Here is a 72,089-nt window from a genome sequence, read left to right as displayed (position 1 = left end):
CTTGATAATACTCTCACCTTTGAGACAGACGATTGTGTGTTCAAGCCCCATTCCAGAGACTCGAGTGTAAAATCCAGGCTGACACTTCAGCGCAATATTGAGGGAATGCTGCATTGTCAGTTGTGCCATTTTTCAGATAAAATGTTAAAGCAAGGCACTGTCTGCCAGCTTATATTGAAATAAGAGTAGATGTTTTGGCCAATATTTTTCCTTCTGCCAACAACAGAGTTTTCTGGTCATTTTGATGTGCTGTTTGTGGGACCATGTTGTGCTCAATTTGACGGCTGCATTAGCCTACCAAACAAGTGCACTTCAAAAGCAATCCATTGGCTATAAAGTACATTGGGATATCCTGAGAATGTGAGAAGGTGCTATGCAAATGCAGCAGTTGGTCAAAGGCTAACATGGTCTGTGTTGGAGATGTTGCATCTAGAGATACAAAGGTGTGAATCAGGGATTTGGCAGCACTGGAGGTTAGGTAGGGACCGAGGTGGGCAATGTTGGGGATGTTGAAGTAATCAACCTTGGTAGTGGGCAGGATATGGGATTAAAAATTCAGATTTGGGTTAAGCGGGAAGCCAGGGTTCTGAGTCTGGTTCAACCTGCAGAAGCAACCAAAAGTAGGTGGAACCAATGGCAAAAGTACAGAGTTGATGGAAAACCATAGTTGTTCAACTGCAGGAAATTTGGGCTCATTCATGCCTTTATGTCAGACATTGGAACGGGAGGGAGAATTCTCCTCTTTCCGGCAGGGGAGGAATTCAGCCCACTCCTCTGTATCCATCTCAGCCCCATTCCACCATCCTGGCTCAAGACTCATTAGGTATGCATACCAGGCTCCCTGTACATGGCAGGAATCTAGGCACTCAATATTAAAACAGGACAGACCAGCAAATGGGAAATGTAAGTTGAGGAGCCCGATTACTGAAGGCTTATGGAGCACGTGTATCCTAAGGGATACTGTTTGGACACCCCAGCTGTATAGTGTCAACGTACCAATCAAATTCATGGGTGCAAATCATTGCACTGAAAGGGCAAAGCTAATCCAAAATTCAATTGGCCAAGTCTGGGCTCAGCCTAGATCCTTTTGATTTTAGATTTGGTTCCATTTGCCCACGACATCAGTAGGTGCATGGCTTTTGACCCCTGTAGAGTTGTATAGGTATATTGCACATTGAAAGATTCAACAAGATCGAATCAGATTCAACAGTAACTTTTAAATGGGAATTGAATAAATGAAGGGGGAAAATTTGCAGGGCTATAATGAAAGGAGCAGGGGGAGTGGGACTAATTGGACAGCTCATTCAGAGAGCCAGCACTGGCACAATAGGCCAAATGGCCTCCTCCTGTACTGTATAATTCTATGAGAGTGTACTACATTCTTGCAATGAAAGAAAGACTTGGATTTGTCTTACCGCCTTTCACGACCACCAGACGTTTCAAAGCACTTTTCAGCCACTGAAGTACTTTTGGAGTGCAGTCACTGTTGTAATGTGGGAAACGCAGCAGCCAATTTGTGCACAGCAAGCTCCCACAGACAGCACTGTGATAATGATCAGAATCTGTTTTAGTGATGTTGATTGATGGATAAATATTGGGCAGGAGAGAGGGGATAACTCCCCTGCTCTTCTTCGAAATAGTGCCATGGGATCTTTTACATCCACCTGACAGGGCAGATGGGGCATCGGTTTAACATCTTATCCAATCCGAAAGATGGCACCTCCGATAGTGCAGCGCTCCCTCAGCTCTGCACTGGAATGTCAGCCTAGATTTATGTGTTCAAGTGTCTAGAGTTGGACTTGAACCCACAACCTTCTGACTCAAAGGCAAGTGTGCAAGCCACTGAGCCACAGCTGACACTGAACTATCCTCCACGTCTATCTGCTTTGTTGTTGACTACCAATGGAGAATGGACGTTGGTTCTTGTGGAACTTGATGTAATTTTTTTTGCAGAGTACTCATTTTCCACTTGGCTGCTTGCTTTCAAAACCCATTCTAATTATAGGGAGGAACAAAGCATCAGAACGACATTGAAAAGGTAACAAAGAACAGCATCTCCAACAGCTCAATGAGTTCGTTGGATCCAGGCATAAATAATTGAGGGATTATCCAGGGAATACTAATCAGTGTTCAAAAATAATTTTAAAAGAATCAAAGAATGCAGTCTTCTCAGACGCTACCGAGATAAAACCAAGAAAGGTTCTCTGTGGTCTGCAGACCCTGTGGTGCTGATACCTGTGGGTCAGCTGTTGCCGGTGTGCACACTGTCGCACTCTCCTGGCTTCTATCCTTTCTTCTTCCAATGTCCTCAGCATTCTCTTCCTCATAGCACAGGAATAATTGAATCACCATTATTTCATTATGTAGCGGTCCCTTTGAAATTCTCAGCAAGATGCACAAGGTCCCTTTAAATTCTCAGCAGGTTTCACAAGACTCCTTTATAATCTCAGCAATGGCAGGAGGGAAATCGCAGTGGCCATTTGTAGAGGCACAGCTTCAGCATGGGGGCCCCATTTTGCTTGCCAGCCTGCCTCTCTGCTGTCCATAAAACAAGCAGGTTTTCTTAAGGAAAGTCCAGGCCTATACATCAACCACTTAGTGTGGGACTGGAATCACGTGTAGGCCTAACCAGTTACATGTTCCTTTCCCTGAATGTTATTTGTGAACCAGTTGTGTTTTTAAAATAATATGGAAGCTTTCACGGTTATTGTCTCTGGCACCAGCCAACAAATCGCCAGAATCATCTGCACAACTTGCCACAGTGAGATTTGAACTCATGACCCCTGGCTGGCTAGAACATGCGTGTGTGGGGATGTTGGATGAGGGCAACAATGCGTCGTGATGCCGCAGATGGTCGAATAGTCAACCAACGCTCACTGACTCGACTCAGGTATAAGACACACCCACCTGGGTACGGGGTCTGGAGAGCGTTCGATTTCCCTTACCCCAGCTCAAGTCAGCCCCCTTCAGGAGAGAAGGGCATAATCATAAGAGGGAGAAAAGATCAGATTCGAGGAAGCGCCTTGCTGTGTTTCTTTGGGTCTGTTAAAATTCAGCTCAAGTAACCAATCATTACAAACTGCCAGAAAGGTCAAAGTTCAAATCTTAGGGTGGGTTGGCCCAGTTACAGAATTTGATCCAGTCAAGCGTATCAAACACATCAGAATCCAATTAGTTCCAGTTGTAAAAATAATTTCTCCAAAGCAATCAGCGTGATTAATTTTTTTTTACATTCTTCAAAAGAATATTAAACCCTCGAGGTTGGCTGTGACTGCAGAAATGGAGAAGGTGCAGGATCAGCATTAATCTTAATAAAAATCAGATCTTGTACATATTCAGATAGTCTTCCCAGTTTAATTCAACTCACGTTTGGCCAGGTATCTAGTCTGTCTGGACTATATCTGCTAGTAACTTTAGATAACCCAAGTGCATCCCTGATTTTAATCGCTCTACTATCGGTGGCCGTGCCTTCTGCTGCCCCAGCCCGAAACTCTGGAACTCCCTGCCTAAACTCCTCCACCTCTCTCTCCTCCTTTAAGATGCTCCTGAAAACCTACCTCACTGACCAAGCTCCTGATCACTTGTCTGATTAACTCCTTATGTGGCTCAGGGTCTGTCATGTATGCAACCTTCATACAACTGTAACCTTCATGTAACGGTAACCTTTATGCAACCACACTGTACACTGTATATATGTCCTGGAAATGCACACCTTGACCACAGGGAGTGAACTTGTGGGAGACACTCCTCACCTGGGCACTCAGTTATTTAAAGGGAGATCCCACGCCGGGTCATCACTTCTTGGTCCTGGGAATAAAGGGAGATCACGCAGTGACCGTGTCTGCAGTACATGCCTCGTGTGATTCAGTAGCAAGGTGTAGGGACACCACATATGACGACGAGAAACGGGAATCACTGAACCACGAGGATGGCCACCGGTAGCACAGAGGAACATTACTGTGTGGGTGAGGACTGGGACGACTTCGTTGAGAGACTCCAGCAGAGTTTCGTCACGAAGGACTGGCTGGGAGCGGCAGCGGCTGACAAGTGGAGGGCGCATCTACTGACCAAAGACGTATGCGCTGATGAAAGACCTGCTCGCACCCGAGAAGCTGGCGGACAAGTCCTTCGAAGAGCTCAGCCAGCTGATCAGTGAGCATCTCAAACCGGCGAGTAGCGTACACATGGCCCAGCACCGGTTCTACACACACCGGCATCGGGAGGGACAAAACATCTCGGACTTCGTTGCGGACCTGCGGCTCTTGGCCAGTCTCTGTAAGTTCACAGACGCCTACAGGGGGGAGATGTTAAGGGATTTCTTCATTGAGGGCATTAGTCATGCCAGGATTTTCAGGAAGCTCATAGAGACCAAGGACTTGACTTTCGAAAGGGCGGCATTGATAGCTCAGACCTTCATGGCAGGGGAAGAGGAGACCAAGCTAATTTACATGCGCAGCCCTGGTTCCAACGTGGCGATGGACCAGGGAGTTAACATTGTGAACGCGGCTCAGGACCCCGCAGGCAGGCAAGGGCATTTCGAAACTGGCCAGGCAGCAACAGACTCTAGGGTGGGCCTGCAACAGGGACAATGGAAAGGGGATCGGCAATTCACGCCATCTCGAGGAACAATGCGTCCCGTGATGGGACCATTGACACCCACCATCAGAGCGCTTAGAAATAACCAAAGGGACAATCAGAGAGGAATGCCTGGTAACAGTCCTTTTGTTAACAACAACCTCAGCTCATGCTGGAGGTGTGGGGGTAGACATACTGCGAAAAGCTGCAGGTTCCAGCAATTTATCTGTAGGAATTGCAACATCAGTGGACACTTGGCCAGAATATGCAGAAAGGTTGTAGCGAGGCTAATCTGTGAGACAGAGGAACCAGACGAGGGGTCTGCAAACCAGAATGATGCTTGGGGCAAAGCCATGGATGCTGAAGTTCAGCGGGTTCATGTGGCTGATGTCCACAGCTCATATACCAAAACGCCACCCATGATGATGAAAGTTTTATTGAATGGTATCCCGGTGCGCATGGAGCTGGACACAGGAGCCAGCCAGTCCCTTATGAATGCCCAACAATTTGAGAGACTATGGCCACACAGAGCTAGCAGGCCAAAACTGGAATGCATTGACACGCAGCTATGGATGTACACCAAAGAGATCATCCCAGTGCTAGGCAGTGCAAACTTGGTGGTAACGCATAATGGATCAGAGAACCGGTTGCCACTCTGGATTGTTTCTGGAATTGGTCCCGCACTTTTGAGGAGGAGCTGGCTAGCCGAGATGAACTGGAAATGGGGGGGGGATGTGCACGCCATTTCATATGTGGAGTGAAGCTCATGCTCACAGGTCCTGCAGAAATTCGGGGCATTGTTTCAACCCGGTGTCGGGACTTTCAAGGGCACCAAAGTAGTGATACGCATCACCCCGGACGCCAGACCAGTGCACCACAAAGCCAGAGCGGTGCCGTATTTGATGCGTGAGAAAATTGAAAGTGAATTGGACAGGCTGCTCAGTGAGGGCATAATTTCGGCTGTTGAATTCAGTGACTGGGCAAGCCCCATCATTCCTGTTCTCAAAGCGGATGGCTCGGTCAGGATTTGCGGCGACTACAAGGCCACCCTCAACCGAGTGACACTGCAAGACCAATACCCGCTTGCGAGAGCGCAGGACCTTTTTGCCACGCTGGCAGGTGGCAAGCTGTTCACCAAGTTGGAACTCACCGGCCTACATGACTCAGGAACTGGCTGAAGAATCCAAGCTTCTGACCACCATCACGATGCACAAGGGGCTATTTATCTACAACAGATATCCATTTGGCATTGGTTCGGCGGCCGCTATCTTTCAGAGGAACATGGAAAGCTTGCTTAAATCCATTCCTGGAACAATCATATTCCAAGACGACATCCTAATAACGGGTCGAGACACCGAGGAACACCTCCAAAACATGGGGGAGGTGCTACATCGACTAGACCGAGTAGGCTTGCAGTTGAAAAAGCCCAAGTGTGTGTTTTTGGCCCCAGAGATCGAGTTTTTGGGCAGGAGGGTTGCCGCAGATGGGATCCGGCCCACCGAAGCTAAAACGGAGGCAATCCGCCGGGCGCCCAGGCCTGGCAACACATCGGAGTTGCGATCATTCCTGGGATTCTTGAACTATTTCGGGAACTTTCTGCCGAACTTAAGCACATTGTTGGAGCCGTCACACGTGCTCTTGCATAAAGGTTGTGAATGGTTTTGGGGGGATGGTCAAGAACGGGCTTTCAATAGGGCGCGGAATCTGCTTTGTTCTAACAAGCTGTTGACCTTGTACGACATCTGTAAAAAACTGATTTTAACGTGTGATGCATCATCCTATGGGGTTGGGTGCGTGTTGCAGCAGAGTAATGATAACGGCCGACTCCAACCTTATGCCTCCAGGTCGCTCTCCCAGGCAGAGCGTGGATACGGCATGGTCGAAAAGGAAGCACTCGCTTGTGTTTACGGGGTGAAAAAGATGCACCAGTACCTTTTCGGTCGGCGGTTCGAGCTGGTAACGGACCACAAGCTGTTAACATCCCTGTTGTCCGACAGCAAGGCTGTCAATGCCAATGCGTCAGCTCGCATACAGCGATGGGCCCTCACGCTGGCTGCGTATGACTACACCATACGGCACCGGCCAGGCACCGAGAATTGCGCTGACGCGCTCAGCAGGCTCCCACTGGGCACCACTGAGGGGGCGTCGGAGCAAAGCGTTGAGATGGTCATGGCCATTGAGGCTTTTGACACCGCAGGCTCCCCTATCACAGCCCGCCAGCTCAAAATCTGGACCAACAGAGAACCCCGCCTGTCCATGATAAAGAAATGTGTTCTGACTGGGGATTAGGTGCCCGCACACGGGGCGTGCCCCGAGGAGATCAGACCGTTTCAGACGGATGGATGAGCTCTCCATCTAAGCCGACTGCCTGCTATGGGGTAGCCGGGTAGTCATGCCCCAGAAAGGAAGGGAAGCATTCATCAGGGAACTCCACAGCGAGCACCCTGGCATCGTGCTAATGAAGGCCATTGCCCGGTCACATGTATGGTGGCCGGGGATTGACTCAGACCTGGAACACTGGGTTCGCAGGTGCACGACGTGTGCCCAGCTGGGCAATGCCCCCAGGGAGGCCCCGCTCAGTCCGTGGCCCTGGCCCACTAGGCCATGGTCATGTATTCACATAGACTATGCAGGCCCGTTCATGGGAAAAATATTCCTGATCGTTGTCGATGCATACTCGAAATGGATCGAGTGTGTCATATTAATCTCGTGCACGACATACATCACTGTGGAGAGTCTGCGTGCGGTTTTCGCGACCCACGGCTTGCCAGACATTCTGGTCAGTGAAATGGCCCGTGCTTCACCAGCCATGAATTCCAGGAGTTTATGTCGGGTAATGGCATCAAACACGTCCGGACAGCGCCGTTCAAGCCGGCTTCCAATAGCCAGGTGGAACGTGCGGTCCAAGTCATAAAACAGGGCATGCTCTGTATCCAAGGACCCTCCCTTCAGTACTGCCTATCGCGCCTCCTGCTGGCCTACAGGTCCCGCCCGCACTCACTCACAGGAGTCCCGCCAGCAGAACTACTCATGAAACGCATGCTTAAAACGCGGCTGTCCAGCCCTGGCAGACATTGTTGAGGGCAAGCGCCAGTCCCAAACCGAGTGCCATGATCGAAACGCAAGGGGGAGGTGTATAGAACTTGATGACCCGGTATTTGTTCTTAACCATGCTTTGGAACCCAAGTGGCATGAGGGCACCATAATTGGCAAAGAGGGGAATAGGGTCATAGTGGTCAGACATGCCGCAAACACTTGGACCAAGTAAAGAAAAGGTTCAGCATAGACACTGAGGAACCTGAGGAAGTACATGAGATGTTACCTACACCACTGCCAGTGGACGAGCAACAAGGACATTCACCAACATGCACAGTCCCTGCAGCCAGCCCGGACAGGCCGGAATCACCTCAGATGACAGAGATGCATGCCAAGGCTCAGCCACCAGACTGCGGCGCTCCACGAGAGAGCGTCGACCACCTGAAAGACTTAACATTTGACACAAAAAGACGTGAAGGAGAAGGTGATGTCATGTTTGCAATCTTCATACAACTATAACCTTCATGTAACTGTAACCTTCATGCAACCACACTGTACACTGTATATATGTCCTGGAAATGCACACCTTGACCACAGGGGGTGAACTTGTGGGAGACACTCCTCACCTGGGCACTCAGGTATTTAAAGGGAGGTCCCACGCAGGGTCATCACTTCTTGGTCCTGGGAATAAAGGAAGGTCACGCAGTGACCGTGTCTGCAGTACATGCCTCGTGTGATTCAGTAGCAAGGTGTAGGGACACCACAGAGTCAAACCTTGTTTGATAACACTCCTGTGAAGCACCTTTGTAGGCAGTTTTAAATGCCCTTATTTACTTAGATTCGACTGGCATAAATGGTGACGATAAGGATACTCGCTTTCGTAAACCAGAACAGTTTATTAAACACACACAGCATGCATTATGCAAACTTGGACAGTAATGACTTGGTTAGAACACAGGCTTTACTTCCTGTATAACCAAGGATGAGGGAGCACGCTGACGTGGGATACCCCTCTGGTCACCCTCTCTTCTATCTTCCTTGAAGTTGTCTCCTCCGTGTGGCAAGGGGTCTCAAAGTTAACTTTCTTAGACCTTTCTTCAATACGCAATCATTACATTCTTCATTGATGGCTGTCTGGGCTTCGCCTTGTTCAGTTGATGATTGAATTATCATGTTCCAATTTCATGATCTGGTCCCACCTCTTCTGGCTTTTGTGACCGTGTCTTTCAGACAGAAAGCATTGACTAGCGAAACAATTACAATAGTCGACTCAATAAGGCCATTAACAAGACTGGCCTTGGTGACCGTCTCTGTGTCCTACAGAGAGAAAGCATTGACTGGTGAACATATTTATAATAGTCGAGGAAGTAAAGCCATTAACAAGACTGGACTTTGTGATCGTTGATTCAGTGAAGCTATTAATCCTTCAGTTTTTACTATGAAAGCACTTTATAAATGCAGGTTGTTAATTTTGTTAATTCAATATTTAGGTTAGGCACTTAGGATAGTTAAGATATTTGCTGTGTAATCTGCCCTCCTATATGGCTCAGAGACATGGCCCATGCACAGTAGACACCTCAAATCGCTGAAGAAATATCACCAACGATGTCTCTGCAAGATCCTGCAAATCCCCTGGGAGGACAGACGCACCAACGTTAGCGTCCTCGATCAGGCCAACATCCCCAGCATCGAAGCACTGACCACACTCAACCAGCTCCGTTGGGCGGGCCACATTGTTCGCATGCCTGACACAAGATTTCCAAGGCAAGCGATCAACTCGGAACTACTACACGGCAAGCGAACCCCAGGTGGGCAGAGGAAACGTTTCAAGGACACCCTCAAAGGCTCCTTGATTCAGTGCAACATCCCCACCGGCACCTGGGAGTTCTTGGCCAAAGACCGCCCCAAGTGGAGGAAATGTATCCGGGAAGGGGCTGAGCACCTCGAGTCTCATCGTCGAGAGCATGTAGAAACCAAGCACAGGCAGCGGAAGGAGCATGCCGCAAACCAGACTCCCCACCCACCCTTTCCTTCAATCACCCACCCTGCCCCACCTGTGACATAGACTGTAATTCCTGCATTGGACTGTATAGTCACCTGAGAACTCACTTTTAGAGTGGAAGCATGTTTTTCTTGATTTTGAGGGACTGCCTATGATGATGATGATATTTCTCAGTCTGAGTCCCATTGCCAATGTACCCTGCTCTCTTCCACCCATTCACAGTGCTGCACTGGAATGTGTAAAATGGACACAGCGCAATCCAATTTCTTGGCCCATGTGTTTCTCCCACACTCCGTTTTAACCTTACATTATTTTTCATTACTTCTCACTGTGGCCACCCTTGTCCATTGTCAGTGATCCTGGCCCCATCCTCTCTCACTTCCTGTCAATCAATCTCCCCCATGTGACCGAGCTGAACCAATCAATCCCCTTTTCAGAACTTTGCGCAGGTCATTTAAATTGAGGGGAGAATTAGAATGGTGCAGGGCCGAAGGTTAATTTTTCAGCTTTAAATTCATACTCCCCTCCCCATGTTGGGCTGCCCCACCCCTTAGAGTTCTAGGTTGGATTTTACCATCTTTGTGGTGATATTTCCAGGGTTTTCGCCTCTCTTGAGTCTGCCTAAGGCACACAGGCGCAAAGTTCCCCTTTCCTCCTGGGTTGTTGGCAGCAGTGCCCGGGAAAGCAACCCTCAATTGCAGGGATCTCCTGGACAATCCGGCCATAGATGTCGAGATGATATTTCCACTTGAGGGGGAGACTAGGACTAGGGGCCATAAATATAAGACAGTCACTAACAAATCCAGTAGGGAATCCAGGAGAAACTTCTTTGCCGAGAGAATGGTGAGAATATGCAACGTGCTACCACATGGAGTAGTTGAGGCAAACAGCATAGATGCCTTTAAGGGAAGCTAGTTAAGTACATGAGGGAGAAAGGAATAGAGGGCTATGTTGATAGGCTGAGATGATGTAAAGTGGGGGAAGGCTCGTGTGGAGCATAAACACGCTGGGCCAAATGTGCTGCAAATTCTACGTAATTCTATACAACAAAATGAACTCTGTCACTGCACAAATGCGTTAAAATATACAGTGAATGGGCATCCTTCATAAGAATTACATTTCACTTGTAATTTTATCTATCCATTCCTCCAACCCCCACCCCCGGCTCAGTTGTTAGATTCGGCAAGAAAGAAAGAAGAAAAAGTGTTGCATTGCTATATCGCTTTTCACATCGTCGGGAGGTCCTGAAGCACTTCACAGCCAAAGAAGCTCCTTTGAAATGTAGTCACTGTTGTAATGAAGGCAAATGCAGCAGCCAATTTGCATGCAGCAAGGTCCCACAAACAGCAAAGAAAGAACTTGAATTTATATAGCCACTTTCATGACCTCAGGACGTCCTAAAATGCTTTACAATCAATGAGGTACTTTTGAAGTGTAGTCGCCGTTGTAATGTAGGAATGGGATAATGACCAGATCATCTGTTTTTTGTGATGTTGGTTTGAAGGATAAATATTGGGCAGGAGGCTGGAGGGAGAACTCCCATGCTCATCTTTGAGTAGTCTCATGGGATCTTTCACACCCAGCTGAGAGGGCCTAAGAACAACGGCACCTCCGATGGTGCTGCACTGGAGCATCAGTCTAGATTACATTGTGAAGTCTCTGGAGTTGAGGATTGAAATCTATGATCTTCTGACTCAAGAGGCAAGAGTGCTAATACTGAGCCAAAGCTGACACTACGTATGGCGCTGAGCCACACAAACCAGGATGGTCCCAGATTTGTTCCCAGTTGGTTACAGCTTGGGATCCTTGAGCTAGGGGGCGGAGAAGCTATTAAAATTTTAGAAATAAAAGAAAAGATTTGCATTTATATAGCACCTTTCACAACCACCGGACGTCCCAAAGTGCATTACAGTCCAGGAAGTACTTTTTGAAATGTAGTTACTGTTGTAATGTAGGAAACGCGCCAGCCAATTTAAGCACAGCAAGTTCCCACAAGCAGCAATGTGATAATGACCAGATCATCTGTTTTAGTGCTGTTGATTGAGGGATAAATATTGGTCAGGACACTGGAGAGAACTCCACCGCTCTTCTTTGAAAGAGTGCCATGAGATCTTTGACCTGAGAGAGCAGACAGGGTCTCAGTTTAATGTCTCATCTGAAAGATGGCACCTCTGACAGTGCAGCACTCCCTCAGCACTACACTGGAATATCAGTATGATTATATGCTCAAGTCTCTGGAGTCAGTATTGAACCTGTAACCTTCTGATTTAAGAGGCAAGAATGCTACCACTGAGCTATGGCCAACATTCTCAATGCCCCGCATGACTAAATCAGGTAGTCTTTCTCTCAACGAAAGATCCATGCAACCAGTTTTCAGAGAACAAGCAGTGGATACCTGGAAATGATATGAGAGGAGATTCCAAACACATCACAGACACTAAGCATGAGTTTTCAAAGTTTGAAGATTGCAAAAAATTGCTCTTACAAGTGCTTCTCAGTGCAGTTGTTAAAATCTTGTGTTTGCTTAGTGTGGGGAAATTGGAATAGATTGTAGCATCATCATCATCATCATAGGCAGTCTCTCGGAATTGAGGAAGACTTGCTTCCACTCTTAAAATGAGTCCTTAGGTAGCTGAACAGTCCAATACGAGAGCCACAGTCCCTGCCACAGGTTGGACAGACAGTCGTTGAAGGAAAGGGTGGGAGGGGCGTCTGGTTTGCCGCACTCTCTTTCCGCTGCCTGCACTTGTTTTCTGCATGCTCTCAGCGGCGAGACTCAGTGCCCTCTCAGATGCATTTCCTCCACTTAGGGCGGTCTTTGGCCAGGGACTCCCAGGTATCGGTGGAGATGTTGCACTTTATCAGGGAGGCTTTGTGGGTGTCCTTGTAACATTTCCTCAGCCCACCTTTGGCTCGTTTGCCGTGTAGGAGTTCCGATTGGAGCACTTGCTTTGGGAGTCTCGTCTCTGGCATGCGGACAACGTGGCCTGCCCAGCGGAGCTGATCAAGTGTGGTCAGTGCTTCAATGCTGGGGATGTTGGCCTGGTCGAGGACGCTAAGGTTGGTGCGTCTGTCCTCCCAGGGGATTTGTAGGATCTTGCGGAGACATCGTTGGTGGTATTTCTCCAGCGACTGGAGGTGTCTACTGTACATGGTCCATGTCTCTGAACCATACAGAAGGGCGGGTATTAATACAGTGCAATTCAATAACCAGATTTTCTCGGAGAATCTTAGAACAGGTTTGTCCAACGTTAAAATATAATTAATCTCAATTGAAAGTCGGGTCACATGTCGTGCCCTTCTCTGTCTTGTTCAGCTTTGAATTGATTGGGTTGAACAGGGAGGTAGATTTTAACTTTGGCTGAAGACCTTTGGTAATACAGTATATCACAAAAAACACATTTCATATGAACGTGCTTGGTACTACACGTCAATTAAAAGCGCAATGATTTGTTAGCGTGAAATGCAGAGCCTAACGCCATAATGTAACGATGATCATATTCTGAAACTTTCAGGGAGTAATTCCAAATGAAGCCTGCAGGACTTGCTCGGCTCTTGACAATGTGCACCTTCCTGATAAGCCTGCCATTGTCTTCCATTCACCATATACGTGCAATCGATGCGGAATAACCTCACACTTTACAAATCAACACATAGCCCGTGAAATAGACCATAGTACTCTCTGGAGCTTTAATCTGCCGAAAGCAACATTATAATAAAAATATCAGTGCTTCGCTCAATCAGAGAATATAACACGAGTGCAGCAATAAATTCATACAGACACGAAGCAGCAGCGTTGTAACAATCAGCATTCAAACAGTTACAGGAAGCAACACTGAAAAACTCATTCAAGATTGCCGTGATAGCATCAATCGGCACTGCTGCACGCTAAAGCCTCAAAAGTAGGGAATGAGTGACGAATAAGATCAGCGAGCATATCAGGAAGGATCCCAGGTGAGATCCTTGGTCTGAGCTGAGCTAGCTGGCCATAAGCCAGGGCAGTGGGAGTTACAATTGGACTCAGTGCCTTCAAGTTAGGGAGGAGGAATCAAATTCAGCCGGGAGCCTACTTGTGATTGCCACCCAGTGACCCCTGTCAGTGATGGTTGGGTGAGGACAGGACTGGGCTCACTTGTGATGCCATCCCATGATTGAACCTCTACTCTCCGCAGCAACAACGTGCATTTATATAGCGCCTTTAATTTAGTAAAACGTCCCAAAGCGCTTGACAGCAGCGTTATCAGACAGGATTTTACACCAAGCAACAAAAGGAGCTATTAGGACAGGTGACCAAAAGCTTAGTCAAAGAAGCAGGTTTAAGGAACGTCTTAAAAAGGAGGAAAGAGACGGGGAAGGGGTTTAGGGAGGGAATTCCACAGCTAAGGGCCTTGGTAGCTGAAGGCATGGCTGCCAATGGTGAGGCGAAGGAAATCGAGGATGCTCAAGAGGTCAGTATTGGAGGAATGCAGAGGTTTCGCGAGGCTGTCAGAGGTCAGAGAGATAGCGGGGGGCGAGGCCATGGAGGAATTTTCACTTATGCCAGTCTACAAGTGCCCGAAAGATAAGATGGAAAAACACACCAGCACAAAAATTCTTTAATTGTTTCCATCTTCAGGATGTTTTACCTCCAACATGTTATGTCCTTTAAATGTAGCGGTATCATCGAACGGGAGCAGCTTGTGAGTGGCCTGCGTGGAACCTTCCGATTGATGCGCTCCCGTGAACCTTAGGGGGAAGCATTGCACAAGGGGCTGAATGGCCTTCTCCTGTCCCTATGCGATGATGCTGCTCTGATCACTGGTGTGCAGGATGTCACTGAGCAGGAAGAGCTGCATCTCCCACTATTGGGATTCTGACATGCTGCCACCGCCCCTGAATGGTATCCCTGGAGCAGACCATCTTATTGGCCCTTTGACGATGGAGATCCGACCAAGATCAACAGTTGGAGAAACTCCAAAAAAAAGTTAACAATAAAAACTAAGTCTGGTGTGATTTGATGATAACTAGTGAGAGGGTGTGACTCATCAATGAGTCCATAGTATTTCATTGGCTGTAAAGCGATTTGAGACGTCTGGTGGTCGTGAAAGGCACTATATAAATGCAAGTCTTTCTTTCATAAAAGAGCAAAGTCGGCACTGGAGGGACTAGAGTGCTTCATCACCCCTTAAAGCCAAATTTAAATTTGATTTTGTTAAGTTTCCTTTAAAATGTGCCTAATTAACGGGATATTGGTTTTGCCCCTTTAAGGAGGGGGGCACTTGCTGCCTCCTAATTGGTGATGACACCAATCATCAATCAAGTAATTAACATTAAAGAAATAGAAGAGTAAAACCACTTGTCCTATAAGGAGTAACTTAATTGGCCATCACTCTCAGAATCCAGACAACATTCTTAAAGATGGTTCCTGTCACACAGTGAAGCTTTAAAAGAAAGACTTGCATTTATATAGCACATTTCACGACCACCAGACGTCTCAAATCACTTTACAGCCAATGAAGTACTTTTGGAGTGTAGTCACTGTCGTAATTTGGGAAATGCGGCAGCCAACTTGCGCACAGCAAGCTCCCACAAACAGCAATGTGATAATGACCAGAAAATCTGTTTTTTTACATTGATTGAGGGATAAATATTGGCCAGGACACTGGGAAAAATCCCCTGCTCTTCTTCAAAATAGTGCCATGGGATCTTTTACGTCCACTTGAGTGAGCAGATAGAGCCTTGGTTTAATGTTTCATCCGAAAGACGGCACCTCTGACAGTGCAGTGCTCCCTCAGCCTAGATTTTTTTTGTGCTCAAGTCCCTGGAGTGGGACTTGAACCCACAACCTTCCAACTCAGGGGCGAGAGTGCTACCCACTGAGTCACAGCTGGCACTATTAAACCTATTCTGGGTCAGTTATAAACAGCAGCTCCTGAATGAGATTTGAATTATCACCAGCCACAGGGCTGCTTGATGTAAGTAACAAATAGCTGGGCATGTGTGGGACCTGCCTGTCGCAGGTGATCCCATATTCCATCAAACACCGTGAACCTGGAAACACCAATCAAACCAGAGCTTGTGTACCTCTGCATTACAGCCACAATGTTGCCATGACTAGCACAGGGTAGATTTGACAGCAAAAGCATATGAAGCACTTTCGAGCCAGCATATGTGTGTACAATAAATCTTTCTCTTCAGTGTTCGGTTGGTTACAGTTCCATCCTGGGCTTCACACTCACCATTGAATGTAATGTTGTATCTGGACTGAACCGCCATTCTGTTAGCAATGAATCTTGTTCATTTTTCTCCCCCTTCATTCTAATTGATTCGCTGTGTTGATGCCTTCATTGGGCATCTCTTTCATTAAGTTTGTGTTCTATGCCGTTATATCAAGAGCAAATGTCCCTCCTTACAGTCAGGAAATTACCAAGCACTCTCAAATGGCATAACGCCACAGTTTGAATTGTGTAGCCCTTTCCATTGAGTCCGCCCAGTCAGAGCCTTTGTCAGAATTTGTGTTTGGTGGAGCGGGGAAAGAGGGAAGAGACCATTGCTGGTAAATTCCTCAGCACTGTTCCTGCTCTGCTGGCATTACGTGGCCAGAAGTGCGGAGGTAATATTGCTAACATGTGCAAGTTGGGTTCAGCCACATTTCTGGCAAAGCAACGCAGATGGAGTGGGAGCAGCTCCCAGAGCGTTGCCGTTATGTCTTGTGCTCGTGGGAGATGATCTCCTCTGTTTGCTGGTCATAGCAAGACTGTGAACCTGTAAATCTAGATTGTGACTTTGCTGTAAGTGATGAACAGAGGAAAGTTTCTCCAGTGATGTCCCCTCCACACCTAAAACTGGATATCGAGCAGGTGTACACCTTCAATGAACTGCAACTGTTACAGGCAAAGAGTTGGGTGAAAATTTTCCAGTAAAACGCACGTGTTGAGTGGGTTCACTGGACAGTTTGATGGACATGCTGCCTTCCGCCACACTGTTCTTTGCCCGGAACCACTGCTGGGCAGAGCGGAGAGTCACCATAAACTGACGCTTGAAGGTCTCACTCAAGGCAATGTACAGAAAAGGGTTGATGCAGCTGTTGGCATAGCCCAGGCTGATGGCAAAGTTGTACGCGTAGAAGAAAGCGATGCTTGGCTTTTCAACGCTCAGATGAACCAGCTGGAGGATGTAGAAAGGCCCCCAACAAAGAAAGAAGGTCGAGCAGATGGCCACGGCCACACGGGTCACTTTCCTGGTCCGCAGTCTTAGGCTCCTTTGTGGCAGGGGGGCCACGGTGGTGGACATATGCTGGAGGATCTTGAAGTAAATAACGCAAATGACGATCAGAGGGATGGCAAAGGCCAACATGAATTGGTAAAGTGTAAACCAATAGACATCGGTGGTCGGATTGGGCAGGAGTAAGGCGCAGCCAACTGTGCCATCTGGCAGTGACATTAATCCGGTGTACAGCCACACTGGGATGATGGTCAAGAAGGAGATGAGCCAAACCAAGCAGATCGCCAAGGTCGCCACAGACGGTGTGCGCATGTAGGTGGATTTCAGCGGGTGGACTGTAGCCAGGTATCGGTCGAAGGTCATTACAGTCAATATGTAGGTGCTGGTGATCTGGCTGTTGCTATCCAGGGTGGTTATGATGGTGCACATGACTGCTCCAAAATGCCAGGTTCCATTCCCGACAAGTTGGTGAATAAGGAACGGCATCCCCAGCAGGAACAGCAGATCCACTAACGACAGGTTGAAGATAAAGATATCGGGCACTGTGTGCTTGCATCTGAACTTGGTCTTCCGAACAATGGTGTAGATTACGATGCCGTTGCCTATGACACCCAAAAAGCTGATGACCCCAAACACACTTGGCATGATGACGTTGGTGTACGGTGCAAACTGGTCCGGTCCTGAAAGAGAGACAGATCAAGCATTTCCCTTTAAGGCAGTTTTAAGATGTATGTTTCTCAGTCACATCATGTTTATTGTTCTGAAGTAACGCTCATGTATATAGAACATCTCCCCAGAAAACCACATGGAATCAGTTACAGGCTTGGTAACAGCCCCAGGTGATTGTCGCACTGTTGTGCATTTTCGTTAAATTGGCATGCACGTCATATTCATTACATGATCTGAGGGGTACCAATTGTAGCCCATCCTCCCCCTTACCTCAATAAATGTGATTCTTTGCGTGTCCGTGGGCCTCCATTCACAGTCAACCTGCCCGTGAGGAGCGGCTGGGACTCACTGCTGGTTATCTAGTGGTCCGCAGAGAGAAGCCATGGTCATAGCTGTTTGTAGACATGGCTCCCCCTGCATCCACACTGCCCGCGTGGAAAGGTTCATACTATAACATGGCATGGTGGATATCATGAGAACATAAGAATTAGGAGCAGGAGTAAGCCATTCGGCCCCTCGAGCCTGTTCCACCATTCAATGAGATCATGGCTGATCTTCTATCTCAACTCTGCTTTACTGCACTATCCCCATATCCCTTGATTCTCTTAATATTCAAAAATCTATCGATCTCTGTCTTGAATATACTCAAAGACTGAGCCTCTACAGCCCTCTGTGGTAGAGAATTCCAAAGATTCACCACCCTCTGAGTGAAGAGGTTTCTCCTCATCTCCATCCTAAATGGCCGCTCCCTTAATTCGGAGACTGTGACCCCTGTTTCTAGACTCCCCAGCCAAGGGAAACATCCTTCCTGTATCTACCCTGTCAAGCCCTGTAAGAATTGTGTATGTTTCAATGAAATCACCACTCATTCTTCTAAACTCTAGAGAATATAGGCATAGTTTGCTCAATCTCTCCTCATTAGGACAATCCCCCCATTCCAGGAATCAGTCCGGTGGCTTCTCTCTGTAGACGCTAGATACACAGCTGCACATCACGGGCAAGTTGACTGTGAATGCAGGCCCACAGACGTGCAAAGCAATGCATTTCAGAGCTCTCCGCATGAGGAATCTTGGACAATGGCTCGCAGCCCATCACTGAACGGCGCAACATACTCGTGCCATTCTGAGAATGGTCCTGTAGGATGCCTTACTTGGGATCGTCGAACTTGTGAGCAAATCTTGCTTAGAATAATTTGGCAAGTCTCTCTTTGAAAGTATGACCTATCACACACCGTGCATAGGAATCTTTCCGACAGTGAATGACCAGGCTTTCTGTGCCCTGCCATCCCAGTGAAATGTACTGACCAATTTACTCAACTCTTTATTCATTCTGATTTTCCATTCCTGATCCTGACATGACCTCCAAGGTTGTTATAAACTCTGAGACAGCACCATCCAGAGGAGAGTGAGATGTTGTTGGGAGATCCCAAGCTCTCTCAGCAGAGTAAGAACCTAGGCACTCCTGGAACTTTATCAGGAACATGCACCACTGCTCCCCTCCTGAAAACATCTAAATATTTACATGGACAATATGAGTTTATTAATCTAAAACCAATTCCTGACAACATTACTTGAATTTCCTTCCTTTTTCAGCATGCTTCTATTTAAAGATATACTTTTGAGATAACCCATTCCCTGCCTCTGTACTGGTTTAAAACATGTTACATCCGTAACATTTTCTAGTTCTGATAAAAGGTGATCAACCTGTCACACTGGGCTGGATGCACAGGGGCGTGTGGGTTTCAGAGCAGGCGGGGGTTAAAACCAGCGACATTGACAAGGGAATTGTCCAAACCATTGACTTCCAGTTTTCACTGCAGTGCTTTGGAGTGGTGGATTGCTAATTAACATAGGTTCATCACTTAATTAGGGCGATATTGACATCGATTTTTCACTTTAATTTTGGGCCCACAGGTTTCCCGGGCTTCCTGAAACTCGCCAGTGAAAGCAGGATGAGAACACAGTGGTCACTGAGGGGGCTGTGAGCAATCTCAGGGAAATATACCAGTAAATACTCAGCACTCACAGCTGCTTTCTTACCCGCTCGTGGGAAAGGATATGTTCACAGTACTTTTGCGAGAGGTTACTTTACACACTTTGGAGGTCCCAGCTCCATCATGGAGGTTTGGAGCTCTGACCTATCGGATCAGAATGTGTGCCGCTTATGCTGCCGTAGATAAGGACCAAGTGGACCAGCAACATCATTCATAATACTAGACGGTCCCTCGAACGAGGATGACTTGGTTCCAGACCAAAGGGATGAGTTCATAGATGTTTCAATGGAGGACCCGATGTTCCAGTCCTGAACTCCAGGGGTGGAAGATGCCAGTGTGTGGATTTTTTTAACGTTTGGTGACCATTGCACATCAGCCACCACACGGGCTCGACAGAACTAAGCCTTTATCCAGTGGCAAGGGTTAACCAGGATGACTGGAGACCTGCTCTGCTGCACGGACCTAGTGTGCACACATATCGCAGTGTGGGCTGGCCCGTGCTGCCCCTGGGCCCTCGGCTCTTCTGGGCCCCGCACCCTCATTTGCCGCACCTCCGCTAAGATATCTCACCGCTCCTCCGCCATGATCTCTCACCGCTCCTCCGCCTCAATAACTCGCCGCACCTCCGCCACGATCTCTTGCCACTCATCCATCCCGACCTTCCCGCTCCTCCGCTGTGCCTGGGCCCCACCGATGTTCCTGCCCACACTCTAACCGGTGACCTGGGCCAGCAACAGCAATCACGGCAGCAGCAGCCTGTGGTAGCACTGGACACAGGGGATCAGCAGAGAGGCGCAGCAGGCAGGAGGCCACACCCAGCACACAGGAGGAAGGAATAAAGAAACTGCAATCCTGAGTTCAAGCACAGACCATTGCTTTGTTGAGTATGAATTGAAACATAATTAAAGTTACATGCTCTGGTGAAGATTATGTTCATGGGAATAAAACTTATTTTATTGTAGGAAAGACACCAGTGTCTTGGAAACTCAGGGTTCCATGTCAGGTGGTGGCAGACATTTGCAGCCTGCTGGAACAAGGCCTGCTGCTAGCTGGGCCTGGTGGCCATGCTTTACAAGTCACAGTCACCACCGCCCTCAACTTTGTTGCCTCTGGATCCTTCCAGGGCTCTGCCGGAGACATTTGCAGAATCTCGGAGTCGGTGGCCCACAAATGCAAAAGACAGGCTTATTAACCAGGGCCGCCTATTATATCAACGTTGCCTGCCATGTCAGAATGAGCGAGCGCTCGAGTTTGTGGCTCTGGCTGGCTTCCCACAGGTGTAGGGCATCACTGACTGCACACATGTGGCATTTAAGGCACCCGTAGATGACCCAGGAGTGTTTGTCAACCGCAAAGGCTTCCACTCCATCAATGCGCAGCTTGTGTGCAACCACAAAGAGATCTTTACGCGGGTGTGCACAAGCTTCCTGGGAAACTCACATGATGCGTTCACTCTACTCAGTCTATCCGCCCAAACGTCTTCGCATCTGGAAGCAGAGTTACCACCTGGCTGCTCGGAGATAATGGATGCCCACTTAAAACATGGTTGATGACACCTCCCAGAAACACAAGCAATGACGCCCAGGAGTGCGACAATGAATGCCACATGACCACCAGATATGTCATTGAACAAGCCATCGGCATGCCAAAGATGCACTTCAAGTGCCCCGACAGATATAGGAACATAGGAGCAGGAGGCGGCCATTTAGCCCCTCGAGCCTGTTCTGCCATTCAATGAGATCATGGATGATCTGCGACCCAACTCCATATATCCACCTTTGCCCCATATCCCTTAATACCTTTGGTTAACAAAAACCTATCAGTCTCAGATTTAAAATTAACAATTGATCGAGCATCAACTGCCATTTGCAGAAGAGTGTTTCAAACTGTTACCACCCTTTGTGTGTTGAAGTGTTTCCTAACTTCACTCCCGAAGGTCTGGCTCTAATTTTTAGATTACGCCCCCAAGTCCTAGGCTCCCCAGATCACCTCTTAAACTTCTACATTCCAGGGAATACAACCCTGGTTTGTGTAATCTCTCCTCATCATTTAACCCTGGAGTGCGGGTATCATTCTGGTTGAACTGCGCTGCACTCTCTCCAGGGCCAATCTATCCTTCTTAAAGTGTGGTGCCCAGAACTGCTCACAGTGCTCCAGGTGTGGTCTAACCAGGGCTTTGTACAGCTGCAGCATAACTTCTACCCCCTTGTATTCTAGTTGTCTATTTGTAAAGGCCAGCATTCCATTAGCCTTTTTGATTATTTTCTTTACCTGTTCATGACATTCTAATGATCAGTGTACCTGGAGGCGCCCTTCAATACGCACAAGCCAGGGTCTGCAGAATAGTCGTGGTACGCTGCGCTCTGCACAACATTAGGCAGCAGTGTGGTTTGAACCTGCTTGAGGACCAAAGTGCAGAGCGCGGATCCTCTTCTGAGGAGGAAGACGAGGAGGCAGAAGGTGGTGATGGCAATGCGCCCCCATTGACTCACTTTGCTGCTCGGGATGGCCTGATTATTGCAAGGTTCACTTAGATCCCACCAGTGCACCCATCTTACAACCTCATGCAAAAGCCACTTTTCGCACCATATACCCCCACACCCCACCCCCCTCCCCCAATGCCCACAACGCCACAAACGCAAAGCAAACAATCAAGCATCTCTTTCACCTCTGCATGTTGGTCGTCATCAATTCATGCCTTCCCGTTCATCATCAAACAACTGAAAAGTCACTTGCCAACCAGCAACCAAGAATGGACAACACAGGAAAGTGGTGCAAAACAATAATATTTATGTGCATCAAATGCAGAAATGACACTTAACAGTACAACAATGTGTAAGACACCTTTGTGCATACACTTGTGCAATGACAAATCTTTACTCTTACTTTTCCTAGCACATCTACAGGGTGCAACCCCTGTGGCTTGAGCGGATGCAGATGCAGGCAGCTCAATCCCAGCTCTGACTGCTGAGATGTTCTTGGCTGACGACCTCTGGGTTTTGGAGCCTGTGATGCCAAAGACTGCCCCACCTGCACCTGTGCAGGGGCAGACTCAGCCATTGCGACACGAGGCTGCATGTCGGGTACTGACTGGGGGTACAGGAGGGGGGGGGAGCGCAACGGGTGAGAAGTGGAAGCGCTTTGAGCCGGGTCCCCAATTCCATGTCCATTTTGGCCACCATCCGTCTCATGGCCCAGCTGCACTTCCCTGCTAACAATGAGCTGGAGAACACTTTGCTGCAGACCAGTGGGGCGCTGAAAGGCCAAGGCCAGGGTATCGTTCATCCTAATTAAGTGGCATTCATAGTGTGCAAGCCCTTGTTGAAGACCTGCACTCATTCGATTGCTGCGTTTGATGCTCCATGCAGTTGGCCAATCTATCCACAGAAGAAGACATCATCGCAACGGCCTGCGACAGTATCCCACTCCTGCTTGAGGCAGACTCCTCCATCTCTGCAATCGTGGGCATTGTGCTTGGAATGCCCATCAGTACATTGCACATTGTCTGCTGCTGCTCATTGATTAACTCCTGCCTCGACAGTCCCTGGGATGCAGCAGCAGTGTCCAGCTGAGCAGAGCTTGGAGAGGCGTGCGCCCGATGACCACCTCCTGCAGGACGTGTGAGGGGCCCAGTGGGAGACAAAAGACAAGGTAAGAATATTGGAAGTGAAACATGATCATTATGCACGTGATCATGTTTCACTCACTGTTGACATCAAGTTAGCATGACTGAGTGTTGTATGCCATGTGGCTATCTGATATTTCATTGTCACCAAGTAGCTGGGAGGCCCCCATTTCCCCATCTCTGATGGCCAGGCACACCGAGCTTCCGCTGATCTCCAGCGCTCCTCCTCCTCCGCAGCTGTTAATTGCAAAATGGCAGGAGGGCCACCTCCGGCTCCCTGCCTCTCCCTCTTGTTCTCCATGCTCTTCTCCTGCAAAGAGGGAAAGAACAGACCTGTGAGTAAGAATAATGGCGTGTGTTCACCCGATAGGTGGAGAGCATTTGTTGAGGGTGACCCCGAAGGAGAGGCTTGCCATTGCATAAGGAGGAGGGTGAGTGTCAGCGATGGATGAACAGATGGGGATATGAGGAATTGCTAAGGCAGAGAGGGTTGGGTGCACCTGTAAGGTAAGATGGCGTGAGGAGTGATGTGCTGCGGTCGGTTTGAAAAGGCAGAATGAGGGGGTTCGGGTGATACTCACATCAGGATGTAGGTGAATGTACAACTGTACGCACCTTTCCGCCCTGGTTAGGACATTGAACCACTACCTGCATTGGATCTAGGAGCATGGCACCACACTCCTGCTGCTGACCTCTTTGGCAAGTTTATTAATGTCTCTTCCGTATTGACTATCCCACTGATTTGGTGTCATCTACAACCATGCCTTCCTGGTTTTCCCAGCAGCCTTCTTTCTCCCATTGGTAGGGAAGAGTCCTCACAGCCCCCAGCAGCACATCCAGGGAGGTATCCGTGAAGAGGGTGCGGCCTTTGAACGTCTTGCTTCCATTTCTGACCTTCCTCCTCTCTTCCCAATTCCAACTCCTTCCACCTGCATGTTTGGACTGTCTCTTTAAATACTGGAGTAGAGATTGCATCATGCGGGTTGTCATCACGCTCACTGCCAATGATTGGATGAAAAAACAGTAAATAAAATACTGATGAAGTGGCTGCATTTAAAACAACTGACAGACTTGCTGCAAATACTTGGGGGCTTCCCCCTGCTCCCAACACGTCTGCACATTAAAATCCAGCCACTAACTCGGTTTCTCTCTCCACAGATGCTGCCTGACCCGCTAAGTGTTTCCAGCATTCTCTATTTATATTAAAGATAAACCTGCTGGACTTCATTAAGGTTATATTATAGAATGTTTTATTGTATTTAGGTAACTGTTGCACTCATCAATGTTAGATATCTACAGTGTATCTTTCCAAGGTCCAGAGCACATGGACTTCCCCACACTCCTATAGATACACACACAGTCCCATCCACACACTCCTATAGAGACACACACTGTCCCATCCACACACTCCTATAGATACACACACAGTCCTATTCACACACTCCTATAGAGACACACACTGTCCCATCCACACACTCCTATAGAGACACACACAGTCCCATCCACACACTCCTATAGAGACACACACTGTCCCATCCACACACCCCTATAGATACACATACAGACACATCCACACATTCCTATAGAGACACACATAGTCCCATCCACACAGTCCTATAGATACACACACAGTCCCATCCACACAGTCCTATAGATACACACAGTCCCATCCACACAGTCCTATAGATACACACACAGATCCATCCACACACTCCTATAGATACACACACAGTCCTATCCACACACTCCTATAGAGACACACACAGATCCATCCACACACTCCTATAGAGACACACACAATCCCATCCACACAGTCCTATAGATATACACACAGTCCCATCCATACACTCCTATAGATACACACACAGTCCTATCCACACACTCCTATAGATACACACACAGTCCCATCCACACAGTCCTATAGATACATACACAGACCCATCCACACACTCCTATAGAGACACACACAGTCCCATCCACACACTCCTTTAGATACACACAGACATACTAGGTTACACACACTCACAAAGAAACAGACATACACAGACATTTACCCAGTTTCACACAAGCATATACACACAGTCACACTTATACACAGATACACACACACAAAAACACATTCACAGTCATACAAATAATTGGCTGATGTTTCACACAAGCACTGTGTAAATGCTGTAATACTGCTTACAACTGGAAGAGGTGGAAGTAAAATTCGAACTCCAGTAAAAGAAAAACCTTAGCTCTCCCAAGGCCTCACTGAGTAAATCCTTTGCCTGGTGTAATACTGTACTACACAGACCAGCAAGGCCGAGCTTCAATCCCTGGCCTGTGCTGAACTAGTTGATCTCAGCTGATGGTAGGGACACTACAGCTAACCATTCTCGGGTAAGGGAACATCAGGATTCCTGCTTCCGATTGCTGTTCTACGACAACAAAAATATAATAAAGAATAGTCAGCATGAATTTCAAAAGGGAAAGTTTTGCTTGACCAACCTGATTGAACTTTTTGAAGAGGTAACATAGAGTGTAGACAAGGGTAACGCAGTAGATGTAATTTATCTAGATTTTCAAAAGGCCTGCAATAAGGCACAACATAACAGATTAATGAATAAGGTGAGAGCATGCGAAGTCAGGGGACAAGATGCAGAATGGATAGCTAGCTGGCTTCAAGACAGAAAGCAGAGAGTAAGGGTAAATGACAGTGGCAGAAGGTGGGTATTGGTGGTCCACAAGGATCAGTGCTGGGAACATTGTTGTTCACAATTTATATTAATGATTTAGACTTTTGAATCAAAAACACACTTTCTAAATTTGTGGCTGACACCAAATTGAGGGGATAGTCATTACTGAGGAGGACTGCAACAAATTACAAGGCGGCATTAATAAACGTGCAGAATGGGCATATAATTGGCAAATGAATTTCAACACAGATAAGTGTGAGGGATTATATTTTGGTAAGAAAAATAAGAAGGTCTCATATTACTTGGAAAATAAGAATCTAAATGGGTTAGAGGAACAAAGGGACTTTGGAGTACAAATACACAAATCAGTAAAAGTAGCGATGCAGGTTAATACGGCCATAAAAAAAACAAGCACTAGGGTTTTTTCTAGAGGGATAGAATTGAAAAGTAGAGAAGTTATGCTAAACCTGTATCGAACCTTGGTTAGACCAGGGGTTCTCAACCTTTGTGCTTCCGCGTCCCCCTCCTATGTTATAAAAATTCCACGAACACAACAACAACTTGTACTTATATAGCACCTTTAACATAGTAAAACATCCCAAGGTGCTTCACAGGAGCGTTACCAAACAAAATTTGACTACAAACCACATAAGGAGCTATTAGGGCAGATGAAAAGAGGCAGGTTTTAAGGAATGTCTTGAAGGAGGAAAGGGAGGTAGAGAGGTGGATAGATTTAAGTAGGTAATTCCAGAGCTTAGGGCCAAGGCAACAGAAGGCATGGTTGCCAATGGTGATGTGATTAAAATTGGAGATGCTAAAGAGGTCAGAATTGGAGGAGTGCAAAGTTCTCAGAGGGCTGCGGGGCTGGAGGAGATTACAGAGATAGGGAGGGGTGAGGCTATGAAGGGATTTGAAAACTTACACAATTAAAGATATAAACTTTAGGGATTAGTGACAGATATTAGGACTATGGTTAGGGTGTTACAGTTAGGAATCGGTAGGTTACAGTTAAGAAGTTAGGTTTAGGGTTGGGGGTATCAAGGCTAGCAGAGGCACTGTGGAAGGTATGGGAGCTGGCCCTGACCAGCCACCATTTCCCTTCATTTACAGAAGCTCCCTGACCCATTACTATTTCTGCATTATTTACATACGCTCCTTGAGAATTTCAAGCACTTGCAGTTACTCCTGTAGCTTGGCGCATACACTACCTTTTCCGGCTGGGGCAAACTCGAGAACCGCCCGCCCCCCCCAAACACCCCCCAGGGTTTATTAACTCGCTTCCTCCAGACCTCATACCTGCTGCATCTCCCCCAGCCAGCACCGCCCGCTTATGCTCAACTCACACCGCCACGTGAGCTCCAGACCAATAGGAAGAGGTGCGTGAGGGGCGGGATGTTGTGTAGAATCTGGCTATTTTTGGCGGACCCCTTAAAACCTTATCGCGGACCCCTAGGGAGCCACGGACGCTCAGTGAGAACCTTTGGGTTAGATCACTGTTGGTGCACTGTTATGTTCACAATATTATAAAAAGGATATAGAGGCACTGGTGAAGGTGCAAAAAAAGATATACAAGGACGATACCAGAAATACGAGGGTGTACATATCAGGAAAGGATGAACAGGCTGGGTCTCTTTTCTCTTTAAAAGAGAAGGCTGACATGGGAACCTAATAGAGGTCTTTAAAATTATGAAAGGTTTTGATAGAGTGGATACAGAGAGAATGTTTCCATTTGTGGGGAAGAGCAGAAGTAGAGGCCATCAATATAAGATAGTCACCAAGAAATCCATCAGAGAATTCAGAAGAAACATCTTTAGCCAAAGAGTTGTGAGAATGTGGAACTCACTACTATAGGGAGTGGTTGAAGCGAATAGTAGAGATGGATTTAAGAGGATGAGGGAGGAGGGAATAGAGGGTTATGCTGATAGAGTTAGATGAGGACAGACGGGAGGAGGCTTGAGTGGAGCATAAACGCTGCCATGGACTGGTTGAGTCGAATCGTCTGTTTCTGTGCCATATATTCTATGTAATTCCTGCTAGAAGCTGTGAATATTGAGGAAGTACAGGATCAAACTTAGCTGTGATTCACCCACAGTTGAATAGCTTCCGCGCACTCTCCATCAGGGATGAAGATAAGCCATTTTGCGAGCTACTGGAGTTCTACTGGCTCTCACAGAACTGTATCACAGCATCAGTTCAGCATGTTCAGGGGTAGAAAACCAGACTAGAAAACTCTTAGATTGTCCAGTGAAAATGTGAACAGTTCAGTGAGGTTACATTCTCAGCCCATAGCTTTACTCAATGGGAGCACAGCTCGGAGGTCAGCTTTAACATTAAACCCCGATTCTCTGACAATAGCGCGTCCTGCACCAGAAACAATGCTTTGTCAAATTATCCTGCTATTTAAGCAATGGGAGCACCATCACCTCCAAATTCCCCTCGAAGTCACACACCATCCCGACTTGGAAATATATCGTCGTTGGTGGGTCAAAATCCTAGAACTCCCTAACTAACAACACTGTGGGAGTGCCTTTACCATACGGACGGCAGCGGTTCAAGAAGGCGGCTCACCACCACCTTCTCAAGGGCAATTAGATGGGCAATAAATTCTGGCCTTGTTAACGACGCCCACATTCGGAGAATAAATTGAAATAAAATCATATATCTACACTCTGTTTTGTTTTCAACTCACTGTCACTTGTTGATGCTCACTGCACATTCTCCCTCTCCTTCTCTCTGTATCTGTTCTTACTGAGCTGCGGCCAGTAATAGGTATCGGAGGATAAAGCAGGCTTCAAAATCTATCTGTGTTTCACAGGCAAAACTACCAATGCTTTTTCCAGGAGTGGGACCAGCCTGCTCACAGACTGGTCCTCAATTAAAAGCTCAAGTCCATCGAGTTTGTCAGTATGTGGTTTATAAAGTAGGAGATGCAAATTCATAAATGTTTATCATAAAGATCTCCAACATTTAAAACTAAGATTTTAACTGCTGACTTCCCTTTGCAATACAACAAATCAGACCAGTGATCAAACAATGTGTTTCCGCACTATCCCACTCTATTCTTACTGATCCATTGAGTTACTCATGGTCTATCTCTATCGCTATCAGCGACTGAGTTCATTACAGTCTATTTCTCTTACCACGCTACTCTATTGCTACCTGTCTGCACATCACAGGTGTCAGCCTTGCTCAGTGACAGCACTCTCCCCTCTGAGTCAGAACATTGTGGGTTCATTCCCCATTCTGAAGTCCTGAGCAATGTTCAAATTTAGCTGCACGGCCGGGCAGCTGTCTGAAGCTCCCATGCAGGCTGCTGCCCGATTTCTCAATGGAAAAACCGCGCATGCGCAGAAGTTTGAATGGACTATGCAGCCCCTTAAAGGGGCCATGCACCCTCAAAAAATTACAGGGAACATTGGACTTGAGCACATAATCGAGGCTGACACTCCCTGATGGAGAGTGCCAGGAGGTTATCAGAGGTGCCGTTTTTCAGATGAGACATTAAACTGAAGCCCCGTCTGCCCACTCAGATAGACGTAAAAGATCCCACGGCACTATTCAGTAGAAGAGCTGGGGAGCTTTCTCTGCTGTCCTGGTCAATATTTATCCCACAACCAACATTACTAAAACAGATTATCTGATCATTATCTCAGTGCTGTTTGTGGGAGCTTGCTGTGCGCAAACTGGCTGTCGTGTTTCCTACATTACAACAGTTTCTACACTTAGAAAGTACTTTATTGACTGTAAAGTGCTTTGGGACGTCCTGAGATTGTGAAAGGTGCTATATAAATGCAAGTATTTTCTTTATCTGATGTATATTACCGTCTTTATCTATAATTACTCGACAGAGTGCTGCATGTCCAGTTTTCAAATGGACAGCTCAGTATTTTAATGGACTGTCAGAGAATTGTTTTAATGTATTCTTCATCACAAAAATCTGTTTTTGTTTTAAATCTTAGCAATTTTTGCATACTTGTGTTTCATAATTTGGAGGTGTTAATTATTGAGATTATTAAGGTTTTCAATTAATTTTCATCAGCAGCAGAGCACAACTCGGAACTCAAGTTATGATCCCAACCCAGTCCAGTTCCTATCCTACCTTTGTCCTACCTCGACCCAACCCTGACCCATCTCTATCCCAAAGTTCGATCCCATGCCTTGTCCCATGTCTATTCTACCTACTGCTCCATTATTTTCTATCTGCAGTTTCATCCCCATCCATATCCTATCCTTATCGCATCTCTATCCCGCCTCTTGTCCTATGTCTATTCTACCTCCTGCTCCATCCATATTCTACCTCCAGTTCCATCCCTATCCCATTAGTGTCAGCTGTGGCTCAGTGGGTAGCACACTCGCTCTTGGCATCAGAAGGTTGTGGGTTCAAGTCCCACTCTAGGAACTTGAGCACGTAAATTTAGGCTGACACTCTAGTACAGTGCTGAGGGAGTGCTGCAATGTCGGAGGTGTTGTCTTTCAGATGTGACGTTAAACCGAACCTCTCAGGTGAATGTAAAAGATCCCACGGTGCTATTTTGAAGAGCCTGGGAGTTATACCTGGTGTCCAGGCCAATATTTATCCCTCAATCAACATAACAAAAACAGATTATCTGGTCATTATCACATTGCTGTTTGTCGGAGCTTGCTGTGCGCAAATTGTCTGCCGCGTTTCTCACATTACAACAATGACTACACTCCAAAAAGTACTTCATTGGCTGTAAAAGTGCTTTGAGACGTCCAGTGGTTGTGAAAGGTGCTATATAAATGCAAGTCTTTCTTTCTACATTTGTCCCTCTATCCCACTTCTTGACCCATGTCCATTCTACTCCTGTCCCATCCCTTTCCTACCTTCTGTGCCATTCCTGTCTCGCTACTCCCATCCCCCCAGTCTTGTTTCTATCTCACGCTTGGATTTGGACGGGTAAAAGATGCATCACTGTGCAACCATCCCTGCTGCATTTATTTTTCATTTTCTGTGTCAGTGCAGCTGGGACAGATGTCTCGTGGGTCTGATCCCAGTGGCTGCTGGAAATACCGAAAGTCTGGGATTAATTAGACTGGTACCAACCTGCAGTAGAATTCCCCCTAATCTCGTGTATCTGGCCTCCCTGGTTCAGTGACCCATGGCCAAGTCTGCTGGGCAAATTCACTGGCGTTGCAGTCTTGTCCCACATACACTCCCTGTATTCCAGTATCACTCCCTGTTGGGAATGTGTGGTCAGTGAGTTTTGTGTACAAACTTAAAATCCAAATATAACCTTTATTTCAAGAAAACTTATTCTTTGCGAGTCCCCTCGTTATCTCGTGTCCTTTCCCCCCACATATCTATTCCATTACTCTTACTGCTGGGTACTCTCGGGGTTTCCCCTCTGAGTCGGCGCGCCACCCCTTTAAAACAAAATGTGTCCCAATTGCCCTGATCGCAGTGCCCTGGTGGAGTTACTCATACTTTGTATCCGGATGTAACTTAACGGCGACCGACTCCTTACCGGACTGGTTCCCGAGGCTCGCTGTCGATCCATTTTCCGAGTCGATGAACTGGGAGGAATTTCCTTGCCAGGTTTTCGACGTTTCCATTTTCAGGAAAAGGACTGTTGAATTCGGAGTTTGAGCCCTGGGGAGAAAAAAAATAAGCCACTATGATTCCACATTTCTAAAAAAAAATCCATTAATTCCTGTCCACATTTTCTTAATCTGTTTATTTTGACTGCACATTTCAACCCAGCTGTTTAAACATATATATCTCAATCCCTCGGATTCCCAAATCTGAAATTGCAGGACTATTGGGGTTCCTACTAAGGACACCTTCCGATCTGGAAGTCCCTTTTTGCTTTACTGGTAATATCTCCGGGTTTACCTCTTCCCACACCCCCACTCCTTCGGATTCTCTCAGTCCGCCTTCTCGCTGCTCAGCCGGCTCCGCATCTCTCACCTCCATTTAAAGGGTCTCAGCACCTCGCGTCATCGAGCTGGAGGTGGTAAACGAGCAACTGGAGAGGGGCAGGGAATAGGGAGGGTGGGAAGGGGCAGAGAGAGAGAGAGATAGAAGGATAGAGAAATGAAAGAGAGATACAGAAGAGAATGAAAGATGGGGGCGCGGGAAGAGAGGTATAAGAAATAAAAATAAAGAGGGGAATGTGAGGGAAAGCAGAATGAGAGAGAAGCAATGATGAAAATAGAGAAGGGGAATGAGAGAAGGACAGCAAATGAGAGGTGGAGATAAAGCAGGAATAAAAGATAAATAGAAGGGGAATGAAAGAGAAAGATAGAGAGCAGGATGAGATAGATTGAGAGAAGGATAGGGCAGCAATGAGAGAGAGATAAATGAGACAGAGGACATGATAGATAAGCGACGGAGAGAAAAAAACAGAGAGGAAAATAAAGGAACAAAGAGAAAGAGAGAGAATGAGCGAAAGATAAAGAGGGGAGTGAGAGAGAAAGGGAGAATGCGGGAATAAGGGAGCAGCAACCCACCCAGGTTTGCAATTTGTCAAAAAGTGAGATTTCTGATCAGAGATTGCAAGGCAGATTGCAAATCAATTTGCAAACATTGGGCTTTGCACACTGTTGGGAGCAGGATACATCAGTAAAGAACAATGCTCCAAACAGTGGTTTAGGAGGGAATGTGGGCGAGGGGTATGAGAAGCACAGCATTGTTTGGTATTTTAGAGCAGGAGTCAGTTACACAGCAGTGGTCCCTTCCAGTGCATCCCATTCCTCAGGGAAATGGAGACCAAAGGAGAGGAGAAAATGGTACAAATCACGTGGGAAAGCTGAGGAAGGGGAAAGTGTGAAATATTATAATAGTGAGGCACTATTGGAAAACAGCTCCTTGCCTGCTTTCATTGTTCACCACAACAACAACTTGTATTTATATAGCGCCTTTAACATAGTAAAACATCCCAAGGCGCTTCACAAGAGCGTTATCAAACAAAAGTTGATACCGAGCTACATAAGGAGATATTAAGGCAGAGCTTGGTCAAGGAGATAGGTTTTAAGGAGCATCTTAAGAGAGGTAGAGAGGCGGAAAGGTTTAGGCAGGGAGTTCCAGAGCTCAGGGTCCAGATAGCTGAAGGCACGGCCACTAACGCTGGAGCGATTAAAATCAGGGATGCTCAAGAGGCCAGAATTGGAACAGCGCAGACATCTCAGAGGGTTGTAGGGCTAGAGGAGTTTACAGAGATAGGGAGAGGTGAGGCCATGGGGAGATTTGAAAACAAGGATGAGAATTTAACCGAGTCAATATTTATCTCTTCTTCCTCTTTTGTTCCATCATTTGCACATTTGTCCTTCTGCTTCACCCTCAGTCTGCTGCTCCTTTTTAGATTTCTGGTACAAACAGTCATATTTTTCAATTTTGTTAATTATTATCAAAATTCACCTAATTCCGTTCAACGGTATCACCGGTCCATCAAACTGAAAGGTGCTGCTGGGTTTTCCAACTTGATGGATTCACACCCCACCGATCATCCGGGGTCAGTCATGACTCAGTGGTAGCACTCTTGCCTCGGAGTCAGAAGGTTGTGAGAGCCAGTCCAACTCCAAAGCACTGAGCATATGATCTAGGCTGACAATTCAGTGCACTATCGAAGGAGTGCTGCAGTGTCGGAGGTGCCGTCTTTCGGATGAGGCCTTAAACTGATGTCCCTCTCAGGTGGATGTAAAAGATCCCATGGCACAATTTTGAAGAAGAACAAGGGAGTTCTTCCCGGTATCCTGGCCAATATTTATCAAATAAAAAGATTATCTGGTCATTATCACACTGATAAGCTCCGCTGGGCAGGCCACATTGTCCGCATGCCAGACACGAGACTCCCAAAGCAAGCGCTTTACTCGGCAAACGAGCTAAAGGTGGGCAGAGGAAACGTTACAAGGACACCTTCAAAGCCTCCCTGATAAAGTGCAAGATCCCCACTGACACCTGGGAGTCCCTGGCCAAAGACAGCCCTAAGTAGAGGAAGTGCATCCGGGAGGGTGCTGAGTACCTCGAGTCTCATCGCCGAGAGCATGCAGAAACCAAGCGCAGACAGCGGAAGGAGCGTGTGGCAAACCAGTCCCACCCACCTCTTCTCTCAATGACTATCTGTCCCACCTGTGACAGGGACTGTGGTTCTCGTATTGGATGGTTCAGCCACCTAGGGACTCATTTTAAGAATGGAAGCACGTCTTCCTCGATTCCGAAGGACAGCCTATGATGATGTTTGTGGGACCTTGTTGTGCACAAATTGACTGCCGCGTTTCCTCCATTACAACAGTGACTACACTTCAAAATACTTCCTGAGCTGTAAAGCACTTTGGGATGTGCTGAGACCGTGTAATATGCTATATAAATGCAAGTCCTTTCTTTCACTTCTTTCACCTGAGAAATAGGACAGCCTTTTTTTGGGACCAGAGGACAGTCCGCAAATAAAGTTCAGCTCCAAGATTATTGGACGTGGATTGCTGAGTGAATCAATGCTGATTCAGAAACACAATCCTGGGAAGGTGCGAGGGACTCTCATGACTTGAAAACAGACACCAAGGTCATCGAGAAAGCGGAAACGCTTTACCATGCACTGTTTTCATGTGTTTCAGTGTGATAGCTTAAAGTGTTGTAGTTGTCACGGAAGCCACACTTTAGCTCTTTAATGACACAGGTGTAGTTGCACACTGACATACTAATAAAAGAAAGACTTGCATTTATATAGCGCCTTTCATGACCACCGAACATCTCAAAGCGCTTTACAATGAATGAAGTACTTTTGGAGTGTAGCCACTGTTGTAATATGGGAAATGCAGCAGCCAACTTGCGCATAGCTCGCTCTCACAAACAGCAATGTGATAATGACCAGATAATCTGTTTTTTTGTTATAGTGATAGAGGGATAAGTATTGGCCAGGACACTGGGGATAACTCCCCTGCTCTTCTTCAAAATAGTACCATGGGATCTTTTATGTCCACTTAAGAGAGCAGACGGGGCCTCAGTTTAACGTCTCATCTGAAATACGGCACCTCCTGTCATGTATGTAACACCACTATATTACTGTACACACTTGACCTTGATGCACACCTTGACCACAAGAGGTGCACATTGTGGGAGACTGCCTCATACCTGGGCACCCAGGTATATAAAGGGAGGTCCCACGCAGGGTTACTTTGTCTTAGTGTTGTAAATAAAGAGTTAAGGTCTGTGTGTGACCTTGTCCCCAGGATGTGCCTCGTGTGGTTTTATGCTATTGAGTAAGGACTTTACAGTGGCGACGAGAAACAGGAATTCACAACCCACGAGAATGGCCACCGGTAGCACAGAAGAACGGAACCGTGTTGGGGAAGATTGGGACGATTTTGTTGAGAGGCTTCAGCAGAGTTTTATTATGAAGGAATGGCTGGGGGATGCGACGGCTGACAAGTGCAGGGCTCACCTCTTGACCAGCTGCGGACCAAAGACTTATGCACTCATGAAGGACTTACTGGCACCCGAAAAGCCGGTGGACAAACCTTTGAGGAGCTCAGCAAGTTAACCGAGCACCCAGGCCCTGCAACACATCGGAGTTGCATTCATTCCTGGGATTGTTGAACTATTTCGGGAACTTTCTGCTGAACTTGAGCACGTTGCTGGAGCCGCTACACGTGCTCCTGCGAAAGGGGTGCGATTGGTTTTGGGGGGACTGTCAGGAACGGGCTTTCGATCGGGCGCGGAACTTACTTTGTTCTAACAAATTGGTGACCCTGTACGACCCCTGTAAAAAATTGGTTCTGACATGTGATCGTTCTATGGGGTTGGGTACGTGTTGCGGCAGGGCAATGCTGAGGGTCAACTGCAACCTGTGGCTTATGCCTCCAGGTCACTCTCTCAAGCAGAACGGGGTTATGGCATGGTTGAGAAAGAAGCGCTTGCATGTCTATGGTGTGAAAAAAATGCCTCTTTGATAGGAAATTTGAATTAGAGACAGACCACAAGCCATTAACATCCCTGTTGTCAGACAGCAAGGCTGTCAACGCCAATGCATTAGCTCGCATACAGCGATGGGCCCTCACGCTGGCTGCTTATGACTACACAATTCGGCACTGGCCCGGCACTGAAAATTGCGCAGATGTGCTCAACAGGCTTCCGCTGGCCACCACTGAGGGGGCAGCGGAGCAAAGCGCTGAGATGGTCATGGCTGTCGACGCCTTCGACAGCGCAGGCTCCCCCATCACAGCCCGCCAGATCAAAATCTGGACAAACAGAGATCCCCTTCTATCCCTGATTAAGAAATGTGTTCTGGCTGGGGATTGGGCGCCCGCACACGGAGCATGCCCTGAGGAGGTCAGATCCTTCCACAGACGGATAGATGAGCTCTCCATCCAGGCCGACTGCCTACTATGGGGCAGCCGGGTAGTTATGCCCCAGAAGGGGAGGGAGGCATTCATCAGAGAACTCCACAGCGAGAACCCAGGCATCGTGCTGATGGCCATTGCCCGGTCACACGTTTGGTGGCCTGGGGTTGATTCAGACCTGGAACACTGTGTTCACAGGTGCCCGGCATGTGCCCAACTGGGTAATGCCCCCAGGGAGGCCCTGCTCAGCCAGTGGCCCTGGCCCACTAGGCCATGGTCACGCATTCATGTAGACTACACGGGCCCGTTCATGGGAAAGATGTTTCTCTTCGTGGTCGATGCGGACTCAAAATGGATCGAGTGCATCATTCTGAATTCATGCACGTCATCCACCACCGTGGAAAGCCTACGTGCGATCTTTGCAACCCATGGCTTGCCGGACATCCTGGTTAGTGATAATGGCCCATGTTTCACAAGCTACGAATTCCGGGAGTTCATGTCGGGTAATGGCATCAACCATGTCAGGACAGCGCCGTTCAAGCCGGCCTCCAATGGCCAGGCGGAACGTGCGGCCCAAATCATTAAGCAAGGTATGCTCAGGATCCAAGGACCCTCCATACAATGCCGCCTATCGCGCCTCCTGCCGGCCTATAGGTCCTGACCGCACTCGCTCACGGGGGTCCCGCCCATAGAACTACTAATGAAACGGGCACTCAAAACTCGGTTGTCTCTCATTCACCCAGTCCTGACCGACATTGTTGAGGGCAAGCGCCAGTCCAAAAATGAGTACCATGACCGCAATTCAAGGGGGAGGTGTATAGAAATAAATGATCCCGTATTCGTCCTCAATCACGCCATGGGGTCCAAATGGCTTGAGAGTACTGTAATTGACAAAGAGGGGAATAGGGTCATTGTGGTAAAACTCAACAATGGTCAGATATGCCGCAAGCATCTGGACCAAGTAAAAAAAAGGTTCAGCACCGACACGGAGGAACCTGAAGAAGTCCATGAGATGGAGCTCACAAACCCACCAATGAACGAACAACAAGAGCAATCAGTAGAATGCACAGTCCCTGCGGTCAGCCCGGACAGGCCAGAAGCACCACAGGTGACAGACACTCACGTTAGTGTCCAACAACCAAAACCCCAACTGCGGCGCTCCACGAGGGAGCGTTGACCACCTGAAAGACTAAACCTATGATCCCAATAAGACTTTGGTGCGGGGGGGGGGGGGGCGGGGGTGATGTCATGTATGTAACACCACTGTATTACTGTACACACTTGACCTTGATGCACACCTTGACCACAAGAGGTGCACTTGTGGGAGACTGCCCCATACCTGGGCACCCAGGTATATAAAGGGAGGTCCCACGCAGGGTTACTTTGTCTTAGTGTTGTAAATAAAGAGTTAAGGTCTGTGTGTGACCTTGTCCCCAGAATGTGCCTCGTGTGGTTTTATACTATTGAGTAAGGACTTTACACCTCCGACAGTGCAGCCTCAGCACTGCACTGGAGTCGCAGCCTAGATTTATTGGTGCTCAAGTCCCTGGAATGGATTTGAACCCACAACCTTCTGCCTCAGAGATGAGAATGCTACCCACTGAGCCCCAGTTGGTAGCATTTTTTTTTGTTGAAAGGAGTCTCATTATCTTTGCACAGCCAAGCCTATGCAACATTAGTGAGATTTTGCTGCCAATCCTACCAACAATTTTGTCATGCCACTATTACAGAGGGTAATAGTGGCATGACAAAGGTGACGTGTTATTATAGGGTCCACACTGGTACCAAGGGTGGGGGACACAACACAATGAAACCCCTGACAATCTTTGAACAATGGATTATGGTCATGGACACTAAGCCAGTTAGAAGTACTTCTCGGGAGCTGGGAGGGAGGCTGATGCCAACTGGCATATACCAAATTGAAGCAGAGGAAGATAGAGGGCCATGGGGAGAGGGTGGGGCGCTGGGGCTCATTTTCCATTGCTTTAGCAAAGAGCCAGCAATGACACAATGGACTGAATGCCCTCCTTATGTGCGGTAAATTTCTTTGGTTCAATGGCTCTAAATTGATAGCCCTTCTCCTGACTGCAGAGCAGGTAACATAAATGGTCCGTCTACAGTGTCAACGGTTTTGCAGATCATTACTTTAAAAAGTAATAGCGAATTGGCGAAGGGCGCTAATGTAATCGTCAATGTACCATCTGCTGTATTTACTGGCCACCACACGTTAAAAAAATCCACGCAGAGGCATCTTCCACCCTTCACAAGTATTTTGGGATCCGGAATATTTGGGATCCTGTGAACTCATCCCTTTTCAGCGTGGAAGCAAGTCATCCTCGTTTCGAGGGTCTGTCTATGATGATGATTACTGATCATGGTGAAGGAACCAGCAGAAGCCATAGCTGCTCCATACATCATCGGACTCGGTGTCACCACTTCAACCAAGTGCCAGCTGAGAAACTAGTACTCAGGGATTCTCAGGGACCAAGGGAGAGGAGAAAGCACTGAATGTGGCACGGTACATTGGTGCTAACAAAAGAGGTGCAAACTGGTCAGGAGACAGCAAGTGGCGGTCCAGGAACCATCGGATCAACTGCCCCTGCTCGGAGTCCTTGGAATAGTGTGCTCAGTCAGCCGGCATTCCAAAAAACACAAATTAAACAGATCATTGTGTAGAAGCCACTTGATTCCTTTCCTGTGGCGATGGGGGTGAATGGATCCATAGTGTGGAGTCTGCTATTGGTAAGACCCCAGCACTATTCACAGTTACTGCACAAAATCCATTGAAGTTGAGCTACGGGCAACCACCAACCTGAGCGATGCACATTCCTCTCTCCTCTGGTAGATGGATGAGGTGCCCAGGAGATACCCTCCAACAATAGCCTGCAAGGGCAGACAGAGGAGCAGCTAAGATATTAAAAAAAAAGAAAGAACTTGGATTTATATAGCGCCTTTCACGACCTCAGGACATCCTAAACTGCTTTACAGCCAATTAAGTATTTTTGAAGTGTAGTCACTGTTGTAGTATAGGAAACGCAGCAGTTAATTTATGCACAGCAAGCTCCCACAAACAGCAATGTGATAATGATCAGATAGTATTATGTATTTTCAGTGATGTTGGTTGAGGGATAAATATTGGCCAGGACACAAGGCTCTTCTTCAAAATAGTGCCATGGGATCTTTTACATCCACCTGAGAGGACAAACAGGGCCTCGATTTAACATCTCATCTGAAAGACTGCACCTTCGACAATGCAGCACTCCCTCAGTACTGCACTGGAGCGTCAGCCTAGGTTCTTTTCGTGCCCCAGTTTCTGGAGTGGGACTTGAACCCATGACCTTCTGAGCCAGAGGTATATAATTTATTCAACATTAAAAGCATTTACAACATCGTGATCATCCCATTGAATCGTACAAATCCATTCCGCCCCTCTGCACAGCTGTTCCTCCAACACATATTAACATCAAAACCTGAAGTTTGATTTGGCTCCCGTAATATATATTAATCTATTGTAGTTTAAAAATTGATCATAACCAAACCTTTCTAACTCTTTCTAGGATATCTTCATCCCAAAAGGTTTCTTGCGGACACAACAGGTCAATGCCTTTAAAACAGGGAAGGTGGCTCAACCGTGGCTAACAAGGGAAATTATGGATAGTGTTAGATCCAAGGAAGGGGCATATAAATTGGCCAGAAAAAGCAGCAAACCTGAGGACTGGGTGAAATTTAGAATTTAGCAGAGGAGAACAAAGGGTTTAATTAGGAGGGGATAAATAGAGTATGAGAGGAAGCTTGCAGGGAACATAAAACTGACTGCAAAAGCTTCTATAGATATGTGAAGAGAAAAAGGTTAGTGAAGACAAATGTAGGTCCCTTCCAGTCAGAATCAGATAAATTTATAATGGGGAACAAAGAAATGGCAGACAAATTGAACAAATACTTTGGTTCTGTCGTCACTAAGGAAGACACAAATAAACTTCCGGAAATACTGGGGGACCAAGGGTCTAGCGAGGAGGAACTGTGTTAGTCAGAAAATTGTGTTAGGGAAATTGATGGGATTGAAGGCTGATAAATCCCCAGGGCCTGATAGTCTGCATGCCAGAGTTCTTAAGGAAATGGCCTTAGAAATAGCGGATGCATTGGTGGTCATTTTCCAACATTCTATAAAGTCTGGATCAGTTCCTACGGATTAGAGGGTAGCTAATGTAACTTCACTTTTTAAAAAAGGAGGGAGAGAGAAAACAGGGAATTATAGACCAGTTAGCCTGACATCGGTAGTGGGGAAAATATTGGAATTAATTATTAAAGATGTAATAGCAGCGCATTTGGAAAGCAATGACAGGATCGATCCAAGTCAGCATGGATTTATGAAAGGGAAATCATGCTTGACAAATCTTCTAGAATATTTTGAGGATGTAATTAGTAGAGTGGACAAGGGAGAACCAGTGGATGTGGTGTATTTGGACTTTCAAAAGGCCTTTGACAAGGTCCCACACAAGAGATTAGTGTGCAAAATCAAAGCATATGGTATTGTGGGTAATGTATTGACGTGGATAGAGAACTAGTTGGCAGACAGAAAGCAGAGAGTCGGGGTAAACGGGTCCTTTTCAGAATGGCAGGCAGTGACTCCTGGGGTACCGCAAAGTTCAGTGCTGGGACCCCAGCTATTTACAATATACATTCATGATTTAGACAACGGAATTTGTAGATGACACTAAGCTGGGTGGCAGTATAAGCTCTGAGGAGGATGCTAAGAGGCTGCAGGGTGACTTGGACAGGTTGGGTGAGTGGGCAAATGCATGGCGGATGCAGTATAATGTGGATAAATGTGAGGTTATCCACTTTGGTGGCAAAAACAGGAAGGCAGAATATTATCTGAATGGTGACAGATTAGGAAAAGGGCAAGTGCCCTTTGAAAGTTGGCATGCAGGTACAGCAGGTGGTGAAGAAGGAAAATGGCCTTCATAGCGAGAGGATTTGAGCATAGGAGCAGGGAGGTCTTACTGAAGTAGTACAGGGCCTTTGTGAGGCCACACCTTGAATATTGTGTACAGTTTTGGTCTCCTAATTAGAGGAAGGACATTCTTGCTATTAAGGGAGTGCAGCAAAGTTTCACCAGACTGATTCCTGGGATGGCAGGACTGACATATGAAGAAAAACTGGATCGACTAGGCTTATAGTCATTGGAATTTAGAAGAATGAGAGGGGATCTCATAGAAACATATAAAATTCTGACGGGATTGGACAGATTAGATGCAGGAAGAATGTTCCCGATGTTGGGTGAGTCCAGAACCAGGGGTCACAGAATAAGGATAAGTGGTAAGTCATTTCGGACCGAGATGAGGAGAAACTTCTTCACTCAGAGAAGTGTGAACCTGTGGAATTCTCTACCAAAGAAAGTTGTTAAGGCCAGTTCGTTAGATATATTCAAAAGGGAACTAGATGTGGCCCTTACGGCAAATGGGATCAAGGGGTATGGAGAGAAAACAGGAATGGGGTACTAAAGTTGCATGATCAGCCATGATCATATTGAATGATGGTGCAGGTTCGAAGGGCCGAATGGCCTACTCCTGCACCTATTTTCCATATTTCTATGTTTCGATGTCCTGCTGCCCCTTTAAGGCTCCTGCCTCTTGCCCTCTCTCCTTGTCTTACCCCCTCCTGCTCCCTGAGATTTCCAACTCCCCGTCTTTCTTTGGAGTTTTTACACTTACCCCGCACCTCGCTCCCGCCTCCGCTGCACCCCCCCCCCCCCCCCCCACCGGACACCCGATTCTTTAGGGAGAGCCTAGCCGAATTATGGCTCGACTCTGCCCTTGACGCGTGCTGCCCTCTGCTGTCTTTGTCCTTTTCCACCTTACTTGGTGTGTTTTCCACCATCTCCATCCTATTCTATGCTCCGCAATTTTTTGCCTCTTCTTGCGCTCTTTCCTCATTCCGTTCGGCGGCTGTGTCCTCCGCCTGCTCTTCTGGCCACTCCACTCACACCTCCTACACCTTGTCCCATCTCCTCATCACTCAAGGGGCTTCCTTCTGCCTCACACTTACAGCGGGTTGGGCCTTTGTGACAAACCGCACAGCTCTCCGCCTTGCATCTCCGAGCGATATGTCCAGACTTGCCACAGTTATAACAGTATAGGTCTGGACAGCTGCTTACAAGATGGTCGTGCCCAAGACAGTAATAGCAAACCTTCACCTGGTTATCATGCAGAACCCGGAAGTACTGCACTCCTTCCATTGTCGCAAATTTCATACTTTAGGATAATGACTTCACCCCCTCTGGGAACCGCATCTATACATAACGGGTTCCATCGGCTACCCACATTCCAGAATAGTATCTCCTCTTTATTGCTGAACAACTTTTTTATTACACATTGTCCTCACCATAAACTTGCAGATTTAAGAATGAAACCACCACCTCTTCAGAATACAGCAGAGATACATCCAAGTACTTCTCACCAACCTTCAAACTCAGTAAAAGTCTTTCCACCTCCTCTCGGCCACTGACCATCACCTCAAACCCAACATTCGGCTTTGTTCAGCAAGCAAAGCAACTTCCCTCACCACAGTCCTCATGTACCACCTGGATTATATCCCAAGCTAGCATCTGCTTGTCCTCACACTGAACCACCCATGTTTTCTTTTCCAAACCTCCTAGGGTCCTGGCCCAAATCTTTGGGCTTTTTATTCTCCCTTCCCCCAACATTTTCTCCCCTGATTAAATTCATCCTGGGAACACTGCCCTCTGAGGGACAGCCATCTGGCTGCTGTTTATGGGCCAAAAAGTCCTTAAGCCTGGAAAAAACAATCCAAAAACCCACCACCAATCTTTTACAGTCTCACTCCAACTCCCAGCAGTAATCTGCAGCACCTGTTCACTCCTAGCCCCTCCCACCGAGAGTGCCGCCCACTGAGCCACAGCTGATACGTGTAGTAGTATGAGATCTGTCCCATCGGCAGACCTCTCAAAACTAAACCACCCTAACAACTCAGGCACAAGAGCTTCATAGCACTGATGAAGGGACAACAAAAGCAGTTGCCACCAAAGCCTGAGGGTGTCTTGGGTCTCAGGAAAATCAGCCGATACCAACCATTATCCCATCACCTATGGAAGCACTACAGCATCATCACCGACAGCATACCCACTGAAACGTGGACGTGCACAAGTTAGAAGCGGTGCTGAGCACGGCAAGAAATATTGCGGGGCTAACGTGCATTTGGAGGATACATAGAGGATCATACATGTAAAAAGTAAATTAAAACACATCACTTTCAGTATAAAAGAAAGACTTGGGCTAGACTTTCCTCTGTGATCGCTCGATATTTCCGGCCTAAGTGGTGTTTTTATTCTTCAGGATCGCCGGAATATCGCCTTTTTAATTTGGGCGATAGCCTTAGCGATGTGAAATGGGTGATAACGATGTATTTAGTCGTGCAAGGCTGGCACCCATAGCAACGGCCATTCTGCGCATGCGCGTTTTTTTTTAGGCAAATAACTTTTCCCACAATTCGGGAGGTCAGGGGTCATCTGCGCATGCTCAGAACACAAAGGGAGGGAGAGCGAGAGAGGATTTCTGAGCGAAGGGTGTTAATTGTCGAGCTTGTCATTTGAAGTATAAATAATGGATAACGTTGTGATAGAGATGGAGCATGAAGAGTCGGGGGAGAGTGCTGGGGAGGTTGGAGGGAGAAGGAGGGCGAAACTGTTCCCTGAAGAGGCGAACAAGGCCTTGGTCCACGAGGTGGCGACTCGGTGTGTCCAATTAACCCGGGGTGGGCATGGGACCGCCCCCCCCCACCCCCCAGAACTTACAGAAAAATATGGGCTGATATTGCCGAGGTCCATGATATAAGAGAGCCAGACCAGTGCCGCAAGCGAAATTTATAATTGTAATAGTGCACTGACTCATTAATTAGAATGTAAATCTGCCAGATTGTAATTAAGCTGGGTAATCTTGGGTAGCTTCCTTGTTAAGATTTGGACTGGGGTCGGAACCTGAGTCCTTTAACTCTAATCTTGCTGAGATACATCTTAATCGAGAGTATTAATTATTATTTAAACACTTTGATCGAAAATTGGGGCCAAAGGAATGACTGGAAACACAGACTGCAAACACTGGGCATTTCTACCACTTTAGTTTAGAAGGAGAATTATTAAATTATATCGTTGCTTGTGTGCTGTAAGCAACTCTTTAACTTGGGCACCATCTCCTTTTTGGTTAGGTTGGTGGATGGGGGCACGACTGAGTGCTGAGGGGGCCACTCAGCTTTGCCCAGACTGTGTGAGTCTCTCTGATTGCTGTCAGTCACACAGTGATCCAGCCTGGACTGGGGGAGAGCTGCCCTGGCTCACTGTCTGCCCTGGAACACTTTGGGACATTAGCTCCAGCCACACCGAGGTCTCTGAGCACAGCCCATGGACACGGTGCCCCCTCCCCTCATGGTCCTGTCATTGCCGAGCTCACCAGCTCAACAGCAGTCCTGATTGCCTCACCGCGGGGGTCTCCATCGATTGCAATAACCCAGCTCCTTCCCCTCAGGCGCTGAATGACATGGCCTGTGTGTCATGTATCTTACATTATTATATATAACTGCATCCTAACATGCTATACATGACTACATGATTGCAATAAGCTATGACCTGTAACCAATAGCATACCTTACCACCAGGGGTGCACTTGCAAGAGACAGGTACATAAGGACAGGTCTCAGGCAAGTGCAGCATTCCAGAGCTGTGAAATAAAGGTGCAGATCCAGAGTGACCTTGACTTCACTACATGCCTTGTGTGAATCTGTATTGAGGGGACAGGACTTTACAGTGGCGATGAGGATGGGATTACAGAATCCACAGAATGGCAAACAACGGATCAGATGAAAAGTACAATGCGGGAGACAATTGGGAGGACTTTATAGAAAGGCTCCAGCAAAGCTTTGTAACCAAAGACTGGTTAGGCGACGATAAGGCAGACAAGAGAAGAGCCCATCTCTTGACCAGCTGTGGCTCGAAAACATACGCTTTAATGAAGGATCTGTTGGCACCCGAGAAACCAGCAAGCAAGTCGTTTGAAGAATTGAGCACACTGGTAAGAGACCACCTGAAGCCAGCGAGCAGCCTACACATGGCCAGATACAGGTTCTACAACTACAGATGCTGTGTGGGCCAGAGCACACCCGACTTCGTGGCGGAACTTCGGAGGTTGGCTAGTTTATGTGAGTTCTCCGATGAACTGAGGAGAGAAATGCTGAGAGACTTTTTCATTGAAGGAATAGGCCACGCAGGCATATTCCGAAAGCTCATAGAGACCAAGAACCTGACCTTAGAGGCAGCAGCACTGGTTGCACAGACATTCTTGGTAGGGGAAGAAGAAACGAGTTGATTTACAATGCAGGTCCAACATCTAATGAAATAATGGAACAAGGAGTTCACAGCATTAGACAAGCTGCTACCCCTACACACAGACAAAACCGGGAGAACAGGCTCTCGACAACAGGCAGAAGCCATCAAGGGCCACAGGAACGGCCGTTCACACCTCATCAACCCACAATGCGAGCAATCAACTACAAACTGAGAGAAGCTCAAGAGAGATCAGCCAGACGCAGCTCATTCTTTGGGAACACTTTAAACAATAGAACAGGTCTGTGCTGGAGGTGTGGGGGTGGGCACTCGTCAAAGGGATGTCGATTTCAGCAGGCTGTTTGCAGAAATTGTGAATATACAAGGCATTTGGCCCGCATGTGCAAACAAACGGCAGCTCGGCTGGTATACGAATCGGATGGGTCGGAAAGCGGACCAGAAGATGGTGGGGACAGTACCCGGGACACCAATGTACAGCGGGTCAACACGATCAATGGCTGTTGCTCTTACAACACGATGCCTCCTATAATGATGAGGGTCCCACTCAATGGAATATCTGTCAATATGGAGTTGGATACGGGAGCGAGTTAATCTCTCATGGGGGCTCAACAATTTGAACAACTGAAGCCGCATAAAAGAGACAGACCAAAACTCACAAGGGTTGACACCACACTAAGGACCTACACCAAAGAAATCGTACCAGTCCTCGGCAGCGCCATGCTCTCTGTCACACACAAAGGGACAGTGAACCGACTTCCCCTGTGGATTGTCCCCGGAGAACCCCCAGCACTGCTGGGGAGAAGCTGGCTGGCAAAACTAAACTGGAAATGGGATGATGTCCATGCCATGTCATTAGAGGAACGGACCTCCTGCTCAACAGTTATAAAACGATTTGAACATCTCTTTCAGCCAGGTGTGGGCACTTTCAAAGGGGCTAAAGTCAAAATCTACATCACACAGGATGCTTGACCGGTCCATCACAAGGCCAGAGCTGTACCCTATGTGATGAGGGAAAAGATTGAACACGAACTAGACAGACTTCTGCGGGAAGGCATTATATCACCTGTGGAATTTAGCGACTGGGCAAGCCTGATGGATCTGTGGGGACTACAAATCTACCATAAACAGAGTCTCCCTACAGGACCAGTGCCCGCTGCCCAGAGCGGAGGACTTATTTGCCACATTGGCTGGAGGTAAACTTTTCTCAAAATTAGACCTCACATTTGCGTATATGCCGCAAGAATTGACCGAGGCGCAACATGGAGAGTCTGCTCAAGTCCATCCCGGGGACGGTTGTATTTCAAGACGACATACTTATCACGGGCAGGAACACCGACTCCCATCTCCGTAATTTGGAGGAAGTACTAAAGCGGTTGGATCGGGTAGGCCTACGAGTCAAGAAATCCAAGTGCCTGTTTCTCGCACCCGAGGTTGAATTTTTGGTCAGAAGGATTGCCGCTGATGGAATCCGCCCAACAGAGTCCAAAACAGAAGCAATTCGCCTGGCACCCAGGCCCCGGAATGTCTCAGAACTGCGCGCCTTTCTCGGGCTACTCAATTACTTTGGGAACTTTATGCAGAACTTAAGCACGCTGCTGGAGCCTCTCCACGTGCTATTCAGGAAGGGGTGCGATTGGTTCTGGGGGGACGCCCAGGAACGCGCCTTCAATAAGGCACGCAACCTTCTGTGCTCCAACAGTGTTTTGACTTTCTTTGACCCAAGTAAAAAGCTAGTTCTCAAATGCGATGCGTCAGTGTATGGGGTCGGGTGCGTTTTGCAACATGTCAATAGTGCGGGCAAATTACAACCCATAGCTTATGGCTCCAGGTCACTTTCACGGGCAGAGCGCGGGTACGGAATGGTAGAGAAGGAGGCGCTCGCGTGCGTGTACGGTGTCAAAAAGATGCACCAATACCTTTTCGGGGCCAGGTTCGCTTTAGAAACCGACCACAAGCCCCTCACGTCCCTCCTATCCGAGAGCAAGGCAATAAATGGCAATGCCTCGGCGCGAATTCAACGGTGGGCACCCATGCTGGCGTCCTACGACTACACAATAAGGCACAGACCAGGCACAGACAACTGTGCCGATGCGCTCAGCAGGCTACCCCTGGTGACCACGGAAGGGTCTGATGAACAGGACTGTGAGATAGTCATGGCAATCAATGCCTTTGAGTCCACAGGTTCGCCCATGATGGCTCGCCAAATCAGAGCCTGGACGGCCAGCGACCCCACGTTATCCTTACTAAAAAGATGATTCCTAACAGGTGACTGGGCAGAGGCTCGCGATGCCTGCCCCGAGGAATTGAAACCCTTTCACAGGCGCATGCATGAGCTATCCCTACAAGCAGACTGCCTGATGTGGGGCAACCGAGTAGTCATGCCTCTGCGAGGCAGAAAGGCATTTGTCCGGGAACTCCATTGCGAGCACCCGGGGATCGTTCTCATGAAGGCCATAGTCAGATCCCACGTCTGGTGGCCTGGTATTGACGCGGACTTGGAGCTCTGCGTCTGAAGGTGCACCATTTGTGCCCAACTCAGCAATGCCCCCAGGGAGGCTCCACTGAGCCCCTGGCCCTGGCCTACCAAACCGTGGTCGCGGGTGCACATACACTATGCGGGCCCATTCATGGGCAAAATGTTCCTCGTAGTTGTAGATGCATTTTCAAAGTGGATCGAATGCACCATTTTAAACTCGAGCACAACCTCCACCACTGTGGAGAGCCTCGCAACCATATTTGCAACGCATGGAATCGCTGACATATTGGTCAGTGACAATGGTCCGTGCTTCACCAGTGCAGAATTCCAAGACTTTATAATTGACCACGGCATAAATCACATCAAGACGGCACCGTTCAAGCCAACCTCCAACGGCCAGGCGGAGAGAGCAGTGCAAATCATTAAACAACACATGCTTAAAATCCAAGGTCCCACGCTACAGGGTCGCCTGTCGTGACTGCTGCTGGCATACAGATCTCGTCCGCACTCACTGACTGGGATCCCCCCCGCGCAACTGTTGATGAAAAGGACTTTAAAAACAAGGCTCTCATTAATCCTCCCAGACATGCATGAAATCGTTGAGGCAAAGCGCCGTAAGCTGACTGAGTACCATGATAGAAATTCGAGGGGGTGATGGAATGAGATAGGGGACAAAGTGTTACTAAAGTATGGCAGGGGTCCCAAATGGCTTGCAGGGACAGTAACGGGCAAGGAAGGAAACAGGCTACTGGTAGTACAAATGGACAATGGCAAAACCTGCCGGAGGCATGTAGACCAAGTCAAAAGCAGATTTACCAACAACACTGCGGAACCAGAGGCAGACTACAATGTGGAACTCGCACCACACCTGGTGGACAGACAGAGGGAACAACCTGAGGAAAGGGCAATCCCAACAGACAGCCCAGGCGAGTCAACAACAATCACACCAATCGAAACAGACAGCCCAGGCGAGATACCAGCAACCACACCCAAAGAAAAACAGACACCAAGGCAAACAACTGACCACAACTCAGACGCTCCACGCGAGAGCGTAGACCACCTGAGAGACTGAACGTATAAAGACAATAAGACCTTGGGGGAGGGTGATGTCATGTATCTTACATTATTATATATAATTGTATCCTAACATGCTATACATAACTGTAATAAGATATGACCTGTAACCAACAGCATACCTTACCACCAGGGGTGCACTTGCAAGAGACAGGTATATAAGGACAGGTCTCAGGCAAGTGCAGCATTCCAGAGCTGTGAAATAAAGGTGCAGGTCCAGAGTGACCTTGACTTCACTACATGCCTCATGTGAATCTGTACTGAGGGGATAGGACTTTACACCGTGGATGGGGCCTTTCCTGGGGATTGTATGCGAGAGGGTTGGTGTAAAGCATTAGTTCCTAAACACGATCTTTTCTCTGAATATAGATGTGATAACCAGGTATCAATTGGATGCAAACCGTATTAGCATATAACGTTAACGTTAACGATGAATAGCATGTGGAATGACTAATTGTGGATTACAATATCTGTGTGTTTCCATAATAGTACCGAGGCAATTAGCTTATGCCATTCTCTTGTCACATTTGCGGAGGAAGATGTCTAAGAATCAAGCCGAGCAGTGGCGTACCAGCGGAGGGCCTGCTGATCTTCACGCTTTGACTGATTTGGAGGAGTGTGCCTCTGCCCTTTTAGGCACGCATTATCGTTCTGCCACCCATGGTGGTGCAGATCCCGTTCTTGCGCCACATGAGTAATGTGTAAACCAGTGGTAAGTTAAAGTAATTTACTGCCATTTGATTATAATATATGAATGATGTAATGTTATGGATGCAGCTTCTGTACTCTTCTGTACTTTCATGTTGATTGTATGCAACATCTCTCGTTCACGTTTATTACAGTAGTGTTGCTCCTCGTACATATGCCTGTGCAGCGCAAGCATTCTCATGTCTCCCCTTCTCTTCTACTAACTTCCATTATGTTTTCCAGCTCCCCAGGCTTCCAGGCACATTGAGAGGCCACAGGAGCATCACCCCCATTGCTGCAGGTCGTGCTCACCACGGGTGAAGATGATATTACCGAGGAAGGTGATGCACCGGTGGAGGAAGTGCCTGAGGCCACGTCATCCTCAGCGGATGAATTAGCGGGGCCAAGCAGCTTGCAGCAGGGCACTCCGAGTCGTCCAGTGCCCACATCTACCCCGCGGAGGGTGGGTCGGCGAGGTAGGCACGCGCTGAGACGGGCAAATGTGAACGAGGACATGGTGTCTCTGTTGAGGGCGAGCGTAGACATTGGTCGAGAGCTCCTCCAAGTGCTTGGTGGGTTGACCGGCCAGAATCTCGGAGGACATGGGGCAGATGGTTGTGGCAATGCGGCGAACAGCTAACTCCATCGATGCCATGCAGCAGGCGATAGTTTCGGGATACGGCATTACACCCCAAGGTGCCGTACTACTATCATTTGGACAGATGCGAGTCAGGAGGAACCAGTTCCTTCTGACTCAGAAGAAGTTTCTTCGGAAACGTCTTCTCCTCGGCCCCCTGAAGTCCATCTGCCAACGTCACCCCCGCCCCCCCCCCACTCCCCCCCGCCCCCCGTCCCGCCCACAGCAGCAGCCCTTGAGGTGTTCTACTGCAAGACGACTTGGTCCCGTTACTAGGGGTGTAAGTGGGAATAGGGGGCTTCAGATGCCAGGCCAGGCCAGGCCAGGCAAGGATGAAATGTAACGCAACTATAACTGTCACCAAAGTAACTTCACGCAAAGCGTTCATTTATGAGCTGCTGACGCAACAGGTTTGCAGCTGTGTAGCTACCACGGGGCCTTTCCAGTGGTGTGGGTGGGGGGGAGGGGGATCATGGGTTCATCGCCAGGCTGATTGTCCTCCCTGAGTTCCTCGTCCTCCTCCTCCTCATCCCCCTCTTCTACCTCCCCTCTGACCTGAGGTGGACCAACAGTCCCATCTGCCAATTGTTGTCCTCTCCTGATAGCTAGCATGCAGCACACCACAATGAACTCAGCGACCTGAGGTGAACAAGGTGATATTGTAGGTTGCCTCCTGAGAGGTCCAGGCATCTGCTTCAGAAGTTCAATTGTCTTCTCGACGATATTGCCTGTGGCTATGTGGCTTTCATTGCAGAGCTTCTCGGCTTCTGTCTGGGGCTTACGCAGGGAGGGATCATGAGCCAGCTGGCAAGGTCATATCATTTATTGCCCAGCATCCAACCATGACCTTGTGGCTGACTCTTCAACAGGTCAGAGAATGTGCTCTCATGCAAGATGTGCGCATCATGGATGGCCCCTGGAAAACTTTCATTTACTGCCATGATTATTTGCTTGTGGTCGACAACAAGCTGCACAATGAGGGAATGGAATCCCTTTCGGTTCCGAAACACCTCTGCATCCTGTAAAGGTGCTCGCAGGGCGATGTGCATACAGTCTATTGCTCCCTGCAGCTTGAGGAAGTTTGATATTCTCGAGAACCCCAAAGCCCTCTCACTCTGTGCCTCCCTAGTCATAGGGAAGTTTATAAAGTCCATCCTGCGTGCGTAAAGGGCTTCAGTCACCTGTCGAATGCAGAAATGTGTGGCATCCTGAGCGATGCAGCAAATGGAGCCTGATGCGCAGAAGGAAAGTGCCGCAGTAACCTTAACCTCAATGGTCAGTGCAGTCCTGATGATGCTGGTAGGCTGCAGATCTCCATTAGTTAGCTGGCATATCTCACTGATGACCTCCTTTCGGAATCGCAGCCTTATAACGCACGTGTTAGCGAACAAGTCCAGGTATGATCGCTTATCCCTGTAAATGCGTTGGGTGTAACGTCTCCTCCTCCTCAGCAGTCTGCCACCTCTTTGATTGGGCACATAATATTCTTCAATAAATCTTCTCCCATCTCTATTCTGCAGCATGTGAGTAGTCATCAAAACTGGTTGAGAAATTACAGGCCCCATCACTATAAATCACCACAAATGCCCTAAACTGCCTTATTGAATTGTCCTCAACAAATACAATATAAACTGGAAATTAAGCACAATGTGATTAGATGATTGGCAAGATTCAAATACGCCCTTAAAAACACTCACGAATTACTTCAATGCTCCCAACCACTTAAAGCAGCCTTTATTAAACTTCCTTCGATTAACAAAATGGCGTCCATACCACCGGGTTAAGGTCAGGTGAGTGCAGCTTTCCTTGAGCGTTTTTTTGGGCGAACGATCATTTGAGCAGTATATGGGCGAAATGCCAAAAGTAGCGCTCGATGATAATCTGGGCGATAATCGGGCGCTAGTTTCCATTTATCATCAAATATGTGCGATAACCTGAATCTCAGCACTAAATGAGCACTAACTGGGTGCTAAATGGGCGATGATGTGCCGAAAGTCTCGCTCAAATTAGATTATATAGTGCCTTTCACGACTACTGGATGTATCAAGTGCTTTACAGTCAATGAAGTACTTTTGGAGTGTAGTCACTGTTGTAATGTATAAGCTGCATTCTGTGATTTTATTGGAAAGAAAATTGGGTCCAATTTTGACTCTTTATAAATATGCAGCTTTCAAAAAAATACCAGGGAAAATGTCCTTTAAATGTGAATAAACTGATGTTTACAAGATTATAAGATCATAACATAAGAACATAAGAAATAGGAGCAGGAGTAGGCCATACGGCCCCTCAAACCTGCTCCGTCATTTAATAAGATCATGGCTGATCCGATCATGGACTCAGGTCCACTTCCCTGCCCGCTCTCCATAACCTCTTATTCCCTTATTGTTTAAGAAACTGTCTATTTCTGACTTAAATTTATTCAATGTCCCAGCTTCCACAGCTCTCTGCAGCAGCAAATTCCACAGATCCACAACCCTCTGAGAGAAGAAATTTCTCCTCATCTCAGTTTTAAATGCGCGGCCCCTTATTCTAAGATTATGCCCTCTAGTTCTAGTCTCCCCTATCAGTGGAAGCATCCTCATAATTTTATACGTTTCGATAAGATCACCTCTCATTCTTCTGAATTCCAATGAGTAGAGACCCAACCTACTCAACCTTTCTTTATAAGTCAACCCCCTCATCTCTGGAATCAACCTTGTGAACCTTCTCTGAACTGCCTCCATAGCAAGTATATCCTTTCGTAAATATGGAAATCAAAATTGCTCGCAGTATTCCAGGTATGGCATCACCAATATCCTGTACAACTTTAGCAAGACTTCCCTGCTTTTATACTCCATCCCCTTTGCAATAAAGGCCAAGAATCCATTGGCCTTCCTGATCACTTGCTGTACGTGCATACCAACCTTTTGTGTTTCATAGAAACATAGAAAATAGGTGCAGGAGTAAGACATTCGGCCCTTCGAGCCTGCACCACCATTCAATAAGATCATGGCTGACCAGTCACCTCAATACCCCTTTCCCTCTTTTCTCTCCATACCCCTTGATCCCTTTAGCCGTAAGGGCCATATCTAACTCCCTCTTGAATATATTCAATGAACTGGCATCAACAACTCTCTGCGGTAGAGAATTACGCAGGTTAACAACTCTCTGAGTGAAGAAGTTTCTCCTCATCTCAGTCCTAAATGACTTACCCCTTATCCTTAGACTGTGTCCCCTGGTTCTGGACTTCCCCAACATCGGGAACATTCTTCCTAAATCTAACCTGTTCAGTCCCGTCAGAATTTTATATGTTTCTATGAGATCCCCTCTCATCCTTCTAAACTCCAGTGAATACAGGCCCAGTCGATCCAGTCTCTCCCCATATGTCAGTCCTGCCATCCCAGGAATCAGTCTGGTGAACCTTCGCTGCACTCCCTCAATAGCAAGAATGTCCTTCCTCAGATTACGAGACCAAAACTGAACACAATATTCCAGGTGAGGCCTCACCAAGGCCCTGTACAACTGCAGTAAGACCTCCCTGCTCCTATACTCAAATCCCCTAGCTATGAAGGCCAACATGCCATTTGCCTTCTTCACCGTCAGCTGTACCTGCATGTCAACTTTCAATGACTGATGGACTATGACACCCAGGTCTCGTTCCACCTCCCCTTTTCCTAATCTGCAGCCATTCAGATAATATTCTGCCTTCGTGTTTTTGCCACCAAAGTGGATAACCTCACATTTATCGACATTATATTGCATCTGCCATGCATTTGCCCACTCACCTAACCTGTCGAAGTCACCCTGCAGCCTCTTTGCGTCCTCCTCAGAGCTCACACCGCCACCCAGCTTAGTGTCATCTGCAAACTGCCTGCCATTCTGAAAAGGACCCATTTATCCCGACTTTCTGCTTCCTGTCTGCCAGTTCTCTATCCACGTCAGTAGATTACCCCCAATATCATGTGCTTTACTTTTGCACACTAATCTCTTGTGTGGGACCTTGTCAAAAGCCTTTTGAAAGTCCAAATACACCACATCCACTGGTTTTCCCTTGTCCACTCTACTAGTTACATCCTCAAAAAATTCTAGAAGATTTGTCAAGCATGATTTCCCCTTCATGAATCCATGCTGACTCTGCCTGACTGAATTTTGCTTTTCCAAATGTCCTGCTACTGCTTCTTTAATAATGGACTCCAACATCTTCCAACCACAGATGTTAGGCTAACTGGTCTATAGCTTCCTGCTTTTTGTCTGCCTCCTTTTTTAAATAGGGGCGTTACATTTGCAGTTTTCCAATCTGCTGGGACCTCCCCAGAATCCGGGGAATTTTGGTAAATTACAACCAATGCATCCACTATCCCTGCCGTTACTTCTCTTAAGACCCTAGGATGCAAGCTATCAGGTCCAGGGGATTTATCTGCCTTTAGTCCCATTATCTTACTGAGTACCACCTCCTTAGTGATTGTGATTGTCTTAAGTTCCTCCCCCCCATAACCCCTTGACTATCCACTGTTGGAATATTGTTCGTGTCCTCTACCGTAAAGACTGATACAAAATATTTGTTCAGAATTTCTGCCATCTCCATGTTCCCCATTACTAATTCCATGGTCTCATCTTCTAAGGGACCAACATTTACTCTAACCACTCTTTTCCTTTTTATTTACCTGTAGAAACTCTTGTTATCTGTTTTTATATTTCGTGCTAGTTTACTTTCATAGTCTATCTTCCCTTTCTTAATCATTTTTTATTTATTCTTTATTAGCTTTTAAACGCTTCCCAATTTTCTGTCTTCCCACTAGTTTTGGCCGCATTGTATGCCCTTGTTTTTAATTGGATACCGTCCTTTATTTCTTTAGTTAGCCACGGATGGCTATCTTTTCTCTTTCGCTCTCTCCTCCTCACTGGAATATATTTTTCTTGAGAGTTGTGAAATATCTCCTTAAATGTACACCACTGTTCATCAACCATCCTACACTTTAATTATTTTCCCAGTCCACTTTAGCCAATTCAGCCCTTCATAGTCTCCTTTATTTAAGCTTAGTACGCTGGTTAGAGATCCAACTTACTCACCCTCCATCTGAATTTGAAATTCAATCATGCTATGATCACTCATTCCGAGGAGATCCTTTACTAGGAGATTGTTTATTAATCCTGTCTCATTACACAGGACCAGATCTAAGATAGCCTACTCCCTGGTTGGTTCTGTTACATACTGCTCAAGGAACCCATCCCTTATGCACTCTATGAACTCTTCCTCAAGGCTACCCTGACCAATTTGATTTGTCCAATCAATATGGAGGTTAAAATCACCCATGATTATTGCTGTTCCCTTTTTACAAGCCCCCGCTATTTCCTGGTTTATGCTCCGACCAACAGAGTTGCTACTGTTAGGGGCCTATAGACTACACCCACCAGTGACTTTTTCCCTTTATTATTCCTTATCGCTACCCAAACTGTTTCAATATCCTGATCATTTGAGTCAATATTCTTATCTCACTATTGCAGTGATTCCATCCTTGATCAATAGAGCTACCCCACCTCCTTTTCCTTTCTGTCTGTCCTTCCGGATTTCAAATACCCCTGAATATTTAATTCCCATGAGATACATATGGATGAGGATGTCCATTTTAGCTCGTAGAATCATAGAATCATAGAATGGTTACAACAAAGAAGGAGGCCATTCAGCCCATCAAGTTTGTGCCGGCTCATAGTTCACCCTCCAGAAAGACTATTGTTTCTGAAGCAATTTCAGAGTTCGGCCTTCATTACCCTACCCAGACGTCCATTACATGTGACGTTCATTGTTTTTGTTGATTCTCAGGATTTGGGCATCATTGGCGTGGCTGGTATTTATTGCCCATCCCTAGTTGCCCTGAGAAGATGGTAGTGGACCTTTTTGAACCACTGCGGTTTGATACAACTGAAGCTTGCTCGGCTAAGTTCAGAAGGAAGTTAAGAGCCAACCACATTGGTGTGGGATTGGTGTCACATGTACGTCAGATCGAGTAAAGACGGCAGGTTTGCTTCCCGAAAGGACTTCCGAATATCAGTCCTTTCGCCAGTTTGATTTCTGTCCCATTGTTATGGGCTAATTCAAAGCTGTCTTCCTTTTCCATACTATTTGCTGCTTACAGGACCTCACAACTGCCTTCCTTTAAGGATGAAAAGCAAACTTTCACCATTCTTTCCTCATAATTCCAGTCCTTTGACACTAGGGATCAATCCTATGGCACGACCACCAGTGTTTGATATCCTGGTTTTAGTGACCAGAATTGGGTCCAAAACTCAAGCTGTGGTCTGACCAGATACCACTGCACAGTTTGTGCATGACTGTTGCTCGACTGTTTTAGTTATATATTTCAGCATTTCATTTGTTTTGTTGATTGCTGCACGACAGTGATTGTACATGTCGAGTCTACTAATACTCTTAGATCTCTTTCAACTTCAATTCCTTTCAACACCCGTCGTGGAAGACTTATATCGTCTATTTTTACCTTCCTATATGCGGTACTAGTTTGTACTAAATTCCATCAGCCATGTTCTGCACTGTTCTAAGTGTATTACGATTGAGTGCGGGGTTAATACAAATTCCAGCACATATAGCGACAACATCGCCAATCCAAAAAAGGCTTCTATATGGAAGACCAACAATGCCAAATGGAAGCATTTCAACCAATCGTGTCACAACAGCCATTTCAACCCACTAGGGTATGGTGTGCCAGTAATTGGATGAGGGAGTCACTCCAAGTTCTCTGAGTGTCTACCTTTCGTCTACTTCTGCTTATCACGTACCTTGCACAGATACAAGGGAAGGAAAACATTCCATGATGTCCAGATTTATAAGAACATAAGAAATAGGAGCACGAGTAGGCTATTTGGCCCCTCGAGTCTGCATCGCCATTTAATAAAATCATGACTGATGTGACCTTGGTCTCAACCCCACTTCCCTGCCCACTCCCCATAACCCTTGACTGCCCTATGGTTCAAAAATGTATCTATCTCCACCTTAAATATATTCAGTGACCCAGCCTCCACAGCTCTCTGGAGTAGAGAATTCCAAAGATTCATGACCCTCTGAGAGAAGAAATTCCTCCTCATTTCCATTTTAAATGGGCGACCCCTTATTCTGAAACTGTGCCTCCTAGTTCTAGATTCCCCCATCAGAGGAAACATCCTCTCTGCATCTACCTTGTCAAGCCACCTCAGAATCTTATATGTTTCAATTAGATCACTTCTCATTCTTCTAATGAGTATAAGCCCAACCTGCTCAACCTTTCTTCGCAAGACAACCCCTTCATCTCACGAATCAACCTCGTGAACCTTCTCTGAACAGCCTCCAATGCAAGCATATCCCTCCTTAAATAAGGAGACCAAAACTGTACTCAGTTCTCCAGGTGTGGTCCCAGTTGTAGCAGGACTTCCCTACTTTTATATTCCATCCCCCTTGCAATAAAGGCCAACATTCTATTTGCCTTCCTAATTACTTGCTGTATCTGTACGCTAACTTTCTGTAGTTCATGTACAAGGACACCCAGATCCCTCTGTACTGCAGCATTTTGTAATCTCTCTCCATTTAAATAATAATTAGCATTTTTATTTTTCCTACCAAAGTGGATAACCTCACATTGTCCCACATTATACGCCATCTGCCAAATTTTTGCCCACTCATTTAGCCTATCTATATCCCTATGCAGATTATTTGCATCCTCCTCACAACTTGCATTCCCACCTATCTTTGAATCATCAGCAAATCAGTCCCTTCATCCAAGTCATTCATATAGATTGTAAATAGTTGAAGCCTCAGCACTGAACCCTGTGGCACCCCACTAGTTACAGTTTGCCAACCTGAAAATGACCCATTTATCCCGACTCTCTGTTTTCTGTTAGTTAGCCAATCCTCTATCTATGTTAATTACCCCCAATCCTGTGAGCTTTTACCTTATGCAGTAACCTTTTATGTGGCATCTTATCGAATGTCTTCTGGAAATCCAAATACACGACATCTACTGGTTCCTCTTTATCCACCCTGCTCGTTACATCCTCAAAAAACTCTAGCAAATTTGTCAAACATGATTTCCCTTTCATAAAACCATACTGACTCTGCTTGACTCTGTTACGGTTTTCTAACTGTCCTGCTATTACTTCCTTAATAATGGACTCCAGCATTTTCTCAATGACAGATGTTAGGCTAACTTGTCTGTATTTTCCTGCTTTCTGTCTCCCTCCTTTCTTAATAGGGGTGTCACATTTTCAGTTTTCCAATCCATTGAGACCTCTCCAGAATCCACTATCGCTGCAGCCCCTTCTTTTACAAGCCGAGGATGCAGGCCATCAGGTCCAGGGCACTTGTCCACCTTTAGTCCTATTAGTTTGCCTAGTACTTTTTCTCTAGTGATAGTGATTATTTTAAGTTCTCCCCTCCCAATAGCTCCTCAATTATCAATTATTGGGATGCTTTTAGTGTCTTCTACCGTGAAGACTGATACAAAATATTGTTTAAAGTCTCTGCCATTTCGCTGATTGCTATTATTAATTCCCCAGTCTCGTCCTCTAAGGGACCAACGTTTACTTTAGCTACTCTCTTCCTTTTTATATACCTGTAGAAGCTCCTACTATCTGTTTTTATATTCCTTGCTAGTCTACTCTCATAAACTATCTTCTCTCTGTTTATTATATTTTTAGTCGTCCTTTGCTGGTTTCTAAAAATTTCCCAATCTTCTAGCCTTCCACTATTTTTCACATTTATTTTCAATTTGATACCATCCTTTACTTCCTTAGTTAACCACGGATGGTTCATCCTTCTCCTAGAGTCTTTCTTTCTCATTGGAATATATCTTTGCTGAGAATTATGAAATATTTCCTTAAATGTTTGCCACCGTGCATCAGCCGTCTTACCCTTTAATCTATTTTCCCAGTCCACTTTAGCCAACTCTGCCTTCATACCTTTGTAATTGCCTTTATTTAAGTTCCGAACACTAGTTTGAAACCTAGCTTTCTCACCCTCAAATTGAATTTGCAATTCTACCATGCTATGATCACGCTTCCCAAGAGGATCCTTTACTATGAGATCATTCATTCCAGTCTCATTACACATTACCAGATCTAAAATAGTCTGCTCCCTTGTTGGTTCCATAATGTATTGTTCTAGGAAACCATCCCAAATATACTTTATGAACTCTTCCTCAAGGTTACCTTTGCCAATTTGATTTGTCCAATCAATATGAAGATTAAAATCGCCCATGATTATTGCCATACCTTTCTTACAAGCCTCCATTATTTCTTGATTTATACTCTGTCCTACAGTGTAGCTACTGTTAGGGGGCATATAGACTACTCCCACCAGTGACTGCTTTTCCTTATTATTTCTTATCTCCACCCAAACTGATTCTACATCTTGATCTTCTGAGCCAATATCATTTCTCACTACTGCACTGATCTCATCCTATATTAACAGAGCTACCCCACCTCCTTTACCTTTCTGCCTATCCTTCCGAAATGGCAAATACCCCTGAATATTAGTTCCCAGCCTTGGTCACCTTGCAATCACATCTCTGTAATGGCTATCAGATCATACCCAATTATTTCTATTTGTGCCATCAACTCATCTATCTTGTTACGAATGCTGCATGCATTCAGATAAAGAGCTTTTAATTTTGTCTTTTTACCATTTTTTCCCTACTCTGACCCCACTTTCTGATGCACTTTTATGTTTATACGCTCTGTCCCTTCCTGTCACACTCTGGTTATCATTACCCCCAACGCTACCCTGCACAATTGTCTTCTCCTTTCTTTTTGACTTTTTAAATTTCCCTCCCTCCCACTATTTAGTTTAAAGCTATATCTACAGCCCTAGTTATTTGACTCGCCAGGACACTGGACCCAGCCTGGTTCAAGTGAAGCCCATCTCGATGGAACAGCTCCCTCTTATTGCAGTACTGGTGCCAGTGCCCCATGAATCAAAACCCATTTCTCCCACACCAATCTTTGAGCCATGCGTTCATCTCTCTGATCTTACTTACCCTATGCAAATTTGCTTGTGGCTCAGGTAGTGTAGGGTGTTCATTTCCCCTCTACTTTGATTCATAGACCTCGGGAATAACAGGAAGGACTCCATGTAATGCAAAGTTTAGGCTTAAACCCAACTCTTAGTTTATTGCACAAAAAACAACTAGAAATGACAGAACAAGATTTCTTAGAGTGATCGAAGACATACAATCACCCATCCAACCAGTTGCTGCTGTTGTCGATTGTAGGCTCGTGGAGCTGGGGAAGGTGTTGGGTCCCCGCTGCTTGCTGTTCGTTGTTCTTTTGACCTGTTGTTCTGAGGTGTTTTACTTCTGTGAGCTCCTTCATATATATCCATTCCAGTCTCCTGCTGGGCTGCTTTCAGTTAATGCGTCTGGATGAGTCTCGATGGCTGTGATGATGGGTCTGGATCTGTTTAGATGGCCACAATTCGCACCTCGTTTTGTGCACGGAATCAGCAGGGCCAAAGATAACGCCTTATCTTTTGTGCCTCGCTATCCAAAAATGCACGCCTTGTGGGATCCTGGATTTTTGCAGACTTGTAGTCTCCATAGGGAACTGTTTTTTTCCCCTCTGGCCAATTTATCCATGGGCTTCTCTGCTTGATTTGTATCAAAACCCTTTGTCTCGATGTTAATCGGGTATCTCGCTCTTGACCGCAGAAATTGCATTAATCAGTTATGAATCACCACCTGCCCCAGGCTGGCGCTCTTTTTCCCGCCCAACAGTCCCACAGGTTTACTTTTAAACCATTTTAGTCCGTGGCTTCTTGCTGTGCCTTGATCACGAAAGGTGTAACCCTTACAGTCGTAATCCAGAGATTATTACTTTTGTGGTTCTGCTTTTTAATTTAACCCCTTGCTGCTCATAATCGTTCAACAGAACCTCTTTCTTTGTCCGACCTATGTCATTGATAGCTACATGGACCACGATAACTGGATTTTCCCCCTCTAATTCCAAGTTCTTCTCCAGCCCAGAGGAGATGTCCTTAACCCTGGGACCGGGCAGACAACACAGCTTTCGGGACTCACGCTCTCGGCTGCAGAGAACAGTATCTATCCCCTACCACTACAATGTTTCTTTTTACTACCCCCCCACTTGAATTGTCCCCTGTACCACGGTACTGTGGTCAGTTTGCTCATCCTCCCTGCAGTCTCTGCTCTCGTCCACACAGGGAGTAAGAGCCTCGAACCTGTTGGACAAGAGCAAGGGCTGAGGCTCCTCCATCACTACATCCTGAGTTCCCATACCTTCCTCACTCATAGTCACACCCTCCTATCCCTGACCATGGACCAAATTTAACCTAAGGGGTGTGACTTTCTGCTGGAACAGTGTCCAGGTAATTCTCCCCCTCCCTGATGTATCGCAGTGTCTGAAGCTCAGACTCCGGCTCATCAACTCTGAGCCGAAGTTCCTCCAGACGCCAACACTCATTGCAGGTGTGGTCGCCATGGATCACACTGGTGTCCACCAGCTCCCACATGCTACAGCTGCAACACATCGCCCGCCTTGGCATCTCAAATGTATTTTATTTAATTAGTTAAGTTTTCGAAATATCAATTATCTATGTTTAGTTTTTAATCCCGGTTCTTAATTTAAAACAATGCTCAAGTTTAGAAAAAAAATGAGAGAAATGCTGACCAACTAGTCACTTACATGTTTTCCTGTGTCGTCACACTTTGATTTATATTTACTTCTCTCTCAGGTCTGCTGGCGCTGCTCGGGCTCCGTGTCCGGGCTTGTGAGCTCCATGCTCCGTGCACTCAGGCTCCGGGCTCCCCGGGCTGGCCTCACTCTTTATCCCCCACTGGTGGTGTGCCGAATTTGGATGTCTCGACATGGGACGTGAATTTGTTTCGAAGCAAACTGAAGTCTTTACCTCCTGAGCCCATGAGTTCCTGTCTGTAAAGTCCTGTCCCCTCACTACAGATTCACACGAGGCATGTAGTGAAGTCAAGGTCACTCTGGACCTGCATCTTTACTTCACAGCTCTGGAATGCTGCACTTGCCTGAGACCTGTCCTTATATACCTGTCTCTTGCAAGTGCAGCCCGGGTGGTAAGGTATGCTGGTGGTTACAGGTCATATCTTATTACAGTCATGTATATTATGTTAGGATACAGTTATATATAATAATGTAAGATACATGACATCACCCTCCCCCAAGGTCTTATTGTCTTTATAGGTTCAGTCTCTCAGGTGGTCTACGCTCTCGCGTGGAGCGTCTGAGTTGTGGTTCAGTTGTTTGCCTTGGTGTCTGTTTTTCTTTGGGTGTGGTTGCTGGTATCTCGCCTGGGCTGTCTGTTTCGATTGGTGTGATTGTTGTTGGGATTGCCCTTTCCTCAGGTTGTTCCCTCTGTCTGTCCACCAGGTGTGGTGCGAGTTCCACATTGTAGTCTGCCTCTGGTTCCGCAGTGTTGTTGGTAAATCTGCTTTGACTTGGTCTACATGCCTCCGGCAGGTTTTGCCATTGTCCATTTGTACTACCAGTAGCCTGTTTCCTTCCTTGCCCGTTACTGTCCCTGCAAGCCATTTGGGACCCCTGCCATACTTTAGTAACACTTTGTCCCCTATCTCATTCCATCTCCGCCTCGAATTTCTGTCATGGTACTCAGTCAGCTTACGGCGCTTTGCCTCAACGATTTCATTCATGTCTGGGAGGATTAATGAGAGCCTTGTTTTTAAAGTCCTTTTCATCAAAAGTTGCGCGGGGGGGATCCCAGTCAGTGAGTGCGGACAAGATCTGTATGCCAGCAGCAGTCGCGACAGGCGACCCTGCAGTGTGGGACCTTGGATTTTAAGCATGTCTTGTTTAATGATTTTCACTGCTCTCTCCGCCTGGCCGTTGGAGGCCGGCTTGAACGGTGCCGTCTTGATGTGATTTATGCCGTGGTCAATTATAAAGTCTTAGAATTCTGCGCTGCTGAAGCACGGACCATTGTCACTGACCAATATGTCAGGGATTCCGTGCGTTGCAAACATGGTTGCGAGGCTCTCCATAGTGGTGGAGGTTGTGCTCGAGTTTAAAATGGTGCATTCGATCCATTTTGAAAATGCATCTACAACTACGAGGAACTTTTGCCCATGAATGGGCCCGCATAGTTTACGTGCACCCGTGACCACGGTTTGGTAGGCCAGGGCCAGGGGCTCAGTGGAGCCTCCCTGGGGTCATTGCTGAGTTGGGCACAAATGGTGCACCTTCGGACGCAGAGCTCCAAGTCCGCGTCAATACCAGGCCACCAGACGTGAGATCTGGCTATGGCCTTCATGAGAACGATCCCCGGGTGCTTGCGGTGGAGCTCCCGGACAAATGCCTCTCTGCCTCGCAGAGGCATGACCACATCAGGCAGTCTGCTTGTAGGGATAGCTCATGCATGCGCCTGTGAAAGGGTTTTAATTCCTCGTGGCAGGTATCGCGAGCCTCTGCCCAGTCACCGGTTAGGACACATCTTTTTACTAAAGATAACGTGGGGTCGCTGGCTGTCCAGGCTCTGATTTGGTGAGCCGTCATGGGCGAACCTGTGGACTCAAAGGCATTGATTGCCATGACTATCTCACAGTCCTGTTCATCAGACCCTTCTGTGGTCGCCAGGGGTAGCCTGCTGAGCACGTCGGCACAGTTGTCTGTGCCTGGTCTGTGCCTTATGGTATAGTCGTAGGACACCAGCATGAGTGCCCACCGTTGAATTCGCGCCGAGGCGTTGGCGTTTATTGCCTTGCTCTCAGATAGGAGGGACGTGAGGGGCTTGTGGTCGGTTTCTAATGCGAACTTGGCCCCGAAAAGGTATTAGTGCATCTTTTTGACACCGTACACGCACGCGAGCGCCTCCTTCTCTACCATTCCGTACCCGCGCTCCGCCCGCGAAAGTGACCTGGAGGCATAAGCTATGGGTTATAATTTGCCCGCACTATTGACATGTTGCAAAACGCACCCGACCCCATACGCTGACGCATCGCATGTGAGAACTAGCTTTTTACCTGGGTCAAAGAAAGTCAAAACTCTGTTGGAACACAGAAGGTTGCGTGCCTTATTGAAGGCGCATTCCTGGGCGTCCCCCCAAAACCAATTGCACCCCTTCCTGAGTAGCATGTGGAGAGGCTCCAGCAGCGTGCTTAAGTTCTGCATAAAGTTCACAAAGTAATTGAGTAGCCCGAGAAAGGCGCGCAGTTCTGAGACATTCCGGGGTCTGGGTGCCAGGCGAAGTGCTTCTGTTTTGGACTCTGTTGGACGGATTCCATCAGCGGCAATCCTTCTGCCCAAAAATTCAACCTCGGGTGCGAGAAACAGGCACTTGGATTTCTTGACTCGTAGGCCTACCTGATCCAACCGCTTTAGTAGATGCTCCAAATTACGGAAATGGGAGTCGGTGTCCCTGCCCGTGATCAGTATGTCGTCTTGAAATACAACCGTCCTCGGGATGGACTTGAGCAGACTCTCCATGTTGCTCTGGAATATGGCAACTGCCGACCTGATGCCGAATGGGCATCGATTGTACATGAAAAGGCCTCGATGTGTGTTGATGGTGGTGAGTAGCTTGGATTCCTCGGTCAATTCTTGCGTCATATACGCAGGCGTGAGGTCTAATTTTGAGAAAAGTTTACCTCCAGCCAATGTGGCAAATAAGTCCTCCGCTCTGGGCAGCGGGTACTGGTCCTGTCGGGAGACTCTGTTTATGGTAGATTTGTAATCCCCACAGATACGTACGGTTCCATCAGGCTTCATGACTGGGACGATGGGACTTGCCCAGTCGCTAAATTCCACAGGTGATATAATGCCTTCCCGCAGAAGCCTGTCTAGTTAGTGTTCAATCTTTTCCCTCATCACATCGGGTACAGCTCTGGCCTTGTGATGGACCGGTCTAGCATCCTGTGTGATGTAGATTTTGACTTTGGCCCCTTTGAAAATGCCCACACCTGGCTGAAAGAGATGTTCAAATCGCTTTATAACTGTTGAGCAGGAGGTCCGCTCCTCTAATGACATGGCATGGACATCATCCCATTTCCAGTTTAGTTTCAACAGCCAGCTTCTCCCCAGCAGTGCTGGGGGGTCTCCGGGGACAATCCACAGGGGAAGTCGGTTCACTGTCCCTTTGTGTGTGACAGAGAGCATGGCGCTGCCGAGGATTGGTACGATTTCTTTGGTATAGGTCCTTAGTTTGGTGTCGACCCTTGTGAGTTTTGGTCTGTCTCTTTTAAATGGCCACAGTTGTTCAAATTGTTGAGCCCCCATGAGAGATTGACTCGCTCCCGTATCCAGCTCCATGTTGACAGATATCCCGTTGAGTAGGACCCTCATCATTATAGGAGGCGTCCTGTTGTAGGAGCAGCGGCCATTGATCATGTTGACCCACTGTACACCGGTGTCCCGGGTACTGTCCCCACCATCTTCTGGTCCGCTTTCCGACCCATCCGATTCGTATACCAGCCGAGCTGCCATTTTTTTGCACATGCGGGCCAAATGCCCTGTATATTCACATTTTCTGCAAACAGCCTGCTGAAATCGACATCCCCTTGACGAGTGTCCACCCCACACCTCCAGCACAGACCTGTTCCATTGTTCAAAGAGTTCCCAAAGAATGAGCTGCGTCTGGCTGATCTCTCTTGAGCTTCTCTCAGTTTGTAGTTGATTGCTCACATTGTGGGTTGATGATGTGTGAACGGCCGTTCCTGTGGTCCTTGATGGCTTCTGCCTGCTGTCGAGAGCCTGTTCTCCCGGTTTTGTCTGTGTGTCGGGATAGCAGCTTGTTTAGTGCTGTGAACTTCTTGTTCTGATATTTCGTTAGTTGTCGTACCTGCATTGTAAATCAACCTCGTTTCTTCTTCCCCTACCAAGAATGTCTGTGCAACCAGTGCTGCTGCCTCTAAGGTCAGGTTCTTGGTCTCTATGAGCTTTCGGAATATGCCTGCGTGGCCTATTCCTTCAATGAAAAAATCTCTCAGCATTTCTCTCCTCGGTTCATCGGAGAACTCACATAAACTAGCCAACCTCCGAAGTTCCGCCACGAAGTCGGGTATGCTCTGGCCCACACAGCGTCTGTAGTTGTAGAACCTGTGTCTGGCCATGTGTAGGCTGCTCGCTGGCTTCAGGTGGTCTCTTACCAGTGTGCTCAATTCTTCAAACGAATTGCTTGCTGGTTTCTCGGGTGCCAACAGATCCTTCATTAAATCGTATGTTTTCGAGCCACAGCTGGTCAAGAGATGGGCTCTTCTCTTATCTGCCTTATCGTCACCTAACCAGTCTTTGGTTACAAAGCTTTGCTGAAGCCTTTCTATAAAGTCCTCCCAATTGTCTCCCGCATTGTACTTTTCATCTGATCCGTTGTTCGCCATTCTGTGGATTCTGTAATCCCGTAACCCGTCGCCACTGTAAAGTCCTGTCCCCTCAGTACAGATTCACACGAGGCATGTAGTGAAGTCAAGGTCACTCTGGACATGCACCTTTATTTCACAGCTCTGGAATGCTGCACTTGCCTGAGACCTGTCCTTATATACCTGTCTCTTGCAAGTGCACCCCTGGTGGTAAGGTATGCTGGTGGTTACAGGTCACATCTTATTACAGTCATGTATAGCATGTTAGGATACAATTATATATAATAATGTAAGATACATGACACTGTCATCTTAAAGTTCTGCCTTACGAGCTTTCATTTCGGCATATAGAGGTAATTAGTGAAAGACCAACTGTACTTGTTTGACCTGCAGATTGGGCAGTTCTTCAATTACATCTGCCCTTTTTAACCTAAGTTGCTTCTGAGTTTCACATTTAATACTTGAGCTACTGTTCCTTGCAGGTCACGTCCAGCAGAGCAGGCTGAAGCGAGGTTTATTGGATGATGAAGAGAATAGATTGTGTTCCAGTTGACAGCTTGTTACAATGAAATAGGTTAGGCAGGACCAGGGGTCACAATTTTAAGTTGTATAAGGCCAGATCTAGGTTAGATGTCAGGAGGTGGTTCTTTTCCCAGAGAACACTGGACCTCTGGAACAGGCTGCCGTCTCGTGCGGTGGACGATGATTCGCTGAATTCCTTCAAGCGAGAGCTGGACCTGTTTCTGGCTGGGGCGGAGGTCACCTCTGACAGAAGTGTAGGCACTGGAGGGATTTCAGGACCAGAATGATCTCCTGCACTAGTTTCGATCACCTAGATGGGTCGGAGAGGAATTTCACATTTTTGTTTCACCCAAATTGGCCTGGGTTTTTAAAATCTGTTTTTCTATCCTCTCCCAGGAGATCCCACGGTTTCGGGTGAGGTGGAGAGTGTATATGTTGTGATACACAAGGTATCGCAATTGTGTGGGACAGGCTGGATGGACCAAAGGGTCTTTGCCTGTCCGTCATTGTTTGTATGTTCGTAAGCCCTGTGCCTCACTAATAGAGCAGTGCCACCCTATTGCACCAAGGTGGTATTTTCATCATTGTACTCCAGCCATCCTGTGGCCCTCAGTGCTACATTCGGGAGAAGTCCTGTGCTGTGGTGATTATGCCCACTGGACTGAGAGACCGCTAAACTCATTTCACACGGGACTCCTAGAAGGCGTCGATTTCTGGGCCGGACCATCGCACGCTGCTCCCTCTAATGGCCCCCGGCCTGCTGATGGTCTTGCAGGCTGGGACCATGCCGATTTCTGGCTGATTGCAGTGCGGGCAGGTACAGCAGGAGTGGCGAGGTCAGGGCAAAGGAGCGGCACGAGTTCATAGATGGATGTGATTGGGGCCCAGGAGAGGTGAGAGTTCAGGGCCCAGAAGAGGCAAGGGCCCAGAGGCAGCAGGGGCCAACCCACACTGCGATATGTGTGCGCACTAGGTCCATGCAGCAGAACAGGTCTCCAGTCGTCTTGGTTAACCCTTGCCACTGGACCAAGACCTAGCTCTGTCAAGTCCGTGTGGTGGCTGGTGTGCAACGGTCACCCCATGTTAAAAAAATCCACGCACAGGCATCTTCCACCTTTCAGGATGTAGTTCAGGATCCGGAATATTCGGTCCTTCATTGAAACACCTGTGAACTCATCCCTTTTTCGGCATGGAAGCAAGTCATCCTTGTTTTGAGGGACTGCCTATGATGATAAGGAAAGGGGAGATGTTTCCATCCCATCAGTCTGGGCTGCGTTTAATCCCAGGTCTGAGAAGTGCCTAACCCACTGCATCACCCCATTCATCCTTCTTGTAAACATTTAGTTGAAAAGTTCTGAATTTGCGGAGGCATCAAAATCATATATCTCTCTTCTCTGGAGAGAGGGCCCTCTTAATTCTATTTAATGTGTGGTGTTGATGCTCTGAAAAACAGTTGGTACCTTCACAATGAATAGAATCCATTTGTAAAATGGACTTTCAAAAACAGCCTCCGTCAAACGGTTCAATTGTGAGGTTTTGTGCTTTTACCTGTCATTTATATATTGTTTTTGAAAGAAATAGCCATCCCTTGTTATATGAGCAGAAAATAAACAGATAGGAGCACACAGCTGCTCTCTCTCTCTCAAAGTGGTCTGAAAAAATCATTTGCCGCATATTGATGAAACATCAGTGATAAAGTGCATTGCACTTCAATCCCACACGGACTGCATTACATTCGGAGTAGCGTCTGAGCATTTCTTTGTAGTGGAAACTAATTGGGTGAGAAGGTCTCTTTTTTTTCTCGATGTGGCTTGTGCCTGTCAAGGTAAAGAACGTGAGTTCTGAAGAATGGACCCTATTTTATTTCAGGCAGCCGTTTCAGTCTGCCCTAGCCCATGTCACCTCGGGCCCTTAGCAACCCACGAAGAGAAGAAAACTTTGTCCCATCTGTCTGAGGCGATTTCATCCCAGATCCCAGAGATGGAAGACTCGTAGAATAGATTTTAACCATTGGGGCGCCGACCGGCGTCCGTTTTGAGGGCCGGGCCTCGTTGCCATGCCACTGGTGGGCTGCGGGCACGTCCGTTTAGCATATTAAAACGGCCGCCCGACTGAAACAGGCAGCAGCCCAGCAGTAGGCGTGAGCTTTTCGGGACGCAGTCGGCCAGATCGGGAACGGGAAACAAGTGGTATGTTTTTACATGCTGTGATTTTCAGGGTGTCAGCGCATCCCCCTTTTCACCCAGTGATGGACAGGGAAAGTCCCGGCTTATGTCTTTATTTTCACGGGCACAGTTGGAAGAAAAGTTCAAATGTACGGCCAAACTGTATCCTTAACTTCCTCGAAGGGCCCGTGCCTCAGCTCATCCGCTGATGAAGCCCTCATCCATGCCTTTGTTACCTCTAGACTTGACTATTCCAACGCACTCCTGGCCAGCCTCCCACATTCTGCCCTACATAAACTAGAGGCGATCCAAAACCCGGCTGCCTGTGTCCTAACTCGCACCAAATCCCGTTCATCCATCACCCCTGTGCTCGCATTGGCTTCTGGTTAAGCAACGCCTCGATTTCAAAATTCTCATCTGTAAAATCCTGACCCTACAGTACAGACTTACACGAGACACATCTTGAAGTCAAGGTCACTCAGGACCTGCACCTTTATTTCACAGCTCTCGAATGCCTCACTTGCCTGAGACCTGCCTTTATATACCTGTGTTGGACAGTGTCTCCTGCAAATGCACCCCTGGTGGTAAGATATGCTTGTGGTTACAGGTCGTATCTAGTTACACTCATGTATAGCATGGTAAGATACAGTTATATACAGTGGTGTGAGTTACATGACATCACCCTCCCCCAAGCTCTTATTGTCTTTATAGATTCAGTCTCTCAGGTGGTCTACGCTCTCACTCTTAGATGTGGTTCAGTTGTTTGCCTTGGTGCCTGTTTTTCTTTCGGTGTGATTGCTGGTATCTCGCCTGGGCTGTCTGTTTCATTCAGTATGATTGCTGGTATCTCGCCTGGGCTGTCTGTTGAGACTGCCCTTTCCTCAGGTTGTTCCATCTGTCTGTCCACCAGGTGTTGTGTGAGTTCCACATTGTAGTCTTGCCAGGTGCTGTTTTGTTTTGTTTTTCCTACCAGTGCTGTACTAGAGCAGTTGATAAGGAGTGCGAGAGTAGGAGACGGAGGCCCAGAGACTAGCCCAACCAGCTGCAGACAAAGATAGAGGGGTGCGAAATCGAGAGGTGACGTCACAGCCAAGCTGGTAAGTGGTTGGCTGTTCGACTGGTAAGTATAACTCTCTTTTAGACGGACTTTTAGATTGGTTTAATTGGCAACGAACTACTAAGTAGCTGTTTGGTGTTTAAGTAAATTTTAGTAAGTAAATTAATTTAAGGGTGAAGTCATGGCAGGAGAGCTTGGACCCATGTCATGCTCCTCCTGTGCTATGTGGAAAATCAGGGACGCTTCCAGTGTCCCTGACAACTATGTGTGCAGGAAGTGTGTCCAGCTGCAGCTCCTGACAGACCTCATGACGGCACTGGAGCTGCAGATAGCACATTTCGTGAGTTGGTCACACCGCAAGTAAAGGTTAGGACAGATAGTGAATGGGTGACCAAGAGACAAGACAAGAGCAGGAAGGTAGTGCAGAAGTCCCCTGCGGTCATCTCCCTCCAAAACAGATATACCGTTTTGGATACTGTTGGAGGAGATGACTTACCAGGGTAAGGCACCAGCAGCAAGGTTCATGGCACCATGGGTGACTCTGCTGCACAGAAGGGCGTGAAAAAGAGTGGGAGAACTATAGTGATAGGGGACTCTATTGTAAGGGGAATAGATAGGAGTTTCTGCGGCCGCAACCGAGACTCCAGGATGGTATGTTGCCTCCCTAGTGCAAGGGTCAAGGATATCTCGGAGCGGCTGCAGAGCATTCTGGAGAGGGAGGGTGAACAGCCAGTTGTCATGGTACATGTAGGTACCAACGATATAGGTAAGAAGCGGGAAGAGGTCCTAAAAGCTGAAGTTAGGGAGCTAGGACTTAAATTCAAAAGTAGGACCTCAAAGGTAGTAATCTCTGGATTGCTACCAGTGCCACATGCTAATCAGAGTAGTGGGAGCAAGATAGTTAGAATAAATATGTGGCTAGAGCAGTGGTGCAAGAGGGACGGATTCAAATTCCTGGGACATTGGAACCAGTTCTGGGGGAAGTGGGACCTGTACAAAAGGGACGATCTGCACTTGGGCAGGGCTGGAACTGATGTCCTGGGGGTAACATTTGCTAATGCAGTTCGGGGGTGTCTAAACTAATATGGTAGGGGGATCGGAATCTATGCAGCGAGACAGGGCAAAGTAATATGGAGTCAGAAACAGATGGTAGAAAGATAAAAAGCAATAGTGGAAGGCTTAGTAAACAAAGGCAAGAAACAAAAAGGACCACACTACATCATAATTCTAAAAGGACAAAGGGTGTTAAAAAAACAAGCCTGAAGGCTTTGTGTCTTAATGCAAGGAGTATCCGTAATAAGGTAGATGAATTAACTGTGCAAATAGATGTTAACAGATATGATATGATTGGGATTACAGAGACGTGGCTCCAGGATGATCAAGGCTGGGAACTCAACATCCATGGGTATTCAACATTCAGGAAGGATAGAATAAAAGGAAAAGGAGGTGGGGTAGCATTGCTGGTTAAAGAGGAGATTAATGCAATAGTTAGGAAGGACATTAGCTTGGATGATGTGGAATCTATATGGGTAGAGCTGCAGAACACCAAAGGGAAAAAAACGTTAGTGGGAGTTGTGTACAGACCTCCAAACAGTAGTAGTGATGTTGGGGAGGGCATCAAACAGGAAATTAGGGGTGCATGCAATAAAGGTGCAGCAGTTATTATGGGTGACTTTAATGTGCATATAGATTGGGCTAACCAAACTGGAAGCAATACGGTGGA

The 72,089-nt window shown here is 47.1% G+C and overlaps 1 protein-coding gene across 1 annotated transcript; it reads right to left on the bottom strand.

The window, feature by feature from the left end:
- Positions 1-16,462: 16,462 nt before the first annotated feature.
- On the bottom strand, positions 16,463-50,357 carry LOC139226201 (somatostatin receptor type 2-like). The gene is made up of 7 exons (XM_070856831.1): positions 50,126-50,357; positions 42,129-42,229; positions 38,893-38,963; positions 34,331-34,438; positions 31,271-31,395; positions 23,252-23,413; positions 16,463-17,496 (listed from the first exon to the last, which is right to left on the bottom strand). Exons 1-7 carry the CDS (start codon positions 50,355-50,357, stop codon positions 16,463-16,465), a joined length of 1,833 nt encoding a protein of 610 aa, XP_070712932.1.
- Between the last annotated feature and the right edge of the window lie 21,732 nt (positions 50,358-72,089).

The sequence above is a fragment of the Pristiophorus japonicus genome, chromosome 16, assembly GCF_044704955.1.
Source record: "Pristiophorus japonicus isolate sPriJap1 chromosome 16, sPriJap1.hap1, whole genome shotgun sequence".
Taxonomy (NCBI): Eukaryota; Metazoa; Chordata; class Chondrichthyes; family Pristiophoridae; genus Pristiophorus; species Pristiophorus japonicus.
This window is presented reverse-complemented; position numbering and strand designations above follow the sequence as displayed.

Excerpts from the sequence above, each read along its gene's own strand:
- LOC139226201 (XM_070856831.1), bottom strand. The coding sequence starts at position 50,357 with ATGCCGTATCCCGAAACTATCGCCTGCTGCATGGCATCGATGGAGTTA. Across the intron at positions 34,439-38,892 it reads GAGGAATGTGCATCGCTCAG|TATGTCAGTGTGCAACTACA; the intron begins GTTGGTGGTTGC and ends TTCTTTTATTAG. Across the intron at positions 17,497-23,251 it reads GGGGGCCTCCCAGCTACTTG|GACCGGACCAGTTTGCACCG; the intron begins GTGACAATGAAA and ends TCTCTCTTTCAG.